This window comes from Lolium rigidum, chromosome 3, assembly GCF_022539505.1.
Source record: "Lolium rigidum isolate FL_2022 chromosome 3, APGP_CSIRO_Lrig_0.1, whole genome shotgun sequence".
NCBI lineage: Eukaryota > Viridiplantae > Streptophyta > Magnoliopsida > Poales > Poaceae > Lolium > Lolium rigidum.
This window is the reverse complement of record NC_061510.1, coordinates 291625925-291698013: the sequence shown is the minus strand read 5'-3', so window position 1 is coordinate 291698013 and position 72089 is coordinate 291625925. Positions and strand designations below refer to the sequence as shown.

The 72089-nt window shown below is 44.7% G+C and overlaps 2 protein-coding genes across 2 annotated transcripts; one reads left to right on the top strand and one right to left on the bottom strand.

Annotated features, from left to right (window-relative positions):
• The first annotated feature begins 34970 nt into the window (after positions 1–34970).
• On the top strand, positions 34971–37911 carry LOC124703548. Its single transcript, XM_047235763.1, has 2 exons — positions 34971–35932; positions 37205–37911. The coding sequence occupies exons 1-2, from the start codon at positions 35007–35009 to the stop codon at positions 37269–37271; spliced, it is 993 nt and encodes a 330-aa protein (XP_047091719.1). The 5' UTR covers positions 34971–35006; the 3' UTR covers positions 37272–37911.
• Positions 37912–37984: 73 nt separating this feature from the next.
• LOC124703546 (uridine kinase-like protein 3) lies at positions 37985–51786 on the bottom strand. The gene is made up of 16 exons (XM_047235762.1): positions 51612–51786; positions 51012–51231; positions 50784–50875; positions 50258–50327; positions 50058–50173; positions 49600–49696; positions 48586–48662; positions 48201–48395; positions 48014–48097; positions 47876–47936; positions 46629–46689; positions 46182–46275; positions 46038–46110; positions 45761–45843; positions 38282–38472; positions 37985–38174 (listed from the first exon to the last, which is right to left on the bottom strand). Exons 2-16 carry the CDS (start codon positions 51178–51180, stop codon positions 38165–38167), a joined length of 1473 nt encoding a protein of 490 aa, XP_047091718.1. The 5' UTR covers positions 51181–51231; positions 51612–51786; the 3' UTR covers positions 37985–38164.
• Positions 51787–72089: the final 20303 nt, after the last annotated feature.

Genomic DNA, 72089 nt, shown 5'->3' with positions numbered 1-72089 from the left:
GAGTAATCGTAACGGATCAGATCTACTAAACAATGATCAAGCGGGGTGCCGCCCCCACACCCGAGATAGGTGTGAGGGCGGCTAGATATGCAAGGGTTGCACTACGTAAGCATGCTTAAACGAAGAACAATGCTAACCCTAACACATCTATGATAACTACGTTGCTCGCCATCAAAAGCGCTTCGGTACGAGCAACGCATGAACAACGTGGGGCTTGTGCTGCCTAGATCGCAAGATGCGATCTAGGCAGCATGTCGCTTACCTGATAGAAACCCTCGAGACGAAGGAGTTGGCGATGCGCCGAGATTGGTTTGTTTGGGGTTGAACGTGAGTTGTTGCTTATTCCATAAACCCTAGATACATATTTATAGTCCGGGGGACTTTCTAATGTGGGCGTGCACTAAACCGCGCACGAGTAAGATTCTATCTCTAAACTAAGATGCGATCTAATATGTTACAGATACACGGGCAATTAAGCCCAACTTAGTATAAAAAGGCCGATCTTCGTATTCTCTTCATATATAACCTTCCAGCTTATCCTGATCGTGGCCCACCTCTGACTTGGTCAAATTCTGGTGATAACACACTCTCAAGAGTGTGAACTTCGGGCTACATCGTCGTCTCCCGCGTGCCTCGGTTATCTCTATACCCGAGCTATTTTCTTATGCACTTTACCTTGTGATAGCCATCGTGCTTGAAGTTATATATATCTTGCTATCACATACTTGCTTGTATTGCTTAGCATAAGTTGTTGGTGCACATAGGTGAACCATAGTATATAGGCTTTGGGCTTGACAAAGTAAACGCTAGTTTTATTCCGCATTTGTTAAGCCCATCTCGTAAAAGTTTTAAATCGCCTATTCACCCCCCCCTCTAGGCGACATCTGTGTCCTTTCAATTGGTATCAGAGCAAGGTCTCTCATTCTTAGGCTTCACCGCCTTGAGAGTAAAGATGTCGGTTAGGGGATTAGCGCACAATAACTTGTTTATATTTGATGGCACAAATTATGATCTATGGAAAATTTATGTGCTTAAAATCTTACGGGGTATGTCCCCGGACATGGAGAGATTTCTTGGCATGGGTTTTTCTTCTCCTAAGGATCCTCAAAATTTATCTCTTGAGGAGGAGAAAAACTCTTGCCTCGATGCTCTTGCTTCTCATGTGTTTTCCATTGTTGTGAGCAATGTAGTTACTTCGTCAATCATGCCTTTTGGGAGCTCTCATGAATTATGGACAAAGCTTCAAGACAAATATGATGTGTCCAATATTATTAAGGATGATTGTATTGCTTCCACTTCCGGCCGTGATGAGTTCTCATCTTCATCCACTTCACCAAAGTGTGTCAAGACACAAGGTAATGATATGGTGAGTGGTGATGAAAATTGCAATGTTGATTTTGAGCTTACTATTGATGATTCTTCATCTCTATCTCATTGCAATGCTTCATCTACGGACTCAAACACATCTAGCACTAGAAATGATTTACATGCTTGTGTTGATAGTCCTTGCATATCATGTGTAAGTTGCTTGAATAAATCTAATGATGATATGCTTGCATTGTCTTGTGGCCATGATAAAAAATGCTTCTATTTCCTCTAGTTGTTGTGTGTCTAACAATGTAGAGGAAACCAAAGATTCTATTGGTCAAGACAAGATCTTGAAAGGAGCCTCAAGTAACTCCTCATCTTTATCTCACGGTCCTCATATATGCCTTATGGCCAAGGGTTCCACGGTACCTCCTACCATGGAACCTAATATGTCTCGTGGTGATAAGGATGAGGATGAATATGAAGAAGAGGATTGGGTTGTCTCTCTACGCGATAAGGGTAAGAGCGTATTCAAGGTTATTTGCAAAGATAAAATTGCTAGCACTCACTTCTTTGAAATCTTGACTACCGCTATTGAGAGCCAAAAACTTATATGGATGCATGAGAACACCATTGATAAAATGGGTGCTCTTGAACGAGAGTATGCCAATGATGTGGCATCTCTAAAGGATGAACTTGAAGAAGAACAAACCACCAAGGAAGCTCTTGAGTAAACCTTTGCTCTAGAATTGTCTAGAGAAAAGGAAAACCATGATAGAGCTCTTGAGGTGGCAAATGAACTAAAGCTAAAAAATGATAAGCTTGTGTTTGTTAATGCTAAACTCCTTGAGGATTTTGAGCAACTCAAAAAGGGATCAAGGGTTATTGAGAGTGCGCTCACCAAACTCACCGAGTCGCATGAGCAACTTAAAGCTTCATATTTAAAAGAGCATGCTATGTTACCCTCTCTTCTTAATATGTCTTGTGATGATGCTTGTGCTACTAACTACACTTCTTGGTAAGCATCTATCTTGAAGGAGAATGTTGAGCTAAGGGCTCAACTTGAATTGCTAACTAGCAATTATGGGAAATTTGAAGAAAATCATGGAAAGCTTTCTAGCTCCCATGAGGATCTTCTAGCCTCCCATGATAGGCTAAAGTTAGCTCATGAGGGTATCATATCAAAGGCTACACCTTGTGAGCCTCATGTGGATACTAGCACTACTACCCAAAAAGCTATATTGCCATGTGATAGTCCTAGTAATTCATCCACTCATAGTATTGCTAAATCTTGTGATGAATTATCTTCCTTGCCTTGTTGCTCTAACAATGAAGGTTCTACTTCCTCTAGTACTTGTGTTGTTACTAACCATGTAGAGGAAATCAAAGAGCTCAAGGCCCAAGTCACTTCTTTGAAGACCGACTTGGTAAAGAGTCATGAAGGGAAATGCGAACTTGACACGATGTTAAGTGTGCAACAATCCCCCAATGACAAGAGTGGACTTGGATTCAAATCCAACAACAAGAACAAGTCCAACAACAAGAACAAGTGCGAACTTGACACGATGTTAAGTGTGCAACAATCCCCCAATGACAAGAGTGGACTTGGATTCAAATCCAACAACAAGAACAAGTCCAACAACAAGAACAAGTCCAACAACAACCACAACAACAACAACAACAACAACAAAGTACAAGTCAAAGACCCGGCCAAGATTGTTTGCTTCAAGTGCAAAATTGAAGGGCACCATGTTAGATCTTTCCCTTTGAAGAAGAAGCAAAAAGGGAAGCGGCCTCAAGCTCAAAATCATATTCAACCTCAAGTTGAAGAAATTCCACTTCCCAAGAAGAATCAAGCCAATGCTCCCATTGTGGAGAAATCTAGTGAGAAGAAGGAGAAGAAAAGAACTTGCTACATATGCCGTGAGAAGGGCCACATCTCCTCCTTTTGCACTATTGGTACCTCATCCAACTCTATCTCCATTGATGATGTTTATTCTCTTCGTAAGGATGAGGGTGGCAATGTGTTTGCCAAATATGTTGGTGCTCCAAGTGGTGTCAAGAAAAGAACCATTTGGGTTGCCAAGCCTATTGTGACTAACCTCTTAGGACCCAACTTAGTTGGGGACCAACAATCCAAAACTTGATCAATAGGTGTTTGTGGAGGGCATTGGAGACTTGGCTACATCATGAAGAATTAAGGGATCTTCATCATTTATATTATCTCAAGCCAAGTCTTTTGGTTATCTTGCTTCTATCATATATTCAATGTTCCTCCTTGCGGTAACATGTTCTCAACTCATTTATATTGAAAGTTACTCGCCCCTTTGCATATGTTAGTTTTGTTAATAACATGTGTTTGTATATGTTGTGCTTCCTACTTGTTTTTGCTTGAGAAATCAAGTCTATGCATGTTGGGTTGCACACCATGTATTTGTGTTTGTGTTGGAGCCTCTTTGCATCTTGTTTTATCTTATATGGCTCTTATGAGCGATTAATGGACTATCCCATTTTGGGAGAGTGATATTCCTTTGGGAATTTCATGATCCTAAACAATGTGTGTACATGAGGAATATCACTTAGAATTGATATTGCGAGATTATCTAGACTCTATGTGGTATGTCATCTTCATGATAAATTCAAATTCTAATGTCCATTAATACCTCTAGTTGGATCTTATTTGCCTCTTGTGAAAATAAACTCCTTATCACATTATGGGGGAGTAATAATCATTGTGCATATTACAAGCCTGGTTGTGTCATATAGAATTGATACCGTAAATTATCTCTCTCCTATGTAGCATGTTTGCTCAAACAAGCTCCAATTTGCTTAAATGGCTTCATTGCTAATATCTTTGTGGATCTTATTTGTGAAAGTTTTTCTTTGCATGGTTTTTCACAACGTGTCCCTCAATACATTTTTGGGAAACCATGTGCTTCAAGTCATACTATTAATTGCTTTGCATGTTGGTATGAATACTATTAATTGCCTTGCATGTTGGTATGACTAAATGAAGCTATCAAGAAACTTTCTTTGCATGATGGTTAACTCTTATCTTTTACCATATGCTTTGTTCGTTGTAAATATGATCTTATGTATACTTACAAACTACCACAGGAAATATTTCCTAATACCTCTTGTCCTAGGACAATTGGTAATCAATTATGAGGTAGATATTTATTGATCATATCTACATTGGCTCTTGTGTTTAAATTGCCTTATTTATTGCCATGAATTTGTTGTGCTTTGACTCCCATGTGTCTTCCTTGCATCTCATGGATCTAATTTGTCTATTCAAACTTTCTTAGCATTTTTAGTAGATATAGGAAGCGTGATGGTCCTAGTTTTGTGCATTTTGTATCCATATTCTAAATCCTAGATAATGCACTAATCTTGGGGGAGCTCTCCTATATTTGTTATAATGCTTAAACTTCTCTTGATCATTATCAAAAATTTGGTTTTGGGAGACATAAATTTTATTTTTGGTACTTTGTGCCATCATGAAAAGTGTCGAGGGTTTGGTTTATTTGTTGGAACCTTACTCTCTTGGGAGTTGGTTATCTCATTCCTTTGTGCTTAGGCTTAATTAGCTTCTTATAATGAGATAAGTCTTTGGAGTCAATCTTGTGTTTATTTGATTCTTTGATATAATTTGGGCAACCATTGTCTCTTGATTTATTTGGTGTTTTGTCCAAATTGTATCTTCCTTTGGTCCTTGAAAGTATTGTGCATGCATATTTAATATATGTATCTTATGGCATGTGTCACTTTCATTGATCCAATATATAGGGTAAACTCCATCAAATCCTAATTTGGCTAAGATGTGCATGAAATTCAATTTCATATCTATATGCACATAGAATTGTGGAGTTTGTCCTATAGGTTGTAGTGTGTCTAACTACTTCGGACCCAATTAGTTTGGGGACCATTTTGTACTTACCTTTGTGTTAGGTACAATGGATATGCATTGAATGCTTGTCTCACTCTTGGAAAGAAGTGGTGACTCAATGGTAACTTGAGGCAAGCTAGGATGGTCAACGAACACATATCTACTACATCCACACCAATGCTATCTTGGTAACAAGTATCTTCTCATGCATACTTTTCTTGTATCCAACCTTATGGTTGCATCTTGGCATGAATCTCTTGATTTGCAAATGTTGTGCTTCTTGAAAAAGTCTTAATAAAACCTCTTTATTGTGAATGCGAGTAAGTTGAGATGAGTGCATTCGTTGGGAAGTATTTTAAATCATGCTCATGATTCATCCATCCCAACTATGCCTATCTAGCAATTTTATTGTATATCAATTCCTCAACGCTCTCACATGTGCAATATAGATGAAAGTGCAAATTTAGTTACTTCTTTTGGTATCTTCGTTTGTGATACTTGTTGCCTTTCTCAAATGCATCCCAACTATCTTCTATCCCTTGTTGATATTTGTGATGTATTTTAGTTGTTTGTGGTTGAAGTTCATGAATGTACAATAAGATAAAATTGAGCCTTTGTCCATGCTATTAAGCAAAAATTCTTATTGGTATATTGCATGACTTCGTCTTGGATATCATACTATTTTTCTTGCGTATCTATTTTGTGTGTGCATGTTTCTTTGTGGATAAATATCTTTGTGATATTGCCCACTTAGAGAAACTTATACACATAAGAGATGATACATCTCCTTTTGATATCTTATTTATTTATTGCGTGTTGATTGGTCGTGCTAAGCAATATAATTCATTGAAGACTATGATGATGCTTTTTGCTTATCCTTGTAATAGTCTTATAATATGCTTTATCTTTCTTTTCACATATCCTCTTGGTTGAGCCTTTTATTATGGTGCCTCTTTCTTATTGCTCAACCATTTGTTTGTTGCAAGTGTTAAGCTTAATTTTCTATCTATGATCTATTGCAAATTTGTGTTTTAAATGGTAATGAGGGAGTGAGGATTCCATGTTATGCATATTTTATTCAAATGCAACATTTTATTTTATGCATGTACCTTGGGGAGCTTCCTCATTTGATTTAGAGCACTATCTTGTGGTGATCATTAGAGTTTGATTCACTTGGTATCTTTTGTTTTGAATGATATTATGGGAGTGATGATTCCATGTTTGTGCACTTTATACTCCAATGCAATTTGTCTAGTTTTGTGCACAAACCTTGGGGAGCTTCCTCATATTATTTAGAGCAATCTTCTTGATCTTATCATAATATCTATCTTCCTTTTGGTATCTTCTTTGTGGTTCATTTGGTTGCTTGCTTCATTTGTTGAAGCTTCTTGACTTTGTTATCTTTTTGCAATCTTTGATCCCATCTATAGTGTGATTCCTTCCGAATATTCGTCACTGGATACGTGCATTTGATTCCACTCAAATTATGAGAAATGCACACACTATGGAGGAACTCTCACTATTTTGGCCTTCTAAATTTTTCACCCATTTCGGCAATTGGTGCCAATGGGGGAGAAGTTTGGAGGGTTTAAGGGAATTTGGTTATGTCTTTGCTTTGTGCTTAAGCATGTGCCTTTATTGCATTGCATCTTGTTGCTTTGCATAGTTGAATATTTAGAGGAAACTCCACTAGGATTTGAATGCCAATATATGCAATGAAAGTCAAGATTATTCACACATGCATATATTATGGGGGATTTTTCTCTATATATTCAACTTGTTTGTTACTTAAATTCCTTATATAAACCCTCTCAAAGAGATTGTCATCAATTACCAAAATGGGGGAGATTGAAAGTGCATGGAGCCCCATGTGTGGTTTTGGTAATTAATGACAATCCCTATGGAGTAATGTTTGCATTGAGTTATATTTGTAGGTGTTGTCCATAGGCAATGCTTGAACCATATGTTGGCTTCAAGGTTGCAATTGTTATCACCAGAATTTGACCGGATCAGAGGTGGGCCGTGATTGGAGATAGGCTTGAAGAATATACATAGAAGGAATGCATGAATCGGCCTTGTGTACCAAGTTTGGGCTAATTGCCCGTGTATCTGTACCATAGTAGGATACGTGTCGGTTAGAAGTTAGAGTTTTACCCGTGCACGGTTAGGTGCACGCTCTGAATTAGAAAGTCCCCCGGACTATAAATATGTATCTAGGGTTTATGAAATAAACAACAACCAACGTTCACCACAAACCAATCTCGGCGCATCGCCAACTCCCCCGTCTCGAGGGTTTCTTCCGGGTAAGCACCATGCTGCCTAGATCGCATCTTGCGATCTAGGCAGCTACACGTTATTCGTCCTCCATGCGTTGCTCGTGCGAAGCCTTTTTGATGGCGAGCAACGTAGTTATCGTAGGTGTTTTAGGGTTAGCATTGTTCTTCGTATCATATGCTATCGTCGTGCAACCCTTAGGCATCTAGCCGCCCTTACGCCTATCACGGGTGTAAGGGCGGCACCCCGCTTGATCATTGTTTAGTAGATCCGATCCGTTATGATTGCTCCTTGTTCTTCAAGGATTAGTTTAATATCTCGCATTGTTAGGCCTTACAAAGGGTTGGAGGATCCGGCGGCGTGTAGGGTGTCGTTTGCTAGCCCTAGACGGGACGTTCGAGGATCAACCTCGTGTTGGTTTTTAGGCCTGTCTAGGATCGGCTTACGATCACCGTGCGCGGTCGCGAGGCCCAATCACGAGTAGGGCGTTCCGATTGTGCGGTGAAAACCCCAAATCGTAGTAGGTCGCTTCGGCTTTATCTTGATCAAGCAGGACCACCATCCGATCGTACACCTCGTACGCATCATGGGTGGATCGGCTCTTTGAGCCGATTCACGAGATAACTCTGAGAGCCGATCGAGGCTCGTATTTAACGTTTACGTGTATGCCATGCAGGAAACTAAGCGAGGCATCATCCAACACCTTCCCGACCAGGTATAGGTCGGGTGGCACGCCCTTGCATCGGCATCGGACGTGTGTGCGGTAGGCTTTGCGGGCCGTCGCTCGGAGGGACCAGGGCCAGCCGCGGTCTCGGGAGATCCCCGGCTCTACGGTGTTGCCCGTCGCTGCCCGCCGGTGGGTTTCCGACCGCAACACATTCCGGCACGCCGGTGGGACAATCTTCGGCATCCACCGCATCGCCATCTACATCTGAGATGGCGGAAGGCACTCCGGTCAAGTACGAGGATCCGGCCAGACGAGCTCAAGAAGAAGCATGACGAGATCAAGGCAGTCCTCGAAGCCGACCTCTTCGGCTCTTTTCACAGAACCCGCTCACATGGCATCAGGTGGAAAGGGTTCTCACCTGAAGGAGCGCTCGATGGAGTGGACCTGTCCACCCCGTCAGAAGAACGCACCAGGTCGGCTGCGTCGGGAGATCAACTTCATGGTGGCTCATTCGGCCTGCCTTGCTATTCGAGGGCACTGGTGAACACTTTGGAGCGTGTCGCTCTTCGCGTGATCCAGGAAATCATGAGCCATCGGTACTCTCCGTCGGGACCGGCTGCGGGGACGTACCAAGGAGAGATGCCACTCCGATCCCGTCCACCGCTGCCGTTCGCGTTGGCAGCACCAGAAGTGCCGAACTCATCGGCCTACGTCGTCTACAAGATTGGTGGTGACCCTAGTGACTACCAATTCCTACATGAGGCGCCCAAGGAGATCCCGCACGGATACACGTGCGCATACGTGCCAGACTGCAGTAACTGGGCACTCTCGAACCAGGCTGCAACAGCAGGGACTTCTGGAACAGCATGAGGAAGGTCGGGAGCAGATATTGAGGCAGACGAGGATGAAGGTGCTGCGGGAGATCAAGAGGTAGCAGTGGCTGAATGGACTCGGGCGGCAAGCCCCGTGTCCTGTAAGTGGGTTAAGCCACAAGGTCCTCCAAAAGGGTTCGACTTCGACGTGACCAAAGCTGAGCAGATTTTCGACCTCTTACTCAAGGAGAAGCGACTAAAGGTACCCGAAGGCCACAAGATCCCCACGGTGCGGGAGCTGAACGGAAAGCCATACCGCAAGTGGCATAACACGTTCACCCACGCCACTAACGACTGCGGGGTGTGGCGTCATCGGGTCCAAATGGCGATAGAACAAGGGCGGCTAATTTTCAACCGAGTACGCCATGAAGGTCGACACACACCCCTTCCCCGCCGTTAACACGGTGGAGTGCACTTACCCCGGAGGGTGCCAGCCAGATTTCTCGTGCAATATCAACATGGTAGGACCTGGGCACCACTGCGGTAAAGACGGAGATGAGGGCAGCTGCTCTCATAGCAAGGACACGAGAGGGAGCCGCTCCACGCGATCGGCTCCGTCATGATGGCAAGCGCTACATCACGGAGGGAGAAGTGAGGAACGTAAGATATCAGCGACCTCTCTCTGATCACCTCCTCAACAAGTATGTGGGTCAATATGACCAACGCCGACGATACAACGACGATGATGAAAGAGATCGTCTGGCTAGGGACGCCAGGAGAAAACGTCGGCATGATCGCGACGAGGAGTGGTATGAGCGCCACGCCAAGGAAAAGTCGAGAGAGCAAGACGACGTGGATAGGCACTGGGACTGCCCCTTCTTCAGACACTGCTGGGATTCAGGAATGAGCCGATTGCCAACAATCGGCAACTGCCCAGAATGCAAACAAAAGAAGAAGGATGCAGCTAACGTGTCCGTGTTCAAGCGTCTAGGGCCTCTCCCACCTCGCAACAAGCATGCTGAGTCCACTCAGGTGGAAGACCTCGAGGAACTAGAGGACGATGATGAAGAAGAAGACAAGTATCATCGGCCGAGGTGGTGCCCTGATGGGCTCAGCCGTTCCCAAAAGCGAAGGGTTCAGCGACTACGTGGGTTGGAGGAAGCTGAAAGGTTATACCTGCACACGTTGAGGAAGGCGCGGCCTGATCCGGCCGCTAAAATTCAGCGAACCACTGGACGAAGAAGGTCGACCACAAAGGAAAGAGTGGCGCCCCGGACAAAAGAAAGCCGATGATGAGGCATCGGCTGGCACAAACATGGTGTTCATCCTTCCAACGGAGTTTAGTGCTCCGAGGATTAGACGAAGCACCTGTGGCACAACTTGATTGCGGCCCACGGCCGGTCATCTTCGAGAAGCCACGAGAAAGAAGCTACAGGCATCTGAAGGCCCTGTACTTGCGAGGTTACATCAATGGGCAGCCTGTCAACAAGATGTTGGTGGACAGAACAGAGCAAGGGGATGAAGTGGCGAACCGTTCGACACGGTTAAATAAAAGAAGATACAGTGGAGGTTCAATGCCACAGCAGTTTCCGAGGAAGTGGTGCCCAACAGAAGGAAAAAGTAAGTTGTCAGGCCACGCGGAGAAGTGGAGGAGGCAAGGCATCATGATGAAGGATTCTGCGGCGGTTTCTGCTCTGCCACGACATGACCCGACGAAGGAAAAGCGTAATGATTTTGGAAATGTCATTTCCAAAACCAGGGGGGCATGTGTTATCACCAGAATTTGACCGGATCAGAGGTGGGCCGTGATTGGAGATAGGCTTGAAGAATATACATAGAAGGAATGCATGAATCGGCCTTGTGTACCAAGTTTGGGCTAATTGCCCGTGTATCTGTACCATAGTAGGATACGTGTCGGTTAGAAGTTAGAGTTTTACCCGTGCACGGTTAGGTGCACGCCTGAATTAGAAAGTCCCCCGGACTATAAATATGTATCTAGGGTTTATGAAATAAACAACAACCAACGTTCACCACAAACCAATCTCGGCGCATCGCCAACTCCCCGTCTCGAGGGTTTCTTCCGGGTAAGCACCATGCTGCCTAGATCGCATCTTGCGATCTAGGCAGCGCACGTTTATTCGTCCTCCATGCGTTGCTCGTACTGAAGCCTTTTTGATGGCGAGCAACGTAGTTATCATAGGTGTTTTAGGGTTAGCATTGTTCTTCGTATCATATGCTATCGTCGTGCAACCCTTAGGCATCTAACCGCCCTTACGCCTGTCATGGGTGTAAGGGCGGCACCCCGCTGGATCATTGTTTAGTAGATCCGATCCATTATGATTGCTCCTTGTTCTTCAAGGATTAGTTTAATATCTGCATTGTTAGGCCTTACAACGGGTTGGAGGATCCAGCTGCGTGTAGGGTGTCGTTTGCTAGCCCTAGACAGGACGTTCCGAGGATCAACCTCGTGTTGGTTTTTAGGCCCTGTCTAGGATCGGCTTACGATCACCGTGCGCGGTCGCGAGGCCCAATCACGAGTAGGGCGTTCCGATTGTGCGGTGAAAACCCCAAATCGTAGTAGGTCGCTTCAGCTTTATCTTGATCAAGCAGGACCACCATCTGATCGTACACCTCGTACGCATCATGGGTGGATCGGCTCTTTGAGCCGATTCACAGGATAACTCGAGAGCCGATCGAGGCTCGTATTTAACGTTTACGTGTATGCCATGCAGGAAACTAAGCGAGGCATCATCCAACACCTTCCCGACCAGGTATAGGTCGGGTGGCACGCCCTGCATCAGCATCGGACGTGTGTGCAGAAGGCTTTGCGGGCCGTCGCTCGGAGGGACCAGGGCCAGCCGCAGTCCTGGGAGATTCCCGGCTCTACGGTGTTGCCCGTCGCTGCCCGCCGGTGGGTTTCTGACCGCAACAGCAATAAGAAGAAATTGATGAAGGATATCAAGTGTCAAGTATGTCTTGAAGATGAAGATGAAGTGAGCCCTCAAGTTACTTCAAGACATCAACATGATGAAGAATTAAGAAATGAAGTGCGAGTTCAAGATGAGCCAAACTCGAAGAGATCATATGCTTGAAGCTTGCCACGAAGAAATGAAGTGAAAGTTTAAGGTGAGCCATCTCAAAGAGATCATTTGCTTGAAGCTTGCCATGAAGAAATGAAGTGCAAGTTCAAGATGAGTCAACTCGAAGAGATCATATGCTTGAAGCTTGCCATGAAGAAATGAAGTGAAAGTTTAAGGTGAGCCATCTCTTAGAGATCATTTGCTTGAAGCATGCCCTCCATATGGTGTTCATGGATATATGAAGTTGCACCTAAGAAGAAGCTCTCCCATGGTGGATTATGGGGGAGCAATCCACAAGACTTCGTCAAGCAAGCACAATGAAGAAAGGTGTTCCATCTTGTTGCGGTCAAGATCGTCATCATCAAGCTCAAGTGGATTGCTCAAGGTTAAGGTTTTCTCTTGATAGGGTTTCTTTCTCACCGGTCTCATGGTGTAGGTGGAGACCGGTTTATAGTTTAGTTGCCGTACTATCAAGAGGGCTCTCGAGTGAGTAACTCGATCGTATCCTTCGGAGAGCTCAAACCTTTGCATCCTTGCATCATCCTTCTTGGTTGTTATTTGGATCTTATCCATATGGTGTTTTAGAGCTTGTGCTTATTCTCATGACAAGCTCTAGTTCATCGAAAACAGATTCCGCATGAATCACTTGTTGCGTTTTCGATATTGGAGTTTTTCTCGGTTTCTCGTATTGAGAGGTTTCACTCTAAAATACATAGAAAAACCTACCCCAATTGTTCTTAAGCTTTTCACTCTTTGTGGGGTAGCTCTTGTCATCTTCTTTACAACAAAATTGGTTTCACCTAAATCCGAGTTTCCTAACTCAAGTTGTTGCATTTTCCATATTGGAGGTTTTACCGGTTTGCTCGTTTATAGATAGGTAAAACCTTTATTCATTTGTTTCTATCCTCCTTTGCTTGACTATGATGTTTCTATGCATATTGTTGTAGAGCTCGTTGTTGTGATTCCAACGAGCCCAAGATCATCGAAATCGGAGTCCGAATGCAAAAGTTCTTGAGGTTTTCGTATCGGATGTTTGAGTAAAAACAGGGGGCCGGAAGTGCCTCCGGGAGCACCCCGGCACTGCCGCCGGGAGCACTCCGGCAGTGCCGGCCTGTCACGATTTTGGCCCCAACGGGCAGATTTCTCTGCCCCTATTTAAGGGGGTCTTCTTCCCCAAAGTTCCCCAACGGTTAGAGCTCGTTTTGCCTCCATTGTTGACCTTCTTTGAGCTTGCTATCTCCCTCTCTCTCCCATGAATCTTGAATCTATTTGAGAGAAAGATAGAGGAGATCTACATCTACATCTTCACCAATCAAATCCCTCTCTTTGTGAGGGGAATCCACTAGATCTAGATCTTGGAGAAATTTGGTGTTCCTCCTCTTTGTTCTTCCTCTCTTATTCCCCCAATAGCTTTTGTAGCTTTGTTGGAATTTGAGAGAGAAGGACTTGAGCATCTTTGTGGTGTTCTTGCCATTGCATTTGGTGCATCGGTTTGAGTTCTCCACGGTGATTCGTGGAGGTGAAAGCAAGAAAGTTGTTACTCTTGGGTTCTTGGAACCCTAGACGGATTCTAGGCCTTTGTGGCATCTTTGTGGTGTTCTTGGGGACTCCAATTAAGTTGTGGAGAATCTTCAAGGGCAAGGCCTTTGTGGCATCTTAGTGGTGTTCTTGGGGACTCCAATTAAGTTGTGGAGATTCTTCAAGGGCAAGGCCTTTGTGGCAATTTGTTGGGAGCCTCCAATTAAGTTGTGGAGATAGCCCCAAGCTTTGTGCGGGTTCGGTAACCTCCCTAAGGTTACATAGTGGATCAAGGACATCCCTCTTGGTGGGAATTCTCAAGGAGAATACGGTGGCCCTCGTGCATTTGGAGTGACTTGTCCTCCACACCGCTCCAACGGAGAGTAGCACTCGCAAGAGTGTGAACTTCGGGCTACATCGTCGTCTCCCGCGTGCCTCAGTTATCTCTATACCCGAGCTCTTTTCTTATGCACTTTACCTTGTGATAGCCATCGTGCTTGAAGTTATATATATCTTGCTATCACATACTTGCGTGTATTGCTTAGCATAAATTGTTGGTGCACATAGGTGAACCATAGTATATAGGCTTTGGGCTTGACAAAGTAAACGCTAGTTTTATTCCGCATTTGTTAAGCCCATCTCGTAAAAGTTTTAAATCGCCTATTCACCCCCCCCCTCTAGGCGACATCTGTGTCCTTTCAGGTTTTACCAGATTCATATCAGGTAGTCCTTCTTGTTTATAAAGTCTTTCACATAATCCAATGTGGATCCAGTGTCATTCTTAAGTTCTTCTGAATTTGAAGATGAAGATCTAACAGTTAAAAAGGTTCTTCACAAAAAATGCATTGTGTATCCACTGTTGCCATTATAGGTATCATTAATCAGATCTTTGTAAACTTGTTCACGGATCTTCATACAAAAACTAATTTGGCATGAATATCAACGAAAGTCAAGAAGCTATCCACGAGAAAAGATCTAACAGAAGATCCATAACAAGATATCTAACAGTACACCCATAAGAAACATGCGTTGGGTCCATTTATTTCTATACAACTGGAACCCGTCGGGGACCAGCCGCCGCACGGCGCAGCTCCGTGGACGACGTGGCCCGGCCGTGGCTCCCGCGCGGCCGCGCCGGAGAGAGCCTCTGGGAGGAGAGCCGGCGGAGAGGCCGACGAAGACGAGGCGGCGCGGCCGGCCGGAGAGAGCGGCGGCCCGCACGAGGATGAGGAGGCGGCGCGGCCGGCCGGAGATCCCGCTGGACCGGTCGTGGACGAGGAGGAGGCGCGGCCGACCGAAGCTCCACCGCGCGGAGGAGGCCCTCGAGGCGGCCGGCGGCTGGAGATTAGTGGTTGGGGAAAAAATTTAGGGTTTCTGGCCCGAGTTTTGTAATTTATACTGCCCCTTTCCTGGAGTATTTCTGGTTAGCAGAAAGTGGAGGGTTTGATTTGCAAAACAGACACTCGCGAATCTCTAGCGATCCTGGACGGGCGGGATTGAGTCCGAGCGCCATAGCCCTGGCGTAACACTTACCGCGTTGGCTCCTACCACAAGCTACGACACATATGATGAAATTTTGTACAAGAAATCAGCTAGGTCAGATGGAAACTTTCGCTCGATCGCGTATTTGTTCCTAACATTTCAAATTTGTCCAACAGAGCGCGACGCAACACATCCAAAGGATCCGCCTCGCTTGTCCTACAGATCTCATGATCAGAAGGTAAACATCCGTAAACCAAGCCAGGTTTCGAGCATGGCCTCCCTAGCTGCGCTCCGCGGGAACCTAGTCATATAGCACGCTTAAAGAAGATGTGATTAGTATCTTCCATGTGTCCACACATTGCACACCGGCATTTGTAAGCATGTGGTGTTCTTTTTATGTTTTCGCTGGAAGGAAGGCGCTTTCTAGTGAGTTGCCCAATCAAAATCTGAATGTTGAGCGGGGTGGAAATCTTCCAAATCTCGATATAATATTTCCACGGATTTTCTTCGCATAACTTCTTGTAGGAGGATTTCACTAAGAACCTACTCGAAGGTTCCAGCGTCCAATGGCCAGCTCTCCCGGTGGCAATGTGGCACGCTGCCGCTCAGGTCCTTGCGTGGAGCCAAAAGAGCGACAGTATTTGGAATAGTATGTGTTCAACATCTGAATTTTTAAACCGAGGCTAAATGTTTGCACTGTGGCGGATACAAATCGTGTAATGAAGGAAAGGAAGAGGAAGCTACCCGGGCTTCCTACTTAGGGCAAGTTCAATGGTCGAGAAGGTGTGTCTTCTATTAGCAGTCAACGCCATTTAGAGAAGACACTAAATATAAGTGATACAGTTAATGCATTATATCTTATTTTTATCTCTAACACTTAATGAGAATTAAATGGTTTTAGTAGAAAGTTGTGCTGATAAGGGAAGACATTTCTCTTATTTTTTACGAGATCATCCATCTTACGTGTAGGATACTGAAGCCGGTACGGTCATCGGAAGTAATTAAAGATACTATGAGATTGTGGATTTGCGTTAAGCTCGCCTGTGTGTAGTTGCTTCGGGCTCCAGACGCCATAGAATAGACAATGTAGTAGCAAGCTTAGGGCATGTAGAATGGTTATATCTTAGCAACACCATCTAGGATAATTGATGATGTGGAGGAGAGAGAAATAAAAAAGGTTTGTCTTCTTTTAGCTAAATGATCATTTCTTAGCGACAATCTGTCTCAGCATATATTTAAAGATTTCTCATGACTAAAGATAAAACTAAAATATAATGTATTACATCATACTTTATTGTTATATTCAGATTAGGGTGCGGAATTAAAAGAAGATAGTCTAATCAACCGGGCTTGGCCAAACGTGAAGATTCGGCCCACTTATGCAACAGCAAGCCAACAGGCCAGATATGAAACGAAGTTTTTTTTTTAATCTTTTGCTTATGTTTGAGTTACTTTGCTTTTGCTTGGGGAGTGGTGCATAGCGATTTGACAGTGTATTATAGGCTAATCTCTATGTTGCAGCTAAGCTGAAGGGCGTCTATCCAAAATGTTGCGTACTTTGTTCAGGAGTCTAGATCACTGATGCAGGATCACTTTTAGCAGATCTTGGTGATGGTGCGGTGCGCTTCTCTCTTTTCTACCATCCTTTTTTCAAGCAATGCATCACTCATGTCATCTCACGTCTAATCAAGCTGGATCTTGGCACCATTCTTATTGCGCAAGCGTTTGCCGACTGCTTTCCACCCATCTTGTTTGCGCTTTGATCAGAAGTCAATAACCTTTTGAAAACTAGCAACCCCGTACTGCATTTCTTGGCACAAGGTGCCGCCGTGAGACAGCTCCTCCAACGTCCGGAGCACGGCCGCGCCGCCGCTTGTGCGGCCACAATATCGTCCGGCCTTAACGCCCCCAACTCCAGCGACCATGTACCGTTGCAGTTGTGTTTCAGTTTCAAAGAATGGACCAGCCACGCTGCCAGCCTGCCAGGGGTCGCTTTCTTTGAAATGGACGCCCTACATAACCTTGTACGAAATTATCATACGAACTCTTTGATCAACGATATATATATATATATATGATAAATTAGCTGCAAAAATCAAGCATGTACGAAATTCTCACCCAAACTCTTTGCTCACCCAAGGAGGTGGCGTTTTGGCTCATAGGAGCAAATGCTCCCATTATATAAAATAATTAAAAATTAATTTTAAAAATATTAAAAAAAATTGACATAATTTTTTTGGTATACATCGTGACATTCTATGTTCGTACACAAGTTTTCGTGGAAAAACAACATTTTGTGTGGTGTATACAAAAAAGACAAAAAATATGCTGTATGTAGTCGTGTTACAACATCAAAATTTGTCTTTTTGGCAGGAGCCACAGAAAAAAAAATCGTTTTTTGAAAATTTGTGTACCAATATAAAATGTTTAGATGTACATGTAAAAATTTAGTTTAGAATTATTTGACACTTCAAAATGTCGATTCACATAATGAGAGCAAATGCTCCTATGAGCCAAAGTGCATTTCCCAGCAATTATTCTCTTCGATCCATAATAGAAGTCGTGGTTTTAGTTTAAATTTAAATTAAAATCAAGATATTTATTACGGATCGAAGGGAAGAGAGTACTCCCACTCTCACAGTTTATTAGGCGTGCGCGTACCCCTAGGTCGTAAATTTGATAAAGTTAGCATTAGTTATATGTTATAAAAATTATATCATTAGAAAATTTAGCAATATATAATTTAAATTATATAGGTCAAATTGGCGACCTAGGTATACGGGGAAGACTATTAAACTGAGACGAAGGGAGTACAAAAGATTAAGTAGCCTCAGTTAACTAAACATGACATGAGATACTACCAAAGCAAAGCTAGGTGAGAATAGCCCGTGGTCTTTCGACTGCAGTTTGGGTCCTGATTGATTCATCATTAATTTCTCAAAGTTTCGTTGTGATTTGGTTAACCCAATGACTCTCCGATACTATTTACTCCGTTCACAGTTGCCTCATGTTGTGCGTTTGGTCAAAGTCAAATTGTGTAAATTTTTATCAAATATTTACAATATTTAATCTATTGTTTTAGAATCATCGTCAAGTATATTTTTGCATTATATGTATTTGATATTATGGACATTGGTACTTTTATAATATTCTTGCAAAGTTTGACTTTTACTAAAACTAGAACACAAACTAAATATAGAGTGTGTGTCATAGAGACATCTCCAAAGAGTTGGCATTTTGACTACCGAGAGCATATGCTTTTGAGATGAACAATAAAATCGTTACACATATCTGAATATATAAACGTCTGAATTCTATACATGTATGTAATTTTTATGTGTATGTAAAAGCTTGAAGACGAAAAGACACATGTTTTGGCCTAGTTAGCCATAATACTTCCTCCATGTATGATTACCCTACATTATAGATTTAGTCAAAATCAAACTTTACAAATTTTGATCAAGTATATATAAAAACTAATATTTACCAAATTCATATACTATGAAATTAAACTTTATGATGATTCTAATAACGTTGGTTTACACGGGCGGTCGCGCGGGATGGCCCTGGTGCACCGCGCAACCTAAGTTGGATTTTTCATGTGGCCCTGACAAAAAAATCCTTTGTTTTTTTCTGAGAAAAAGTCCTGACGTTTAGATCTAAATGAGCGCACAGGCACACAGCTGTCTGGACCGTTCACCGTTCTAAGTTGTTTGCTATTTACCTGATCAAACTAGACATAATTTAACTTTAACTAAATATAGAAGGCGGGATAAATAAAACCATAGAGGGAGTATCATCGACAAATTGCAAAAGCCCGTTCGAGCCTTTGATAATGAAAGATTATTGGCTCAATTTCTCTGAAACCTTTAATTAGTTTTTATAGAGTTAATGGACCATTTTTTGTAGTTTTGCATCAAATTCCATGAGCCCTATCCAAAGACAATTCAGAGAGAAACGAGCTGTTTTGAAACAAGTAATGCATCAAATTTTCGTCAAGGGGGGCAAAGCTGTAAATTTACATACAATGCACCTGTGCAAGTTTGTTACCATACATACTTGCCGTATTTTGTGAATGCACCCGTCATGAAATCGAGAGGTGCGAACGACCGATCAGCCGTGCATAAACACATGTTAATCAGGCAGACTGATGTCACAGATTCATGATATCTTTGACTCTGATTTCCTATGTGCACGTACATTGGTTGGTACAGGGGTCTAGATGGCCACACGTGCATTGATTTCTTCTTAATCCAGCGCACCACAGCGCTATTTCTCACTGAAAGTCCTGGCTAAACCGATCCGCGCCACAGCTCGTGCGTCTCTTTTTCGCTAAAGTCCACCTGAGCTTATGGCGATGAACTAGGGAAACGGTTTTGTTGACACAGTAATTAATTGATGGATCGATTTCACAATAAGGAAAACAAAGAAGTGCTCCAGGTCTTACGCAATCGATGCGAAATAATTACCAAGGAAAGTGCCCGCTAGGGTTCATCGCGTGCTGCTGCCCACGTTGGTTCCCCTCACCTCTGGCTCTGGGTGTGGGAGCCAAAGAGGTGTGGGGAGCCCGGATTTGGGGTTGGTAGTGTAGTTTTAGTTGTCCTACCTTTGGCTAGAACTTGGTTTCGGTGTTTGTCCGGCGGCAGCGAGGCGAGGGCATTGACAGCGGCATGGAATGAGGTAATGTCCTCGCACGTTCGGTGTTGTTTGGCATCACGTGGAGCGTGTGGAGCTTCGGGCATTGCCCGATCTATATCACAGATTTTTCTTTGTTTTTTCTAGGTGATCTTCGATGGCATCGTTCGGTGGAGTGGATGGAGATTTTTTTTGTTTTTTTGTTTTATGGCTTCTTCTCATTTCCGTGAAGCATTGCCGGTTCTGGCTTCACCGGGAAGCTAGTAAGCTAAAGTGTGTCTGGCTCTCTGTCTGGATTGATCTGGAGTGGTTTTCTTTTCAAAATGGGCAATTACCCCTGCATCTCCATCGAAGAGATGCATATAGCCTTAATTTCAATCTGAGGTGGTTGTCGAACCCTATTTGTCACCTTCTCCGGGACGACGATCTGATTCTCTGATGTATGCCGCCACCATCTTCGGGCTTCGACCGTTGACTTGTCGTTCACTGATTCTATAATGCTTCTCTAGCTCCGAGCGTGTTCTTGATATCTAGAGTCGGCATCGAGCTTTTCTCACCACACTTTATCGGTGAGTGTAGGAGGAAGACTGTGTTAATTTACACAAGGATGCGTGTGTTTTATTTTTGCAAGGATGGTCTTGTTATGGCTAGATAACTATGGCTTTGGCCTTTTGGCAAATTTTTTATGGAACAGGAAGGACTTTAGAATATATAAACAAAAGTAGAACTAGTCATTGATTTTTCTTCCTTTCACATTACTTAGAGGTTGTATATACATACATCCAAGTTTAGACAAATTTAAAACATCTTTTTATGAACGAAGAGAGTATTAATTATTATAAAGAAATTATAGGAGGGGTGCCATGAAGATATTTTCAGAACCTTTTAACCACTAGTCAAAGCTTGTTTTTTTTTTCTGAAACAAGGTCAAAGCTTTTGAAGGAATTCTAGGATGTTTCTATCTGTTTACAGGTCATATGAAGTGTCTAGTGTGGTGTGGTAGTCGAAGAGAATCAAACTAAGATTTGTTTCTATGTATTGTATCGTATTTTAGGTATGATGCCATAGTGTTGAGAAGGCAGAATGGAGCTTAAAACATGATCGCATATACAATGATGTATGCATGCCAACTCTTAATTTTGCCACGCAGGATAATTTTTAATGTCGAGCAGATATAATGAAGATAGATAGATAATAGAACCAATTCGACCTTGTTGTTCTCTTACGTGGGTTGTTGATGAGGACATCCCTACCTCACTACTACCTCCGTCATTAGCAAATGAAGATGAACCTACTGTGAAGCTCAAGTCCAATGAAGTTCGGATTGGACCAATTACAAGAGCTCGTGCGAAGCTACTTAAACAACAGGTGAACTTGTTCCTAAACGATACTTTGATTGATGAGAACTTTATACTGCCTAAGTCCTATTACTTATGTATCATCGGGTATCAAGAGGAGACAAGCATCGCACGAGGAGAGGAGCAGCTTGGACATGAAGACGGACGTCAAGAGGGCCGTGAAGCTGGACATGGAGCTGGACATGAAGATATCTCATGGACGCGCGAGGGAGGAGCGGGAGGAATGCGCGAGAGGAGAAGAAGAAGTCCAGGCCGGTCCGGAACCCGGTCCGACCGGCCCCCGGACCGGCCCGCCCGGTCCGTGGCCCGGTCGACCGGTCGTAAACCGGCCACCAACCGGAGGGAATTTATCGTACCGGGGCGAGACCGGAAACTTCGCAGTTTCCCGGTTTCCGACCGGTTGACCGGACCCGCGACCGGACCGCCCGGTCCACAGCCCGGTTGACCGGACCACAGACCGGACAGCCCGGTCCACAGCCCGGTTGACCGGATTCCAGACCGGACCAGTCCGAGTCTGTTCTCGACCGGATCTATTCCGGGTCGGTTATTTTTGTATCTTTTCGACCGGAACTCGTCCCGGACACCTATATAAGTGCCCAGGACGCCCCCTAGCTGTTTTAGACCACGTTTAAGATAAACCCTAGTTCTTAGTTGTTTGCTCGCAAAACTATTGAATTCCCTACACCATATTGCTTGGATATTGTGTAGATCCCGTTTAAGTCTTGTGTGATCTGCTTGTTCCATTGGGAATTAGACGGTTGCAACTTACCGCTTCGTGGTCGGCGGCTACGTGCGCAAGTGTGTGGAGTTGCGAATATCTTGCAGGGTTGAGAGCTGTTGCATTGGCGACAGGGACCAATCGAGAGATCTCGTTGCGTCATACAAGTTATCATCCATTACATCGTCGTGTTTCTCCGCTGCCATCACCCCGTGATCATCATCACCACCGTTGCTTATCGAGAAGATCGGGCCACCCCTTATCATCTTGGTATCGATTTCCAGTTTTCCTCGGTAAGCCATCCACAATCCACCCCATAGTTGAGTTGTGAGTGTTTTCCTATCCAGAAAAAGCCATAAAAAGTTAGGGTTAGGGTTTGCCATAGCCTTAGATTGCACTAATTTCGAGTTTTCGTTGCTTTTCGTAGTTGTTTTTGCGTACCTTTATCTTTCTTCTAGTAGAATTGTTAGGGTTTGTGTTTTTTTTTCATCTAGTTTGTCATCTAGAGTCAGTTTTTGTTTACTCCGAGTCCACATAGCATACAGTGTGTTTGTCCAAACCATAGCTACAGCCTTTCGATATACGTGACTAGGAACTTCCCCAGAAGAGACTAGTTTTACCGCTCGACAGGCTGCTCATTAGGGTTTTGGTGCTTTGCATATCTTGTTGGCCGTGTTATCAAGGAGTTGAGTCCAAAAAAAAAAAAAAAAATTATTAAAAAATTGAAAAGAAGCAAAAAGAGCTACATAGCTGCGTGTGTTATACAAAAAGAAAAATACAAAAAGAAAAGTGTCGTGCTAGTTGAATCAAGTGAAAGGCCTAAGTTTTCTTTACTGCACCAGTAGTTGAGCAATCTTGTGCCTGTCTTGTTGAGCTTTGCTAGCGTCTCTCTAGTGCATTGCAACCTTTTCCACCTATAGTTGCATTGCCCCATTATATCGCCTTGTGTGAGTATCTTTGGTTGTCTACGGTCAGCGCTAGAGCTTGTTATTGGTGCAAATAGGTAGCCTACCTACAGCCCCACATATATCCTGCTTTGTCGTGTGATTGTTCTTATACCCTTGATATTCGCTTCGCTACATCCGTGCACTAGTTGTTCCTACAAGTGGTAAGCAACACTAATTTACTTTGGAACGGTAAGATTTCCTTTTCTTATCAGTTTTGAGTGAGTTGTGAGAGTACCACCATATATTTTGGATTTAGTGCACTAATCTACTAATCATGTCTGCTAGTGATAATAAGATTGTTAACCAGGAAAACAAGAATTCGGCAGATATCGTCACATGGAGGGAGTATGAAGCTCTTCGTAACGAGATGCGACGTGAATTCCGCACTAAGGATGATGAGCTTAAGGATACAGTGGACGAGATCAAACAAACGCTGGATGCTACTAATATCACCGTCACTGGATTGGCTGATCAAATGACCGATATACAGCGTAATCTTGCTGATATGCGCCTCGCTATTGAGAATTTGACTACACAACAACAACAAGACGATGATGAAGATCCTGAGCTTGAAGATGACGCACACAATGCTCGTGGTGCGCTTCGTGATCATCGTCCGCGTGGTCGAGCTCCACTTGGCCGTTATGGTCGTGGACAAGATGAAGAAGATGGATTGGGTAAGCCCAAGTTTTCCATACCCAAGTTTGAAGGGGGAGCTGATGTTGAAGAATATCTCACTTGGGAGCTCAAGATTGAGAAGTTATGGAGCTTACATCCCAACTACTCTGAAGATAAGAAGATCAAGCTTGCTTCTTCTGAATTTGATGGTTATGCATTACGTTGGTGGGATTCTTTGATTCGTAACCGCGACGAAGATGGTGCACAACCTATCCGTACATGGCGTGCTATGAAGGAAGTTATGACTTCTCGTTTTGTGCCTACAAATTACATGCGGAATATATTTGATAAGCTAACACTATTGAGGCAAGGTGTGAAGACTGTTGATGAGTACTACATGGAGATGGAGATGCTTATGCAGCGTGGTCGTGTCCGTGAGTCTCTCGAGATGACAATGCAGCGTTTTCTCAATGGATTGAAGTATGATGTTAAAGGCATTGTTCGTCATTACACCTATACCGATATGAATCAATTGTTACATCATGCACGAGAAGCTGAATCACGATTGGTCGAAGAAGCAAAGGTTAAAGGACGTGCTACGGGAGCTGGGCGTTTTACATCCCGCGCGCCCTCTACGGCGCCGGCACCGTCGACGCGCTCCGTTCCTTACTCTACTCCGCCTAGCAAACCGGTCTCCAATGTTTCTAATGCAAAGAAGTCCGAATCTGCGGCAAGTACGAGTGGTTCTGGTGTGTCTACAACGCGCAACCGCGATATGCTTTGCCATACATGTGGTGGCAAGGGTCACTTCAAGAGAGATTGTCCTAACCGCAAAGTCATGTTTATCAATGAGGACAATGAGTATGAGACTGGCGATGATGTTGATCCAAATGCTCCAGACAATGATGACTACGACACTGATGGTGAAGATGCATATCCTTCTGATGCTCGTACCATTGTTGTGTCGCAGCGTGCTCTTAATGTGTTGCCTAGTGCATCTACTCAGCGCTGCAATTTGTTCCAAACCAAAGCTTTGGTTGGTCCTGATAAGGCTTGCAAGGTCATTATTGATGGCGGGAGTTGCCGCAATTTAGCAAGCAAGGAGTTATGTACCAAGCTGAAGTTGAAGTACCTACCGCACCCGCATCCATATTATATTCAGTGGTTGAGCGACAATGGTGAGATGAAGGTAAACCATATGGTGCGTGTTGAGTTTGAGATTGGACCGTATAAGGATTGCATTGATTTTGATGTGGTTCCTATGACGGTTTGTCACCTCTTATTGGGTCGGCCTTGGCTCTATGACCGTTCCGTGCAACACAATGGCCGCGCCAATACATATCACTTGGAGTACAAGGGCAAGAAAATTAACTTACAGCCTATGTCACCACAACAGATTGTCAATGAGTCTCGTCAGAAGATTGAAGTGAATTTGGATGATGCACCTCTAGATAGGCGAGAGAATTGTAATGTCGTGAGTGATATAACGAAAAGTGAGAGAGTGAATTCCTTAGTTTCATTAGCCACCAAAGAAGACATGAGAGAATTTAGTGAGGATCCTACGGCCATGCCTCTTGTGCTTTTGTACAGGGGTACGGTTTTGGTTTCTAACGACATGACCCCTCTTCCTCTTGGTGTTTCTAGTGTTTTGCAGGAATTCGGCGACGTGTTTCCGGAGGAGGTACCCGCAGGATTACCACCATTGCGAGGTATTGAGCATCAAATTGACTTGATTCCCGGAGCATCGCTGCCCAATAGGGCGCCATATCGCACTAATCCCGAAGAAACGAAGGAGATACGAAGCAAGTACAAGCGCTACTCGACAAAGGTTATATCCGCATAAGCCTTAGTCCTTGTGTTGTTCTCGTTATTCTAGTTCCTAAGAAAGATGGTACTTGGCGTATGTGCGTAGATTGTAGAGCTATAAACAACATTACTATTCGATATCGTCATCCTATTCCCCGTTTAGAGGATATGCTAGATGAATTGAGTGGTGCTTGCTGTGTTCTCTAAAATTGATTTGCGTAGTGGTTATCATCAAATTAGGATGAAAGAAGGGGATGAGTGGAAAACAGCCTTTAAAACAAAATTTGGTTTATATGAGTGGTTAGTAATGCCTTTTGGGTTAACTAATGCACCTAGCACTTTCATGAGACTAATGAACCATGTTTTGCGTGAATTTATTGGCAAATTTGTGGTTGTATACTTTGATGACATATTAATCTACAGCCGCAATGAATCTGATCATACTATACATATTCGACATGTTTTGCAAGTGTTGCGTGATAATCAACTCTATGGTAATCTTGAGAAGTGCACATTTTGCAAAGATAAGGTCATATTTCTGGGTTATGTTGTCTCTAAGCATGGAGTAGAGGTAGATGTGTCTAAAATTGAAGCTATTCAAAATTGGCCTACTCCCATGAATGTGAGTCAAGTTAGAAGTTTTCATGGTCTAGCTGGGTTTTATCGCCGTTTTGTGCCCAATTTTTCTACTATTGCTGCACCTTTGAATGAATTGACTAAAAAGGATGTTGTCTTTGAGTGGGGCGTTGCCCAAGATCATGCTTTTGATGAACTGAAACGATTGTTAACTTCTGCACCGTTGCTTGCACTTCCTGATTTCAATAAGCAATTTGAGATTGAATGTGATGCTAGTGGTATTGGAATTGGTGGTGTGTTGATGCAAGAGGGTCGCCCAATTGCATATTTTTCCGAGAAACTATCCGGTGCTAAGTTGAACTATCCTATATATGATAAAGAATTGTATGCTTTAATTAGAGTTCTTGAGGTTTGGCAACATTATTTGTGGCCAAAAGAATTTATCATACATTCCGATCATGAAGCTTTAAAATACCGAAAGCCCAATCTACTTTGCATAAGCGTCTAGCTAAGTGGGTTGAGTTCATTGAGTCTTTTCCATACATCATTAAACATAAGAAGGGAAAAGATAACATTGTTGCTGATGCTCTATCTAGGAAGAATATGCTATTAACTCAACTTGATGTTAAAATTCCTGGTTTAGAGATATTATGTGATTTGTATGCTACTGATCATGATTTTGCTGAACCATATCGCTTATGTGCTCTTGGTAAAGCATGGGAAAAATATCACATACATGATGGGTTCTTGTTTAGAGCTAACAAACTATGTGTTCCGGAATCGTCTGTGCGTTTGCTCTTATTGCAGGAATCACATGCTGGAGGTTTGATGGGTCACTTTGGGCGTGAGAAGACGCTACTCATGCTCGCCGATCATTTTTATTGGCCAAAGATGAGGCGGGACGTGGACAGGTATGTGAAGAGGTGCATTACTTGCAACAAGTCCAAGTCCAAGCTGAAGCCTCACGGTTTGTATACTCCGTTACCGGCACCTACTACACCTTGGGAAGATATTAGTATGGATTTTGTGTTGGGTTTGCCGCGTACTAAGAGAGGCCATGATTCTATATTTGTGGTAGTGGACAGATTTTCTAAGATGTCACACTTTATTGCCCGCCACAAAAGCGACGATGCGTCGCATATTGCTAACCTGTTTTTCAGGGAGATTGTTCGACTACATGGAGTCCCGAAGACTATTGTTTCTGATCGTGATGTGAAGTTCATGAGCTACTTCTGGAAGACACTTTGGGGAAAGCCGGGGACAAAGCTACTGTTCAGTACTACTTGTCATCCTCAAACTGATGGTCAAACTGAGGTGGTGAATCGAACTTTGTCACAACTGTTGAGATCCATGATCAAGAAGAACCTGAAGGAGTGGGAAGAGTGTTTGCCGCATGTGGAGTTTGCTTACAACAGGGCGGTACATTCTACCACGGAGCTGTGTCCTTTTGAGGTGGTGTATGGTTTCAAACCCATTACTCCACTTGACTTGTTGCCTTTGCCCATACATGAGAGAGTTAATATGGAGGCATCCAAGAGGGCAGATTTTGTGCGTAAGATCCATGTGAAGACTAAAGAGTTGATCGAGAAGAAAGGCAAGAGCAATGCTTGCAAGGATGAACAAGAAGCGCAAAGAGATGTTGTTCAAGCCTGGTGATATGGTCTGGGTACATTTTCGCAAGGATAGGTTCCCGAAGCTGCGGAAGTCTAAGTTGAAGCCTCGTGGTGCTGGTCCTTACAAAGTGCTTGCCAAGATCAATGATAATGCATACTCGATAGATCTTCCAGTTGATGAGTTTGGTGTCGGTAATTCTTTCAATGTTGCTGATTTGACACCATATGACGGAGAAGACCTTGGAGCGTCGGGGTCGACGCCTTTTGAAGGGGGGAGATGATGAGGACATCCCTACCTCACTACTACCTCCGTCATTAGCAAATGAAGATGAACCTCTCGTGAAGCTCAAGTCCAATGAAGTTCGGATTGGACCAATTACAAGAGCTCGTGCGAAGCTACTTAAACAACGGGTGAACTTGTTCCTAAACGATACTTTGATTGATGAGAACTTTATACTCGCCTAAGTCCTATTACTTATGTATCATCGGGTATCAAGAGGAGACAAGCATCGCACGAGGAGAGGAGCAGCTGGACATGAAGACGGACGTCAAGAGGGCCGTGAAGTCGGACATGGAGCTGGACATGAAGATATCTCATGGACGCGCGAGGGAGGAGCGGGAGGAATGCGCGAGAGGAGAAGAAGAAGTCCAGGCCGGTCCAGAACCCGGTCCGACCGGCCCCCAGACCAGCCAGCCCGGTCCTTGGCCCGGTCGACCGGCCGTAAACCGGCCACCAACCGGAGGGAATTTATCGTACGGGGCGAGACCGGAAACTCGCAGTTTCCGGTTTCCGACCGGTTGACCGGACCACGCGACCGGACCGCCCGGTCCACAGCCCGGTTGACCGGACCACGGACCGGACAGCCCGGTCCACGGCCCGGTTGACCGGATTCCCGGACCGGACCAGTCCGAGTCCTGTCTCGACCGGATCTATTACGGGTCGGTTATTTTTGTATCTTTTCGACCAGAACTCGTCCCGGACACCTATATAAGTGCCCAGGACGCCCCCCTAGCTGTTTTAGACCACGTTTAAGATAAACCCTAGTTCTTAGTTGTTTGCTCTGCAAAACTATTGAATTCCCTACACCATATTGCTTGGATATTGTGTAGATCCTGTTTAAGTCTTGTGTGATCTGTCTGTTCCATTGGGAATTAGACGGTTGCAACTTACCGCTTCGTGGTCGGCGGCTACGTGCGCAAGTGTGTGGAGTTGCGAATATCTTGCAGGGTTGAGAGCTGTTGCATTGGCGACAGGGACCAATCGAGAGATCTCGTTGCGTCATACAAGTTATCATCCATTACATCGTCGTGTTTCTCCGCTGCCATCACCCCGTGATCATCATCACCACCGTTGCTTACTGAGAAGATCGGGCCACCCCTTATCAGTTGTCGCATTCAATCCTACTCTTTTGTGTAGAGTCAGTTATAATCACATATTCTTGAAATGACTATTTACTGTGAGCGAATTGTTAATCCAAGCAATTACTTCCTTAATAATCTCAGGTACACGGAACACGGAACTGTCATTTCATGCCTTTTCATAAGTGTTGTATAAGGTCCTAATCACGATAATGTCATCCTCATTGAATTTTGGTGGTACACCTGAGATCTCGCAGCCTTCAGTGGCACATACTGCTCATGAGTCCAAAATAGCTCCAAAAGCTCACACATATCTAAGATTGTGTTTCTGTAGAATTTTGTCAAAAGTTACAGCTTTCTATCTTGGGCAGAGTAAGAGCATCTCCGCTGGTGATCCAATTGCAACCCTAGATCTTTTTAGAGGTGCCGCGCACAAAATAGGTCTCCACTTGCGCGCCCTAAAATTAGTCAACACAATTTAGAGCCCAATAACATTAGTTGGCAACCCCTCGTTGACCTTTACGTGCAAGGGCTGGGGTGGAGGCGCCGGTATCGTCAGCCACGATGGATTCAGCACGGTGATCCCCTTGGCAGCCGCACACGCCCATTCCCCGCACCCTCCACTCCTCCCGATCCGCCTCCCATCCTGCTGATGGCCATTGTCGCAGTCGCCTCCCCGTGCTTGCCTCCCAATCGTCCACAAAATCACCATCGCCATTGACACCACTACCATCTCCGACCAACTCCCGCCGTGGTTCGGTTGGAACAGCCGCCATTTTCGTTGTCGCCTGAAGGGAGTAGTCAGATAGTGTCGCTGAGCCCCCGCCTATTCTGACTCTACGAGAACACGCCATCATTCCGCTCTTCTGCGGCGTCCCACATAGATCCCCGACTCGTCAACACAACATTGGCGAATAGGAGTGCCATTTATTTGCCCCACCCACAAAGTGTTCAGCATTTTGCCGCAATGGAGCGATGACAAGATCATTGGCAGACCTCCTTGGGGACCATCCTAGGCCATTGCCTAGGCTTTTCAGGACAAAATTGCATTTTGTATGGTATTCGGCTCATAAATTTGGCTCACTAGACACAATTTTGACCACTGGCTCGTGCTATAGCTCCTAGCTCATAAAATGGCCATGTCTAGGTTTCTCGTCACATTCTTCCACTGGACGAGATGATGATGGATATGTTGATGAAAGAAGAGGTTGATGCCGCTGTCCAACAACATCACCTGGTGATCTTGACCAGTCTCCTCTGCCTTCGACAACATCAACGCTGGCCCTCGGCATGGTGGATCGAGGGTTGGGAAGGAGAAAAGCAAGGATCATCATTGGCTTGCTGGCGCTATGTTGCTTCACTTTGACTACTTTGCCAACAATGCAACACATGTCACCAAGGATTATGAGCGGAGATTTAGGATCAACAAGAATTTGTTCACGAGGATTGTGTTCGCCGATAGGGACTATGACACCTACTTCATGTGCAAGAAAGACTGCATTGGATTGTGTGGCTTTTTATCAGTTCAGAAGTCCACAATGTTCTGCGGTATCTTGCCTATAGAGCTCCTCAAGATGCACAAGTCGACTATATGCATGTATCGGAGTTCACATGCTTCAAGAGTGTCTACAGGTTTTGTGAGACAGTCATGGCATCGTTTAGGCCATATTATTTGAGAACACTTAATGCAGAAGATATAGCCCGGATCCAGGCACAAAATTCAACAAGAAGATTTCCTCGGATATCGGTAGCATCAATTGCACAGATTGGGGTTTAAAAAAATTGCAATTTGTTTGACAAGGATTGTACAAAGGTCATACAAGAGAGTTTAGTGTGATACTTGAAGTTGTGATAGATTATGACATAAAGATTTGGCATGCTCTCTTCAGCATGGCAGGGACTCACAATGATATCAACGTGCTACGTCACTCTAGTGTTTGCCCGCTAACTGAGAGACATGCTCCGGCCATCAACTATGAGATCAATAGCCGCACATATGACAAATGGTACTATCGATGGTATGTATCTGGCCTGCTCTACATTTGTGACGATAGTCCCCGACCCTTGTACAAAGAAGAGATCTTATTTTGCTCAATGCTAGGAGACATGTATGAAGGATGTAGAGAAAGCATTTAGTATGCTCTAAAAATATTTTGTCATTGTTCCATACCCTGCTATTATCTGGTCGAAGTGGGAGATATAGAAAATGTTAAAATGATGTGTGACCATACACAACATGATCATTGAGAACGAGCAAGAAGAGCCGGTGGTTGACGACCAACCATTTGATCAGTAGGGACCTCTTGCCCAACTTGATGAGGTGTCATCTGAGCTTGCTGCTTTTCTCGATATTCATCAAGAAATCCAACACACATAGGTTCATACTCAACTTTAGAATAATCTAGTTTATCATTTGTGGAAGAGGAGAGGAAAATCCACCTGATTCTTGAACAACTTCAACTGCAATTTATTTCAATTCTTATAATGGTAATTTAATTTGTGTGTTTGAATTATTGAGTGAAAATATTTATGTGTTTGAAAATTCTAATATTGTTTAAATTAGTATCTAAAACTATACAAAATCATGTAACATGGCAAAAACAAAAATTTCTAATTTTTTGAGACCGGTTGTATTGAAATCGTCGGTGTGAAATGGTTGTCCCTATACCAATGAACCTTGCCCTGCCGTCTCTCACAGCGTTGTTCTGCACTGCTGCCGGTACTTATTTAAGGTGGACCCGTGGACGACATGCTCTAAACTCAAGTGAAGATCTTTTTCCTTTCCGGTATGCATCGAAATCTACAACAATTTGGCTAGATCGCTTCTTTTTTCTACCATTTCCAACTTCGTGTAGATTATTGAGCAATGACTCCCATGCGTTCCAGAAAAAGAACTACTCCAAAAGTTAGTGCGTGCACATTGTGGATGATGTGTGAATCGACAAGTATTTGCAAATTAATATGTGTGTGCTGTGTAAAACAACGAACCGTGTGCATACGGCCTGGAAAAATCAATCTTCTTGTTATTCACCATTTTCCACTCACATCCGCTAGTTGACGCAGAAATTAAGCACGCAGAAAGCGATGTCTTCGTCACTGATAGCTTGCTTCTTCCATGTGAGATCTTATTTTCTACGCCTGTTTGTCGGAGAGAATTGCTGCAGCCGCTGTGAAATGAAAATGATTTATAGGAATATTACAGAACGATCCAACTGAAAAGAAACATGTCGCGTCCGATGGAATTATTTTACCCGTTTTCCAAAAATTAACAATTCCGTTTTGGACACTTGGTGGCGCCTCAGCCACCTATGTGCACGCACTAGGCGCCTATACCTATTTATCTAGAAGGCAGTGACTTCCTTGCATGATTGTATCCAGCAGCAACAAAGTCACCTCAATTTTTCCAGACTAGAAATTGTCCATAGAACGCATATTGAAACAACATCCAAATTAGAAAGATAAATAGAGTTCTTATGTTTTGTTTCGAAATAGGGATATTCGGCCTCTGCATTAATAGATACACATAGCCATTTATTAAACCCAAACATATATAATTCAAAGTTTACAACTTATGGAACAGCAATGGTCGATACAAATGTCAACCATCGAAAAACCTAAACATTTTGTATTCTACTAATAGCCTTCAATTAGCCTGGTAAAAAATAGTCCATGCAACCGTTAGAAGACGGTAGCACCCAGAAACCATGCATTTTTGCTGATCCTCAGAGGAAAAAGCGCATGACTGATTTCAGTGTGAATACATATAGATAACCTACGAAAAATTAGTGGAATCCTTTCTATTAAAACTAATGTTATTTCTGCAGTTCCATATCGATCAACGCAGAGCTGAAACACCAATAGAGTTCTTATGAATTTGATGTAATATGTCAGCTTTGTTTTATATTTACTACCTGTATTGTTTTCGATCGTTTTAGTATAATACCATTTTCCTAGGGTTTTGCACATGGAAGTTTTATTTTGTTTGCTTCAAAAGCGGGAAAACTGAGCAACCTACAACAACAGGAAAAGTTTAGAAAATTGGTGTTGCAGTGTTCTAGAAAACCAAGAAAAAGACAAAAACCAACATAATTCAAGATAATTATATTTCAAAGAAACGGGGAAACATGAAAGCATTCGTGAGAAAACAAAACGTGCGGTTATATATATTGGGTCCATGGATGTTGATGTATCTGAAACAGTGTTTTGGTTTTGTGACGCACTCAAATCTTTTTTAATGAGCAAAAGATTTGCATTTTCATTGGTAATATAAAAGAAGTGAATTGGAAAGTTTATAAGGAAAACCATCCGAAAATCGATACATCATAAACCGATAGCGAACCTAATACATCATAAATCGATACATCATCTGTGAGTCCCTTCCCACATGAGTCGACAACCAAACCGCCCAAGTGATCAAATCTAACACCTCAACGCAACACGACAGAGGCGATAAACTGCCCTGCCACTCCGACATCCACACCAGACCTAGTGCCACGCATCGCCTAGCCGATGACGAAAAATAAGACAACGCAAACCATACGAACAAACAATGCACCGAACATGGGTGGTGAAGGGACTCACAGATGATGCCTCCAAGGACGAGAGTAACGTCTGAGTGCCATCATCTCTAGCATCGACCGAAGTCGGTGCATGGTCTTCACTCGGAGCTCACCAAACCCTAAGACGCGCCTGCATGCTCGGCGTAGCCAAGGTTGCCTCGCAACGTGCCGCTGCGGACCACCAACTCCGTCCACGGATCCCTCCAGCCCGCAGAACACCTAGGACGAGGCCCCAAGAGGCAACAAACACAAAAAATCACTGCCCTTCGTGATCCCTCGTGGGGTATAGGGTTTCTCCTAAAAGTTCCCGAGCGGAGGCGCAAGAGAACCATGTTTACGACACGTTTAAGAAGTTCGAAACGCCCGATGACGTCGTCGTCACCTCTCCTGGCCGGCAACTAGAGCAAGGCTCACCCGGCGATGAGTCGCGAACCACCCACCCGCCTCACCTAGACATCCGCCCGCCTTAGAGAATATTAGATATGGCTTGAACAAAATCATGTTGCCTGCATTGGCAGCATTGCATGATTCTTCCTTATGTTCCAAGAAAATAAACCAAGCCATCAATTTCCAAAGAAAACCTTGTAAACTCTTGTATCTCGGAAATCAAACCAATAAAAATATTATGATTATGTAAAAACCTTTTGCTCTTTTTCTCTCTAGCATACCAGTTAGTTCCTGTTAGAGAGAGATAGGTTATTAGGGTTTCTCTCCCTCTTGTCGGTGCCACTGCCGATCTTCCTTGCATCTTGTGCCCTTAGGTCATGGAGGTACTGTGGATCTCGGTCAGAGGTTAGAGTTTGTGTCCTACTGAGAAATGCATGGCGGTGGCGGCTCCGTGAAGATGGAATTCCTCCCGTCTAACCTCCTTTATGGTGATGTGTCAGGGCGTGTGGTTGTTTGTCTCTAGCGGATTTCATTGGATTTATGCCATGTTACTTATAATCTACGCTCCTATTCATCGGTGATGGCTCCTACTCTCGTATGTTGATCCTTTGTAGTTGCCGCACGACGATTTGTACTACAACAGGTTCTACTACGCCAAACTTTGTTCAGCTCCAGTGACAGAGGGGCAAGTATGGCGACGCCCCTTTGGCTCGTTCGAGTGCTTGTAGTCGTCCCTAGGTGCACCAAAGACTTTTTTTTACTATATTTTTATTACTTTTAAATTTTCTTATACTGCTGTTGAGGTTTATTACGAGTAGGTCGGTGAACTTAAATACTAATTTTTTTTGTGATTATCACCGTGAGGTTGAGAACATAGTTCGTTCTAGAGGCGAGTGACAATTGAGTTAAGAGCAATTCCAATAGTAGAGCCGGCTGTTGGCTATAAGTAAGTTGCCATGTCAGCTATAGCTAACTTGTAGCTAATATGTATAAGAATGTAGTACTTTATCAATATATGGCCCACCTTTCACTCTCACAACTTACCTAGGAGACGCGTCTTGAGGTGCGCTTCTGCATAAGAGCCCACTTACCTTCTCTCTCCCCTTCTCTCTCCTCCAACTAGACAAAAATATATTATTCTATTTCTTATAGCCAGCTGAGTAGGATTTATTGTACTTGCTCTAAGGTAGGCCGTGCAACCGCCGCAACGACGCTCATTCGTGCTCGCGCGTGTCCCGTCCACATTCGCCAGCCAGCTGTGCGTGCTCCGACGCCGTAATTTACCACCGATTCAACCAAAGCTTTTAAAGCCCGCGCGCAACCAAGACTCGCCGCAACAAAGCCCCATTCACCCACCACCACACCGCACATCCTTTTCCACACCTCTCTCTCCATCTCAGATGGCCAGACGGTCGGTGCAGTGGAGGCACGACTTCAGCTTCCCTGGAGATCCGCCGACGCCCATGGCGCGGATGACTGACGCCGACGACAGGCGCGCGCTGCCGCCTCGGCGGCCGGCGGAGAACCGGTTGGCGCCGCGCGCGGGCGAGGAAGACTTCCGGTGGCTGCAGGCGCCGAGCCCCGGCTCGCCGGAGTCCGGCTCCGGCACGCCGTCGCCGCAGCTCTGGGCGCAGCACCCCCACTACGGTCGCCTCTACCCGGCCTCCGCCGGGAGCTCCCCGTCGCGTGCGCAGGCCATCGCCGGGTACCGCCGCGAGATGCTTGACCTCGTCCGCGGCCTCCCCGAGGCCTCCTACGAGCTCTCCCTCCGTGACATCGTCGAGTCCCGCGGCCCATTCCCGCTGCCTACACCACCTCCTCCTCCTCCCCCGACTCAACCGCACGCCACCGCCGCCATGCAAGGAAGAGAATACGACGAACCGAAGAAGCATACCGCAGCGGCGGCCATGCCCACCATGGACGACGAGCAGACCAAGAAACAGAGCGGCGACAAGAAACAGGGGAAGGCGAGGAAGCAGAGGACGATGCGGAGGACGCGGAGCCGGAGCATGGAGCGGAGCGTGAGCCTGGACACCGGACTGCTCATCAAGCTCTTCATGCCGCTCTCCGTCGGCCGGAAACAGAAGGTGTCGCCCAAGCCCACCGCGCCCGCCGGCGCCGCCAAGGAGAGCAAAAAGAAGATGAAGCACAAGAAGGAGGAGGAGGAAGAGTGGTGGAAGAAGAGCGAGTTCAGCGAGGCGGGGAGCAGCAGCAGGACCAGCAGCACCGGCAGCAGCAACAGCAACGGCAGCGCCAGCAGGAATAATGGAAATGGACGTGTCAATGGCGGCACCAATCCGCAAGCTCCGGCCAGGAGCAGGAGCAGGTAATTTCTTCTTCTTAATTGCTTCCTTTGAAATGATTTCTCCTTCAGGGATTGTAGTACTGTACTGAACAAACTTTGTTCTTGCTAAAAATTGTGCATATAAAAAGGGATATCTAAGGGATTAATTGTGTTTTAGACTCGAGTGTTCTCTTCGTTTTTTGAGAAGCCATTTAGGTTCTTCAGGTGATGGAATGTTTTGCTTTTTATTTCTGATGAATCTCATTTCTCCAAGAAACTGATGCACATTTCATTTCATTTTTGTAGCTTAACATTTTTGTTAAGACAGTTAGTTATTCTTGTCCAGAGCAGTAAAAAAAGCTTTTCTTGTCCAGATACTATACCATTTTTCTAGAACAAGTTTTTGGATAAGAAACAAAAAAAAATTGTTCTCAGGTCGGAGCCACGTATGAGAAACGATTGGATCAAAAAACCAGCATGTGTCAGCAAATACGTCTAGTTTGAAAATTGTACAGTATTGGCTGCTAAGAAAAGGCCGAATTAATTGCACCCCTCTTCTAGAAGAGTGGAAATTCAAGTTAGTGTGAAGTCATGACAAATGTTTGGGGGCAGATAGGTCAACACGGCAAAGATAAGTCATAGCTTGGAGTCCATAAATTGTTTCTTCAGAACCCAACTTAGCGGTCAGATCATTGTACCCAGCAGCCTTCTTTGGCAGAAGGCATGACTTGACATGATCGCTTTTATCAAGTCTTCTCTTTGATTTCTCATTTTCCTAAATTGTTCGTTTCTGGATTTTAGAGAAAAAAAAAGTATTGCCATGAGCTGTTGGGATATCTATGTTGTTTACTGGGATGTTGAGAATTGTTTGCTCTCATGTTTCAATGATATCATTGCTGATAAATATTGTGGCCTGTGATAGTTACCCCTTATAAGATAAACATCAGTTAGATTACAGCTAATTTTGCTTAACTATTTCTGGATAACGATACATCTCTGTAGGTTCATGGTAATAGGTTTGGCCAAAAATAGCTGGATATTACATGGACTCCAATCACACCTAATTTCGGGTCATACGGGTCTCCTGTATCTTTCTTCCTAGTATTGCCTACTTTAGCTCTTCTTCCATTGTGAAAAGCTCAAATTCGGCTCCTCACCTAAATCTCAATCATCGCGCAAATGCTTTACGTCCTACTCAGCAACGGCTAATATAATCATCATCTCCGCACTAGGACTAGAACATGCATCTAACTCAGATCATGCCAAGCATTTTATTCAGGGATCTAACAAACTCTCCTTTTTGAGCTGGTGCAGAAAGAGGATTGGGTGCTATGGTTTCTTCAGACCAAATAAGGGCAAAAATGGAGTCATCGAAGAATGAGATCATGCCATTGCCCGCCAAGGCAACTCTCCTCCATCCATCGAAAGAGAAAGTACTCCTCTGGTGAACGTCATCATGCCAATCCTGCCAGTGATCACTGCCCATGAATGCACAAGAATGGAGCTCATGGATGCAACTTGATTTGCATGCCTAGAATTTGCGCAACATGCATGCGCTCTCCATGGAAAAATGACACACCGACATCCAGCAATTGCCAGTGGGACTACTATTATGTCTTTGGTTGCCACATGTACTGTACTTTATTTTATTTTCTTCTGAGGAAAACCTGAGCAGACACATCTCTGGCTTGTAGTGTCCTCTCCGTGTACATATTCTCCCTTTAGCAAATCTTTTATCTACATCAGTGTCAACAGCAGCTACAATCTATGCAGGAGTGTGCAGGATGATGCACCAGTGTGATTGTTTAATTTTGTTCTCCTTTCGTCAGCCTGCCTTTCTTGACAAATGCATCCATGAGAAAATCCCCAGGAGATACCCGTACGATAAAGCTAGCTTTTTTTAGACTTGAAGATTTGTTAAAATCAAATGGAGCGGAAAGAGACGTTCAACAGATGGTGCTACTTTGCATGTTGATTGTTTGTAGTGCGGAATCTAGCCGTTTAGGTTTGTAATAAAGTCGTCTCCCCTACATCCAATATTTTTTTGAATTAAAAAAGTGGGGATGTGACTGGGAATGTATACACGACATGATCGTCGGTTCCAAAAAGGTGGAATTGCTCCATTTAGTTTGAATCGTTTGTAATGTTCCGTGATATACAGTTTCTGGTAAAGAACTCAACAGTATGGACCCTGAGAGTTTGGAAAATGGAAAAAATATATCTCAAAAAATTATTGGCTAATGCCGGAGGCAACATTTGCAATGTCTGTAATTCTCACAACAACCTGCAGAATTTTAAGAGGGAATCCGTTAGCACAGACCAGTGAAGTGATAAAGCTTGAATCCGTGAATGGCATAATCCAGAGTCCATGGAGAAGAAATATCATCTGACCTTACACGATCTTTGGCATCACCAAAGAATGGCGTTGATGACTGATAATCATCTGTTCCAAAGTATCTATCCCCAAACTCACCCATTCCGGGGATGACGCGAAAATCATCATTCAGACCTTGCTCAATCTCCGATGTCACAATCTTGATCCTTGGGAATCTCTTGCTGACTACGTGCACCCCTTGGGGAGCCTGGGATAACAGCAAACAGTCTCAGCAGTTACTTATCTATTCTTCAACAAACAGTTTCAGTAGTCAGTTATCTCTATCCATCAACAAGTATGCACTAAGTGTACATGTAATACTTTTTTTTTCGAGAAAACGCAAAGGACCTTTGCGTTTCATTTCATTGAAAAGGTAGAAGTTATTTACATCCTCCTAGGAGGCAGAGTATGGTACAAACACATGAACATCAGTGTACATCCCAGGTTTGTGGCAGCACGACCCGTAGGCCCTGAGCCCCTGCCCTAGCCCAAGCCCTAAGCTCATCCTTGATGTTTTGCAGCAAGAGTTGCAGGGAAGGTTGAGCTCCGTCGAAGACGCAAGAGTTTCTGTGTTTCCAAATCATCCATGGGATCGGGAGAGTGGCGGATGCAAGCCCTTTGCGGAGGGGCGCTGGCGTGTCCTGTCCGGCGTGGTGCCACCAGTCTATGAGGCTGGGCTCGCCGTCGGGTGGTCTCGCCGTCATCCGCAGCCGGGCCGGGACCTCATGCCACGTCTGCGTCGGGTGAAGGGGCACTCCGACATCGGGTGGTGCATCGACTCCGTCGCCCGATCGCGGAGGAGGCAACGTTGGTGGTGAGGGAGGCCATGACGGGCTAGGCGCTCCGCGAGTCCAACATCTGTCCATGCTTGCCGACCAATGGAAGAATTTGACTTTGGGTGGTGCCCATGTCTTCCAAACCAATTTCCGGGAGCAGCAAGTCGTCGATCCGTGGAAGGTGGCTAGGTAGCATGAGTTGGCCGTGTAGATGCCGGAGTCCGTCCACTTCCGGACCAGCTGGTCGGGTTGGTCGTTGAGCGCGGTGTCTTGGATCATGCGCCAAAGCATGAGGTACTTGTCCAATCTCATGGACTCCAAGCAGCCCCCGAATGTCTCGTGCCCGGGCATTGCCGAGAAGACCGTCTGCGACCGATCCGGTCTTGCGGCGTCTTTTTGAGACACAATTGTATAGTTGCGGCATGAGCTCTTTGATGGCCCCGCCCTGGATCCACCGTCCTCCCAAAAAAGTGCCCGTTGGCCATTACCGACACGCATGGTGGTCGAGGCGAAAAAGAGCGCATGCTCGTCGGCGAGAAGCGCATGTCAAGGCCACTCCATGCCCGACCGTCGTCGGTGCGGGAGAGCCAAAGCCAACGCAGCTCGAGCGCGAGGCCGGCGCGCTCGATGTCCTGGACACCAAGGCCGCCGAGGGAGAGGGCGGCGGACACGCTTCCGGTTAACGTGGCGGTGTCCTCCGTTGGCGGCGGCGCGACCAGCCCGGAGGAACCCACGTTTGATCTTCTCGACCATCCGAAGGGCTTTCTTTGGTGGGGCGAATGCAAGTAGTTGGTGGATGGGGATGGCGCATAGGACAGATTTCACCATTGCCGGCCGCCGGGTTTGCTCATGAGGCCGGCTTTCCAGGTTGGAAGGCGCCCGGCGATTTTGTCAATGACGGGCTGGAGCTGCGCTACGGTGGGCCTTCGTAGAGTTAGCGGGATGCCAAGGTAGGTGATCGGAAGGTCCACGACAGGGCAGCCAAGCCGTGTGAGCGACGGCGTGGCCGGCTCTTGGGCTGCGGCGAAGAAGACTTGCAGAGCTCTTGGAGAAGTTGACGTTGAGGCCGGAGGCGCAACCAAAGAGGTGTAGGATTTCCCGGACGGCGTCGAGGTCGCTGGCCGTGGGATGACAGAATAGGACGACGTCGTCGGCATATAGAGATATGGGCGGTATGTCCCTTCTTGGGTGAAGCCGTTGTAGGATGCCCAGCTGGACAGCGTGTTTGAAGAGCCGGCCTAACACATCGACGGCAAGGACGAAGAGCTGAGGCGACAAGGGGTCGCCCTGCCGTAGCCCTCGGTGATGCCAGATGGGGGGGGCGGGCTCGCCGTTGAGGAGGATGCGCGTGCTCGCGGAAGACAGCAAAATCGACAGCCACTCGAGGAACCTATTCCCGAAGCCATAACATCGCAGGGCCTCGAAGAGGAAGGACCATGAGAGCGAGTCGAAAGCCTTTGCTAGATCGAGCTTGAGCAGGACACGCGGTTCTCCAAGCTGGTGCAGGAGCTTTGCTGACTGTCTTACTAACACGAAGTTGTCGTGGAGGCTCCGACCCGTGATGAAGGCATTTTGGTTGTTGCTAACCAGGGTGTCAAGGCGTGGGGCCAATCTGAGCGACAAGACCTTGGCGAAGATTTTCGCGACTAGGTGGATGAGACTTATAGGCTCGTAGTCCGACAAGCGACTAGCGTCGGGACGCTTAGCAAGGAGGGTCAAGAGCGCCCGGTTGAGCTTGCTCGAAACCCCGGCCTCGCCGATCGAAGAGCCTGCCGAAAGACGGCGACAAAATCCTCCCCGACCGGTGGGCCAACGAGGCTCGGACGAACTCGCGGTGAAGCCGTCCGGGCCGGGTGCTTTTCTGGCCGGCGAGTCTTTTAATCGCGTTCCGGATTTCGTCCGTGCCAAAGGGCGCCTCAAGCTCCTGCAGATCATGTGCCTCGATAAGCCGGGAGAGATCCAGGGTGTGTTCTCTAGCGATCTGCGGTGCCAAGGAGGGCGTCAAAGTCGTCGGAACGCGGCCTCGGCCATGTCGGTGTGGTCGGTCAGGACTCGATCGTCCGTGGCGATGCTGAAGATCTTGTTTTTCTGCCTCCTATATGTGCACTGGCGGTGATAGAACGATGTGTTCGCGTCTCCGTCCTTTAGGTTGGCGATCCGAGCGCGTTGGCGGGCAATGGTGCGATCAAGGGAGGCTAGGCCGAGGTAGGAGACCTTGAGTTGCTTGCGCAGTTGGCTTTCATGGGCAGTCAGGTGTCTGCTCTCCTGCGCCTTGTCGAAGCGGGAGATGAGCTCGCGGGAAATCGCCATCTTGTCTCTGACGTTGCCCACCGTCCGTGCGCTCCGGCTCGAAAGCATGCGCGCCGTGGCTCGAAGCCGCATCATAAGCCTCTGGAAAGGATCGGCATCCCGGTGGAATTCCATGCCGTGGTGACCGTGTCATGGAAGCCGTCGAGCCTCATCCAATAGTCCTCGAAGTGGAAGCGACGGTGTGCCGCCGGCATCGGGCGACGATCGAGGAGTAGGGGGCCGTGATCCGAGATGACGGAGGCCGAGCGGCCGGAGGTGGCACTCCCCATGGGCTTCCTCCCGCCGACGGTGCAAAGGACACGGTCGAGGCGGACCGGAGTAGGCGGCGACCGTTCGTTGGACCGGGTATAACGGCGCCCGTTGAGGTATATCTCTTTGAGGAGCGGAGTCGTTGATAAGCCTCCGGAACCTTCCCATCATGCGCCTGTCCAGGTTATCGTTGTTTTTGTCCGCGGCTTGGTAGATTAGGTTAAAATCGCCGCAAAGCATCCACGGGCCTTGACAATCAGCCCTTATGTCACGCAACTCCTGTAAGAATTGGATCTTGTCATCGGTGTCTGTGTGGGCCATAGACCGCAGGTGATCCACCATGGCGTGCTCGCACCCATAGACACCTTGGCCGTCGGCGCATTGGTGGTGAACAGTGGGTCGATAATGGTAACGACCCCGCTCTTCCACGCAAGGAGAATGCCGCCACGGGTGCCAATCGCGGGAGGTAAGTGTAGTCATCGAAATCAGGGCCTAGGGCCTCAAGGACAATGTGCGAGTAGATCAAAGCCATCTTAGTTTCTTGTAGGCATACAATAGATGGTCCAGCTAAGTCGATCAAGGATCGGACAGCGAGGCGCCTAGCACGAGCGTTTAAACCTCGGACATTCGAAATTACAATCTTTAGGCCGCAATCCATAAGGAAGAGATCGACGGCGGGGGTGGGCAAGACGAGGCGGGTCAGTTCTCGCATGCGATGTCGACGTTCGCGGCAACCGGCTCGGGAGTGGCCACGACAGGGATTTGTCTGTCGACCAGGGCAGCCATCGCGGTGAGGACAGCCGAGGGAGATGGGCGCGGCGAAGACGCGATCATAGGCAGCCATCTCGGCGGCGGTGATGGCCCGGTCCACGCCGATGATTCCCGAGGTGCGGAGGATGCGGACGTGCGCCCTGCGCTCGGCGGTCGGTGGAGCCCCCGTGCTCGCACGCATGGCCGAGCGCCGCGCGCGGCGAGAAGTGAGCGGGAGCCGCCTCGATCTTTTCCCGGGCGTTGGCGGGCGGCGTCGAGCTCCTTCGTGGCGGCCTTGAGGAAGTCTCCGAGGGTGCATGGCCGAGGCGCAGTTGGCCGCATCCGGCGGCGTAGCGTGATCGGCGGCGTCGCGAAGCGTCCGGGCGCGAGCGCAACGGCGTGCGATCGTCCACGGGAGGCGTGGGCTCCGTTGCATGCACGATGTTGGGCTCGGGCCGGTGGACCGGGTCGGCTGCTCGTGTTGGGCCTCCATACATGGGTCGGGCTGGGCGGGCTCGCAAGGAGTTTGAAGGGCGCTCGGTGAGTGCTGCGCACGATCGTGTAGGTCGGCAGAAGGCTCCAAGACGTGTACAGACTGTGGAGCAGCACTTTGCCCCGACAGGAAATCATCCTCGTTGGCTGGTCCGGGCGACAGGGAGTCAGGGACTTCGCTTTGCAGAGTTGCAGGATCCCGATGGGAACAGCTGTTGGTCTTGTCAGGGTGGGGCTCGCCCGGGTCGTCGTGGGGTGCGGGAGGTGCCAAGCCATTCAAACGGATCGGTGACTCGGTCATAGGCGTGGGCACGTGATCCCCAGCCGTCCGGTACGGCGGAAGGCGTGGGCTCCGCAGCGAGCTGGGCCGGACCGTTGGCGTGGATGGTGGTGCGACGAGTGGTAGCGTGCCGGGTGGCGGCGGAGAACCTTCTCCATGCATCGGATCCGAGGCGGCCGCAGCGGTCGTTGCGGTGGCCGGCGTGCGGGCTCCGGATGTGGCCGCTTTGCCGCCAAAAGTAGTGCCCCTTTGAGCTGGAGCACGAGGCCGGCCCCGACGTCGTGGGCCCCGCGGAAGCGGCCAAGGATCCATGTAGCGTTCGCCGGCGGCGGAGACCGGCGTTGGCGCGGCGGCGGGGCGAGCCATCGCGCGTCGGACCGGCGGCCATCCATGGTGATCCCGTCCGCACGCCGTCGCGGACCGTCCATGACCCGAGCGAGGAGCGTCGAGGGCCATGCGCCGTCGCACGTCCGGCCGGAGCGTCGGTGCCTCCATCGGGACGGCGGCGCTTGCGACACCGACGGCGAGGGCCACGCCGAGCTGCATGGTCACCATAGGTAGCGTCGTTGCCGTTTCCGGCGCCGCCGTTACCACCGTCGACGGCGGCGGCAGAGGGAGCAGCTTGAGCAGCAGGCTCGGCGTGGACGATCTCGATGGACACGGGGTAGGTTAGGGTCCGGACGGTTGGTGCCTCGGAGGCAGTGCGCGCAGGGATGAGCTCGACGACCTCGAGGATGGCGCGCGGGCGAATGGCGGCGACGTCGTTGGTGCGGGCGGTCAGCCGGAAGGTGGCCATGTCTGCCCTAGAACGCGTGTCTGGATGGATGCGCTCGACCCAACAGCCATGGGCGAGGAGGAACTCCACCGTAGAAACCTGCCGAGCCTCGCGGAGGGATGCCGCGGAGCGCGAGCTCGACGCGGTGTTCCAACCTCGCACCTGCCGGCGTGTGCAAGCTTGCACCACGGGCGGATCGTCGAGCGAGAAATTCGCATCCCCGATGAAGTGGTCCCCGGAGAGACGATCTTTGAGCTCCTGTGAGGCGAAGATTATGAGGAAGTCCTCGGGTTGATGGAGGTGGACGGTGAAGTCGCTCGGCTGCGAGTTGAAGCTTGCATGGAGGACCTGCGCCACCTGCTCGGCGGTGACCGTCGGCTCGGTCCCGATGATGGAGGCCACCATCGCGCGCCGCGAGACCTGCTCCGCTCGTCCATCTCCGTGCTACGGGATAGGATGACGCGCACCGGACTCGGGGAATCGGCGGCGCGCGCCGTCGTCGTCATCACCGCGGCGGGGCACGCACCGGACCCGGGGGATCAACGGTGCGCGCCATGGCCGTCTCGGCCGGGCGCGAGGTGGCGCGGAGAGGGAGGTGGCGCGGTCGCAGCAAGGGTGCGTGGAGGTGGTGGCGGCGGTGGTGGAGGCGGAGACGAGCGACGGCGTTGTGCGGGGGCCTCCTCCGGAGCGCGCGGCGGGCTCGAGCGTGGTCGTACGCGCGCTGCTCCGGTGTGCGATCCCTGCCGCCGTGACCGGAGAGCGAGCAGCGGCGGCACCGGACGTCGTTCTTGCGATCGCGGACGGCGTGCCCGGGTTCGAGACACTCGAGCGAGAGGCCACCCTCCATCTCGGGGGATGGGCTGCGGCGGCGCGCGCGGCGCTCCTTGCGCCTTGGGGACGGCGGCGTTGGTGGTGGCGACGACGGGGCTGCAGCCAGCCGTCTCCGTCGGGCCTGCGGTCGGCGCCGGTGTTGATGCGGTGGATCTCGGAACGGGGGCCGACACGCGTAGCGGCCGGCGCGCGACGGGAACGACCTCCGCGCGGCCAGGAGCGGCGGCGACGGCGGTGGCGGCGCCGGCGCGGCTTGGGGCGGCGAGCGAGCCACATCGGCCGTAGCTGCGCGAGCTGCCGCCCATGGAGCCGTCGTCGGAGGAGAGCCACCGATCTTGGCGGCGAGGGCCGCGCTGTCGTAGCTGCCGCCGGACGACATGGCGGCGGGGAGGTTGGGAGAGGAGGTCGGGGAGGCTCAAGGGGCGGGCTTACCGGCGGGAGGTCGACGGCGGCGGGGCTAGAGGTGGGAGGAGCGGGCTAGCGGGAGAGCTGGTGCGGGAGCCATCCCTCTAGTCTGCATGTCCGTACATGTAATACTCCCTCCGATCCATAGCAAGTGTCGGGGATTTAGTATAAGGTTTGCCTCCGATCCATGGTAAGTGTCAGGGATTTAGTACAAAGTTAGTACATTTTTGTACTTAGTCCCCGGCACTTATTATGGATTGGAGGAAGTACCTTAAATCAACATCCCTAAATCAAATCAGAATTCACACTACAAATATATATTTCTCTACAACTAATTTAAGTATTCATTTTTTGCATCGTCGACCCTGGCATTAGTATCGAAACCATTATCAGCAGACAGCAGTCAATACAAGAAGCGGAAGAGCCAACAGCCAGCTTCTAGCTATAATTGGTTGTTCTGCCCAAAATTTTGCAGAACAAGTATAAATAGGTTGGCAAATGCACTACAGAGATAGTCATTATCAAGCACCTGTAATCACCTAATTGCTTGTGCAATCCGTTCAGTAGTTTGAGAACTGTCCAATACACTCAGATTAAAAAAATATGCTCTGGACTTTAGAAGACTTACTGATATAAGATTGAGAAATATAATATTTGCCTCTTGTACACCCTTCTCCAACAGAAGAGAAATAGCTTGAACAGCTGAATTTCCTGATCATGATCAAAATGAAGAAAATTATTATATGAGATTAATATCCAACAGTGGAGCATGTGTGCTTCACAAATATCCGCTTTCAGTGACAGAAAATATAGGACAGACAGGTACGGAGAGATAATTTCATAATTCATTCACATGAAAAGTTGTGCGCTCCAAGTGCACATATATGTATGAAACATCAACAAACCTGTTCCCAATATTGGGTCCAGCAGCAGAACATGCCTTTTTGCAATATCTTTTGGTAAATTATGATAGATGAGCTGCAAATATATTTAGAATTTAGTACCTAGACTTACTCTAACATAAAGTGCAAAAGTAGATTCAATCAAACCTGTTTCCCATCATCTCCTTCCCTATGAATAAGAATCTTCCCAATCTTTATACCTTTGCAGCATGCCCGCAATGCATTCTCCATACTTTCGCCACTGGAACACAGTTTATAGGAATCAGTAACCAATGCAGTTTTATTAAATAGTATATCATGTGTTGTGTTCATAGATGACCTAATAATAAAATGAGTTCTAGTCCATGAATTGTTTCACAAAGCATGTGTACTCGATAATTCAAGTAGGAATGGAGGCTGAAACTCATATAGCAAAGCTAAAGGAAGGAGACTCAAAACCAAGTTCCCAAAAGGCTGTAGTGTGGAGCATTTGTAAACTAGCATTGTATCGTTTTGCACATGCTGTCTCAGGTATACAAATTTAGGATTATTTCGGCCTTCTGTGAGTAAGAAAGTCGTTCAGTCATTCTGAACCTCAACAAAATAATTAGTTACCTCCTAATCACTGATATACCACATAAACTTTTAGAGAAATCCACACCAGTATAAACAGATCCTGCATGCAAAAGAAAGTGCATAAGGTGAAACACACAAATTACTTGCAGGATAGGATACAAGTGCAAGTTACTCCAGTAAATGTTATAATTACAAAAGAAGAGACTTATGGAGGTGGGTAAATTAGTCCGTATAAGAGCTAGCAGTTTGCTTGTTTGTATCAACAATACCTTTATTGCATAAATGCAAACCATGAGATTTTGATTAAGCATACTACAAAAGCATGATAAATCCTCTGTGAAAAATCTTGAAATATTTTTCAGATTAAGCAAGACCTCAAGAATGACCTACTTGGTTCTATACCTAGGAGTGGGACATTAAGGATTTCATGAGATGAAGATGGGATCGATGTGGCTCCTTAGAGGCTGGAAAGAAAAGGATAAGATCACCTATCTTCGACTGACATATTGTAGAGAAATGTAGAGAATTATCAGCAAAGGGGTTGCTGTTAAAGTCAAACATAGAATTTTGGCAGTTTATCATTCATTGGCAATTTGACACATGTGCCATGGATACTCAGTTACAGATTGTTAGTCTACCTGCGCTTTGTTGGGCAATCTGGAGTGCCATCTGATTTAAAAATGAAGAATCTTATGTGATCCTGAATTTCTAGTGAGGTATTTAGAAGCCAGATTTGAAGCAAATGCAACAAGGTGCAGTTTTAGCTCAGGAGATGGCCCAATGGTGGAGCACCTCCAGTATGACTAGGAGATGAACCAGAGATCGAGCTGCTTCAGCAGTGGTCATATTAATATCCTACCATTTCGGTAGAGGTGAATCTGGTTTTTGTTGGTACTAGGTGTTTTTTTCCTTGTTCAAAAATAAGATAGAGAAGCAAAGGATGAGTAGCTCTGAACTATCATTCTATCAACCAGACAACCAGCCACAGACGCATGGCAAGAATTTTAACTACATGACAGATATATACGTGCACTGCATACAAACAGACTTTAGAAAAAATAAGCAGAACAAGTGAATACATGAAATTCTATGATTGGATAAAATATATACTTATATTAGATGGAAAACTATTAGGACAGGTAACTTTATCCAGTGAAGTATTACTACAAATCCAGCTCCTATGCAAAACTTGCAGCAAGTAATATGTCAAATGCATTTGAAAAAAAGAGATTACTTATATACACTACAAGAATACATGGAGAAGACCACCATGGAATGCTACTTACCAGTGGGAGTTATGACCTGCTTTTCCTTGAAAGGAAGATGGCCCAGACCATGCTCAACAACCTATTTTCCACAGCAAAATTCAAGATATTGTGCACACCCATATGAAGAAAAATAATGAAGTGCATGTACATACTGACCAATCGAATCAAACGATCAGCATAAAATATAAAATCATGTGTTGTCGTCGCAGCATCCCGTATTATTGTGTGCATGCCTCTTATCTAAAAAGAAGCATGAAGAATCATAGTGAACCCCCATATGACATGAAGTGGTACAATATCCATGCAATTTACTATGGAGATATCAAATAGCAAGAATATTTACCTGATAAGTAGTCTGAATGACATATAAATTAGGATGTATTTTACAGAGATCATTTTGACCAAGTTTAGTGCGAATATGCTGAACAATTAGGTCAATTGCCACATTGTTATTTGCGCCTCGTGGTATGATAATATCAGCATATTTCTTTGTAGGGAGGATGAAGTCTTCAAAAGCCGTCTTAACAAACTTTGAGTACTGCAAGAAAACGTGACATTAAGTGCCAAAAATAACATAACCGTAACAAACATCTGTAGAGCGCGTGTAGAATTCTGTGACACCTTAATTCAAGAAATTTGTGGTAAAAACCATGTAGTGTGTGTTAGATGTTCATAAATACACTACATGTAATCTAATATAGACAAGGAAAATGGCAATGCTATGCAACCTGATCTAACACAGATGTAATAACTCTACCCTTCTCAAGATCACGGCGGATCCTTCTTGTTAAACGCACATCAGCATCTGAAAAAATGTAATAAAAATACATGATACACACACAGAGTGGAATGGATAAGGTATACAACAACTATTTGAATATAGAAAAAGTATACTACCTCCATTCCATGAATAAGGCTTTTTTTTGAAAGCCAAACTATGTAAAGTTTGACCGAGTTTTTAGAATAAATCATTACAACAACAACAACAACATCAAAGCCTTTTTCCCAAGCAAGTTGGGGTAGGCTAGATATGAAACCCAACAGAAAAAGGAGACCAGAACAAGGAGAAAGATACATTATGAAATATAAAATACAAAATTAATACCGTCAGATACATCATGAAATATATTTATATAATATTATAGTTGTTGGTAGTTTTTTTCTAAAAGTTTTGTCAAAGTTTAGTAAGTTTGACTTTTCAAAAAAGATATAAGCCTTATTCACTGGAACTGAGGGAGTACTGACAGAGAACCTTAGTTCAAAGTAGTGGACCAGACCAAATTTACGACTGCAAATTATTAGGACACCTCTCGTATTTATCATTTACGCAACTGCAGAGTGTTAGCATTGATTATGCCCATGGATGCAGTTTGTTGTATGTGAAAATAAACAATAAAATAATCAAAAATTGTTGTAAAACTTTAAGTTTGTTGTATGTGAAAATAACCAATGAAAAACTAAAAAAATATTGTAAATTGATACATATAAACGAAAATAGTTCAGCGCATGTCTTCCATCAGGAAAGGAGGGAAATTAATAATATCAATATATAGTATACTTCTGATTTAAATGGAACAGAGAGGCACAAATGCGTGCACAGTAAAATATTATGATATACTGGCACTGTCTACATGTAAAACATGATCTGAAACTAAATTCCCTGGACATAAGCCACAATTGGAGGTTACAAGGCATAGGCGAGACGTGAAGATATCATCAGTTTAGGACGCAAATATTGGTACCTGTATCAACGAAGATCTTCATGTTCATTAGATCCCGAACACGTGAATCATGAAAAAGAAGAATTCCCTCCATAATTATGACATCTGAAGGATTGACCTGGCAGCAACTCATATAATTAGAGTTGCTCTGATAAATAAAGTGGTGCAATACATGAATAAATGACAGAAATTTGTAAGCAACTTTGTTGGAGAAAACATTTCAAGATAAGATCAACCTTGAGCAATAAGGTGCTTGCCACAAATTTTGTCATCTTAGACTTACCACACTATAAATGTTACAATTAATAGTTTTGTGGGGAACTTATTTTTGACAGAATTCAAACCACTATAAAAAACAGTATAATCTGCAGACATTGTTAGAAACCTAAGGCCATGATCCAAAATTTCATAAAGCACAGGACCAGGAGACCATCAGTTTACCAGGTAAGTTCTGAATAGCGCCCTATGTAAAGTATTACCTTCCGTGCATGTGGGACGCTCTTATGTGTTTTGAAGTTGTAGTCAGGAATATCAACAGCTCTGCCATGTTTCAAGTTTTCCAAACAAGAGAGTAGTAAATCCATATTGAATGCATCTGAAATTATGACAATAGAGTTAGTGCACAACTCTTGCTGCTGGCACAGAAGGACATTATATTGTACTCAAATATGAGTTATACCTGGATGATCAAAGTTATAATCATCAACATGGACCAATTCTTCATCAGACAGTCCATAATAAAATGACTCCTGCAGTATTAAAGATAAACATTTATATTACTTGAGGGACTGGAAACTTTACATCTAATAAACAAAACAGAGATATATTGTGAACCTATATTATGTGTAAGTGCTAGTGCAATAAATTACAGGAAAGTGTTAGATCTTGGTCATTTAATCATTTGCTTAGCGGCATGGGTTATGTGAAAATATTGTGAACCTATATTTCTTACTCAGAAGAAGAAAATTGGTTCGCAGTGAAGCATTCTAGTCTCCATCCAGTTAATTCAGGCATCAAAAGTTATATTAGTGTTGGTTCTGTGCAGGACAATGGGGATATAAAAAAAAAGGAGGGCATAATTAATGTCATTGCAAAACTATAGTCCAGAACAAATGAACCATCAGTTACTTAATTTTACAAAGGAATGGACAGTCCAAATACAATAAGAGAAGAGCAATCAGAAAACAAAGCTGCAATACACAAACCTGAGTGACGACAACTACACGGTGATCGCATAGCTGATCAATGATCATTTTGCAAACAGTACTTTTACCCGAAGATGCACCGCCAGCAACACCTGCAATCCAAACCAAATTATTATTCTGTGGTGCATTTTGGAGGTTCCAAAAGGCTATATGCTATAGAAGCAACTAATTTATACCGAAGTAAATCAATAAACAGACAGAAGAGCATCCATCACATGGACTACTAACCAATAACAAATGGACAGTGGTGCCCATTCTCCATGCCTGAGGTCGTTGGTTGTTCCTCCCCCAACTTGGAACTTTTGATGTCCACCTGGTCCAAATTAAGTGCTGTGTAATGGGCACCAGAAACAGCAGCAGCAGCAGCAACCACTTCGCCCGCCGAGTATGACCCCATGTACTAGTTCCACGCCCTACGACAGTCACCTGGATATGAAACAAGGATGTCCTGCAAAATTCAGCAAGTGTTAACTAGAGATGGAAAAACGGAGCAGTGTTCACAAATCATTGAACAGGGACGAATGTTTTGCTTCCGAAAAACCGTTGGAAGCATGATATTTCATCGCACAACTCGTTGGCCAGTGACTGCAATAAAAGTGGGATAATTGGTTGAAACTCTCGAAGAGTTTCAGCAATTTCAGAATTACCGTCAGAAATGTGGGCCTATCATCTGACAAAACAATTCAAGCAGCGTACTCATACGATCATAGAGGCACGCATGGACTGCAGGGGCGGATCTAGATCACTAGACGGACTGCAGCGGCACACCCAGTAGCTGTGAAGGCCAGTGGGATTTAACTCGTCGCTGGATCAGGAAAAGAAACTCACCAGAGGCTCGCGGACGGGGCGGAGACAGCGGGATCTCGATGTCCCGGCGAGGATGAACAGGAGCGGGATGGCGTCGACGCGTGAGAGGCGGGAGTGTGTGGGGGGCCGTGCGGCGTGGGATTGAGCTGGGGCGTCGGTGGTGACCGTACGGTAAAGCAGGGCGGCGGATGTAGGGCAGGGGTGTACGAGTCGAGTTGATTCAGAATCTCAGGACTCGGGAGAAGAGAGATGAAAGAAATATTCTGGTCTCGTTTACAGTGGATTCTGGGCCGATGGATTTAAACGGAGGGTCAGGATCAAGACACTTACTATTCAGAAGAACATCTGCAGAAAGCCCCCAAACGTCTTGTTCAGTGTAAAATAGATTGAACATCATCCTTGAATGCTTTTTAAAAAAACCAATACCATATATTTGTAGAAGTAAATAGTACATAGTAGAGTTATACAAGCTTCCAATGATTACAAAATAAAGTCTACAAAAACGAGTACATGTCCGAATACTTCAAACTCTTACTTCTTTCATGATAGAACCTTGTACTTTTCTAAAGGCAACTGGAGGTAGATACTAAACCAAGCATGTAAATAGAAATAAGGTTCTCGGATAAATTTAATTTAAGCAACAATGGCAAAGCTAAGTGCGCGTGTAGCCATTGAACTAGTAGTTAATCAACATCGACAAGAATATGAACACCAATATGCCAGGGAAAAGCAACCAAACAACTTGGTCGATGTCGTTGGGGAGTCGAAAGTACGAATCACCATTGTTGATGACGTAGCAGTCGGGACAAATATTACAAGGACAATCCTTCTCGCAAAAGATCCAAAATCGATCTGGTGAAACAAGATCTGAAGGGGCATACTTAGAAAATTGTTATCTTCCAACACCACCATTGAATTTGAGAAGGAGATCTCGTCGTCGAATAAAGAACTGAAGATCACTTATTGTAGATGATGCCATCTCCATTGAGGCGGATGCCGAAAAGAAGGCGGCTACCAAATCTATAGTAAACACTATTTTTTATTTAAAACTCCTCGCATAGATTGGCTTCCCCACCCTTCCCGGTGTCATCAAGGCCAACCGAAGGAGAGGGGAAATCTATGTAGGAGGCGGAGGTGGAAGCAGCGCTAGGTCCTATTTCTTGCAAACGACTTGCACACATCATACTTGAATGCTTATCATATTGTGCATCTTCTTTTTATCGTGAAACCATCTTCTAGTTCAATGTTGTAGGACAAGACTTCTCAAAGGAGGTACAAGAAAATGGCCATCAAGAGGCAAAAAAAATTTGTGTCTTCTACCATTTTTGGCCATTACGTGAACACAATAGAAGTCAACCAGGAATAATGGGATTCCATGGAAGCGACCTAGGTAAAGTACTTTATCCTCTTTGAGGAATGATAGGGGTACTACTCCTGGATCAATCAAGTAGGGGCGGCCGGAGGGAAGGAAGTGTGCCAAGGAGAAACTGAAAGGACATGGAGCTCCCATGTGTGGTTTTGGTAATTGAAGACAATCCCTATGGACTAATGGTTGTATTGAGGTTCTCTCTTAGGTTGTGTCCATAGGCAATGCTTGAGCCATATGGTGGTCTCAAAGGTTGCAAGATGAAGAAGATCAAGTGCAATGAAGAAGACGGATGAAGAAGGTGTCGAAGAGGGATGAAGATGGTGTAGAAGATAAAGAGGTATGAAGACCGTGTAGAAGATGGATGAAGACAGTGGTGTGTATGTTGGATGAAGATGGTGGCATGTACAATGTTGAAGAGGAATGAAGACGGAGCTTGCCGGCTCGATTGGAAAGCTCAGGTCAAGGTTTGTGCTTGGTAGGATAGTTGGTCGCATCGTCGGAGAGAGCTCAAACCTTGCATCTATTGCATCGTGTTTCTCGGTTGTTATTGGTTCTTATCCTAAGATGTTTTAGAGCTTGTTTTCATTCTCATGACAAGTTGTAACTCATAGAAAATGGATTCCGGATGCATCTCATGTTGCGTGTTCAAGTTGGATGATTTTCACGGTTTACCGTTTTGAGAGGTTGCACCTCTAGATTTATAAGAAAATCACCATCCACTCTTTTCCATGTTTTCACCTTGTGTAGAGGTAGCTCTTGTCGCCCTCTTTTCAACAAAATTGGTTTCACCTCATTCCGAGTTTCCTAACGTTAGATATTGTGTTTCTCGTATTTATCATGTGCGTAGTTTTTATTAAAAGAGAAAAGGAGAAAGTCTTTTCGGCCGGCCGGTACTACCGCACGCGGTACCGGCCCAGCTACCGCACATACGGATTTTCTCACAGTAGCATGATGGCGGTTTATACCGTTGGGGAACCCCAAGAGGAAGGTGTGATGAGCACATCAGCAAGTTTTCCCTCAGTAACAAACCAAGGTTTAATTGACCAGTAGGAGAAAGACGTGACTTCTGAAGGTGTTGCTAGCTGACTATTGGCAGGACGCACTACCGGCGTCAGCAACAACGTGGAACCTGCACACAACACAACCAAAATACTTTGCCCCAACTTACAGTGAGGTTGTCAATCTCACCGGTTTTGCTGAATACAAATGATTAAACGTATCGAGTGGAAATAGATGTTTGCAGTGGAATTAAAGAGAACAGTGCTTGCAGAAAGTAACAGAACATGATTGCAGTAGATGAATTTATCAGTGTAAAAGAAAGGACCGGGGTCCAAAGTTCACTAGAGGTGTCTCTCCATAAAGATAAATAACATGCTGGGTGAACAAATTACAGCTGGGCAATTGACAGAATAAGGACCATACATGACAAGATGATTACTATGAGATTCGTTTGGGCATTACAACATAATACATAGACTGTAATCCAACTGCGTCTATGACTAATAATCCACCTTTCGGTTATCGTCCGGACCCCTTTCAGTATTAAGTTGCAAGCAACAGATTATCGCATTAAGCAATGTGTGTAAAGTAAACAATAGAATTACCCTTGGATAAAACATTGTTGTTTTCTCCCTAGTAGCAACACCACATCTACAATGTTAGAAGTTATTATCACTCTTCCAGAAAACTAGAGGCATGAACCTACTATCGAGCATAAATACTCCCTCTTGGAGTCACAAGCATTTACTTGGCCAAAGCAACTACTCGCAATGGAGAGCATGCAAGATCACAAATAACATATGACAAGTATATATAATCGATCTCAACATAGTATTCAATATTCATTGGATCCTAGCAAACACAACATGTAGCATTACAGAAAGATGATCTTGATCATGATAGGCAACTCACGAGATATAAACGTGAGACACAAATTGGAGAAGACAACCATCTAGCTACTGCTATGGACCCATAGTCCAGGATGAACTACTCACACATCACTTCAGAGGCGGGCATGGCGATGTAGATGCCTCCTGCGATGATCTCCCCCTCCGGCAGGGTGCCGGGAAGAGCTTCAGAACCCTCCCAAGCTAGGGTCTGCGATGGCGGTCACGACGGAACTTTTCGTGGATGGAGGCTCGGGTGTTTAGATTTTTCCCGAGATCGTGAATAAATAGGCGGAAGGGCGAGGTCGGTGGAAGCCAGGTGAAAGAACATGGAGCCCCCATGTGTGGTTTTGGTAATTGATGACAATCCCTATGGACTAATGGTTGTATTAAGAATCTATCTTAGGACGTGTCCATAGCCATATGATCGGTCTCAAGGTTGCAAGATGAACAAGATCAAGTGAAAGATGAAGAAGACGGATGAAGACGGTGTTGAAGAGGGATGAAGACAATGAAGACGGTCTAGAAGATGAAGATGGATGAAGACGGCGTAGAATAGATGAAGACGGTGGCGTGTGTGTTGGAAGAAGATGGTGACATGTACAATGATGACGAGGGTGAAGACGGAGCTTGCCGACTCGAGTGGAACGCGCAAGGACAAGGTTTGTGCTCGGTAGGATAGTTGGTCGCATCATCAGAGAGAGCTCAAACCTTGCATCCATTTCATCGTGTTTCTTGATTGTTGTTGGTTCTTATCTATGAGATGTTCTAGAGCTTGTGTTCATTCTCATGACATGCTCTAGCTCATCGGAAACGGATTCCGGATGCATCTCAAGTTGTGTGTTCGAGTTGGATGATTTTCCCGGTTTACCATATTGAGAGGTGCTCCTTGATGGCGTGCAAGACACACGTCCGTTGGGAACCCCAACAGGAAGGTGTGATGCGTACAGCAGCAAGTTTTCCCTCAGTAAGAAACCAAGGTTATCGAACCAGTAGGAGTCAAGGAACACGTGAAGGTTGTTGGTGGCGGAGTGTAGTGCGGCGCAACACCAGGGATTCCGGCGCCAACGTGGAACCTGCACAACACAATCAAAGCACTTTGCCCCAACGTAATAGTGAGGTTGTCAATCTCACCGGCTTGTTGTAAACAAAGAATTAGATGTATAGTGTGGAAGATGATGTTTGTTTGCGAAGAACAGTAAAGAACAAGTATTGCAGTAGATTGTATTTCAGATATAAGAATGGACCGGGGTCCACAGTTCACTAGTGGTGTCTCTCCCATAAGATAAATAGCCTGTTGGGTGAAAAAATTACAGCTGGGCAATTGACAAATAGAGAGGGCATAACAATGTACATACATATCACGATGACTACTATGAGATTTAATCAGGGCATTACGACAAAGTACATAGACCGCTATCCAGCATGCATCTATGCCTAAAAAGTCCACCTTCAGGTTATCATCCGAACCCCTTCAGTATTAAGTTGCAAACAATGGACAATTGCATTAAGTATGGTGCGTAATGTAATCAACACAAATATCCTTAGACAAAGCATTGATGTTTTATCCCTAGTGGCAACAAGCACATCCACAACCTTAGAACTTTCTCGTCACCGTCCCGGATTCAATGGAGGCATGAACCCACTATCGAGCATAAATACTCCCTCTTGGAGTTACAAGTATCAACTTGGCCAGAGCCTCTACTAGCAACGGAGAGCATGCAAGAACATAAACAACATATATGATAGATTGATAATCAACTTGACATAGTATTCCATATTCATCGGATCCCAACAAACACAACATGTAGCATTACAAATAGATGATCTTGATCATGATAGGCAGCTCACAAGATCTAACATGATAGCACAATGAGGAGAAGACAACCATCTAGCTACCGCTATGGACCCATAGTCCAGGGGTGAACTACTCACACATCAATCCGGAGGCGATCATGGTGATGAAGAGTCCTCCGGGAGATGATTCCCCTCTCCGGCAGGGTGCCGGAGGCGATCTCTTGAATCCCCCGAGATGGGATTGGCGGCGGCGGCGTCTCAGTATGTTTTCTCGTATCGTGGCTCTCGGTACTGGGGTTTTCGCGACGAAGGCTTTAAGTAGGCGGAAGGGTAGGGTTGGAGGCGGCACGGGGGACCCACACCATAGGGCGGCGCGGGCCCCACCCAGGCCGCGCGGCCCTGTGGTGTCGGTGCCCCGTCGCCCCACTTCGTTTCCCTTTCGGTCTTCTGGAAGCTTCGTGGAAAAATAAGACCCTGGGCGTTGATTTCGTCCAATTCCGAGAATATTTCCATTGTAGGATTTCTGAAACCAAAAACAACGAGAAAACAACAAGCGGCTCTTCGGCATCTCGTCAATAGGTTAGTGTCGGAAAATGCATAATAATGACATAAAGTGCGTATAAAACATGTGAGTATCATCATAAAAGTAGCATGGAACATAAGAAATTATAGATACGTTTGAGACGTATCAAGCATCCCCAAGCTTAGTTCCTACTCGCCCTTGAGTAGGTAAACGATAACAAGAATAATTTCTGAAGTGACATGCTATCATAATCTTGATCAATACTATTGTAAAGCATATGAGATGAATGCAGCGATTCGAAGCAATGGTAAAGACAATGAGTAAACAACTGAATCATATAGCAAAGACTTTTCATGAATAGTACTTTCAAGACAAGTATCAATAAGACTTGCATAAGAGTTAACTCATAAAGCAATAAATTCTTAGTAGAAAGCTTTGAAGCAACACAAAGGAAGATATAAGTTTCAGCGGTTGCTTTCAACTTCAACATGTTTATCTCATGGATAATTGTCAACATAAAGCAATATAACAAGTGCAATAGGTAAACATGTAAGAATCAATGCACACAGCTTTACACAAGTGTTTGCTTCTAAGATAGAAAGAAGTAGGTAACTCGACTCAACAATAAAGTAGAAGATAGGCCCTTCGCAGAGGGAAGCATGGATTACTATTTTTGTGCTAGAGCTTTTCATTTTGAAAACATAGAAACAATTTTGTCAACGGTAGTAATAAATCATATGTGTTATGTATAAGACATCTTATAAGTTGCAAGCCTCATGCATAGATTACCAATAGTGCTCGCACCTTGTCCTAATTAGCTTGGATTAACACGGATTATCATTACATAACATGTGTTTCAACCAAGTGTCACAAAGGGGTACCTCTATGCCGTCTGTACAAAGGTCTAAGGAGAAAGTTCGCATTGGATTTCTCGCTTTTTGATTATTCTCAACTTAGACATCCATACCGGGACAACATAGACAACAGATAATGGACTCCTCTTTAATGCATAAGCATTCAACAACAGATAATATTCTCATAAGAGATTGAGGATTAATTGTCCAAACTGAAACTTCCACCATGATTCATGGCTTTAGTTAGCGGCCCAATGTTCTTCTCTAACAATATGCATACTCAAACCATTTGATCATGAAAATCGCCCTTACTTCAGACAAGACGGACATGCATAGCAACTCACATGATATTCAACAAAGGTGTAAAAGTTGATGGCTTCCCCAGAAACATGGTTACCGCTCAACAAGCAACTTATTAAGAAATAAGATACATAAGTACATATTTTTCACCACAATAGTTTTTAAGGCTATTTTCCCATGAGCTATATATTGTAAAGGCAAAGAATAGAATTTTAAAGGTAGCACTCAAGTAATGTACTTTGGAATGGCAGAGAAATACCATGTAGTAGGTAGGTATGGTGGACACAAATGGCATAGTTTTTGGCTCAAGGATTTGGATGCACGAGAAGAATTCCTCTCAATACAAGGCTAGGCTAGAAAGGTTGTTTGAAGCAAACTCAAGTATAAAATGGTACAGCAAGACTTACATAAGAACATATTGCAAGCATTATAAGACTCTACACTGTCTCCTTGTTGTTCAAACACCTTAACCAGAAAATATCTAGACTCTAGAGAGACCAATCATGCAAACCAAATTTTAACAAGCTCTATGTAGTTCTTCATTAATAGGTGCAAAGTACATGATGCAAGAGCTTAAACATGATCTATATGAGCACAACAATTGCCAAGTATCAAATTATTCAAGACATTATACCAATTTTACTACATGCAGCATTTTCTGTTTCCAACCATATAACAATGAACGAAGCAGTTTCAACCTTCGCCATGAACATTAAAAGTAAAGCTAAGAACACATGTGTTCATATGCAACAGTAGAGCGTGTCTCTCTCCCATACAAGGAATGCTAGGATCCGATTTTATTCAAACAAAAACAAAAACAAACAGACGCTCCAAGTAAAGCACATAAGATGTGACGGAATAAAAATATAGTTTCACTAGAGGTGACCTGATAAGTTGTCGATGAAGAAGGGATGCCTTGGGCATCCCCAAGATTAGATGCTTGAGTCTTCTTAAAATATGCAGGGATGAACCACGGGGCATCCCCAAGCTTAGACTTTTCACTCTTCTTGATCATATTGTATCATCCTCCTCTCTTGACCCTTGAAAACTTCCTCCACACCAAACTCAAAACAAACTCATTAGAGGGATAATGCATAATCAAAAATTCACATATTCAGAGGTGACATAATCATTCTTAACACTTCTGGACATTGCACAAAGCTACTGAAAGTTAATGGAACAAAGAAATCCATCAAACATAGCAAAACAGGCAATGCGAAATAAAAGGCGGAATCTGTCAAAACAGAACAGTCCGTAAAGACGAATTTTTCTGGGGCACTTAACTTGCTCAGATGAAAATGCTCAAATTGAATGAAAGTTGAGTACATATCTGAGGATCACGCACGTAAATTGGCATATTTTTCTAAATTACCTACGGAAGGGGCTGCTCAATTTCGTGACAGTAAGAAATCTGTTTCTGCGCAGTAATCCAAATCTAGTATCAACATTACTATCAAAGACTTTACTTGGCACAACAATGCAATAAAATAAAGATAAGGAGAGGTTGCTACAGTAGGAACAACTACAAGACTCAAATATAAAACAAAAGTGTTGTAATAAAATAATGGGTTGTCTCCCATAAGCGCTTTTCTTTAACGCCTTTCAGCTAGGCGCAGAAAGTGTGAATCAAGTATTATCAAGAGATGAAGCATCAACATCATAATTTGTTCTAATAATAGAATCATAAGGTAACTTCATTCTCTTTCTAGGAAAGTGTTCCATACCTTTTTTGAGAGGAAATTGATACTTAATATTACCTTCCTTCATATCAATAGTAGCACCAACAGTTCGAAGAAAAGGTCTTCCCAATATAATGAGACAAGATGCATTGCATTCAATATCCAAGACAACAAAATCAACGGGGACAAGGTTATTGTTAACCGTAATGCGAACATTATCAATCCTCCCCAAAGGTTTCTTTATAACATGATCAGCAAGATTAACATCCAAATAACAATTTTTCAATGGTGGCAAGTCAAGCATATCATAGATTTTCTTAGGCATAACAGAAATACTTGCACCAAGATCTAGAATTACAATCAAAATCATTGACCTTCATATTAATGATGGGCTCCCAACCATCTTCTAACTTCCTAGGAATAGAAGTCTCAAGTTTTAGTTTATCTTCTCTAGCTTTTATGAGAGCATTTGTAATATGTTTTGTAAAGGCCAAATTTATAGCACTAGCATTGGGACTTCTAGCAAGTTTTTGTAAGAACTTAATAACTTCAGAGATATGACAATCATAAAAATCTAAGACATTATGATCTACAGCAATGGGATCATTGTCCCCAATATTTTGAAAAATTTCAGCAGTTTTATCACAAGCAGTTTCAGCAGTTTTAGCAATTTCAGCAGCCAGCAATTTTGCACGCTTTGCACTAGGAGTAGAAACATTGCTAACACCAATTATTTTACCATTGATAGTAGGAGGTTTAGCAACATGTGAAGCATCAAAATTACTAGTGGTGGTAATAGTCCAAACTTTAGCTACATTATTCTCTTTAGCTAGTTTTTCGTTTTCTTCTCTTTCCCACCTAGCATGCAGTTCAGCCATCAATCTAATATTCTCATTGATTCGAACTTGGATGGCGTTTGCTGTAGCAAATGACTTAATATCTTTATCTTCATTAGGCATAATTTTCAATTTTAAAAGATCAACATCATCAGCAAGACTATCAACCTTAGAAGCAAGAATATCAATTTTATCAAGCTTTTCCTCAACAGATTTGTTAAAAGCAGTTTGTGTACTAATAAATTCTTTAAGCATGGCTTCAAGACCAGAGGGTACACTTCTATTATTTTTGTAAGAATTACCATAAGAATTACCATAACCATTACCATTATTAGAAGGATATGGCCTATAGTTGTTACCAGAATTATTCCTATAAGCATTGTTGTTGAAATTATTATTTTTAATGAAGTTCACATCAACATGTTCTTCTTGGGAAACCAATGAAGCTAAAGGAACATTATTAGGATCAACATTAGATCTACCATTCACAAGCATAGACATAATCACATCAATCTTATCACTCAAGGAGGAGGTTTCTTCAACAGAATTTACCTTTTTACCTTGTGGAGCCCTTTCAGTGTGCCATTCAGAGTAATTGATCATCATATTATCAAGAAGCTTTGTTGCCGCCCCCAAAGTGATGGACATAAAAGTACCTCCAGCAGCTGAATCCAATAGGTTCTGCGAAGAAAAATTCAATCCTGCATAAAAGGTTTGGATGATCATCCAAGTAGTCAGTCCATGGGTAGGGCAATTCTTCACCAAAGATTTCATTCTTTCCCATGCTTGGGCAACATGCTCATTATCCAATTGCTTAAAATTCATTATGCTACTTCTCAAAGATATAATTTTAGCGGGAGGATAATATCTACCAATGAAAGCATCCTTACATTTAGTCCATGAATCAATACTATTCTTAGGCAAAGATAGCAACCAATCTTTAGCTCTTCCTCTTAAGGAGAAAGGAAACAATTTCAATTTTATAATGTCTCCATCTACATCCTTATACTTTTGCATTTCACAAAGTTCAACAAAATTATTAAGATGGGCAGCAGCATCATCAGAACTAACACCAGAAAATTGCTCTCTCATAACAAGATTTAGTAAAGCGAGTTTAATTTCAAAAAATTCTGTCTGTAGTAGCGAGTGGAGCAATAGGTGTGTATAGGAAATAATTATTATTTGTGCTAGTGAAGTCACACAACTTAGTATTTTCAGGAGTATTCATTTTAACAGTAGTAAATAAAGCAAACTAAATAAAGTAGAGTAAATGCAAGTAACTAATTTTTTTGTGTTTTTAATATAGAGAGCACAAACAAGACAAGAATAAAGTAAATCTAGCAACTATTTTTTTTGTATTTTTGATATAGAGAACAAACAAAGCAGTAAATAAAATAAAATAAAGCAAGACAAAAACAAAGTAAAGAGATTGGATGTGGGAGACTTCCCTTGCAGCGTGTCTTGATCTCCCCGGCAACGGCGCCAGAAAAAGTTGCTTGATGGCGTGCAAGACACACGTCCGTTGGGAACCCCAAGAGGAAGGTGTGATGCGTACAGCAACAAGTTTTCCCTCAGTAAGGAACCAAGGTTATCGAACCAGTAGGAGTCAAGGAACACGTGAAGGTTGTTGGTGGCGGAGTGTAGTGCGGCGCAACACCAGGGATTCGGCGCCAACGTGGAACCTGCACAACACAATCAAAGTACTTTGCCCCAACGTAACAGTGAGGTTGTCAATCTCACCGGCTTGCTATAAACAAAGGATTAGATGTATAGCGTGGAAGATGATGTTTGTTTGCGAAGAACGGTAAAGAACAAGTATGTATTTCAGATGTAAGAATGGACCGGGGTCCACAGTTCACTAGTGGTGTCTCTCCCATAAGATAAATAGCATGTTGGGTGAACAAATTACAGTTGGGCAATTGACAAATAGAGAGGGCATAACAATGCACATACATATCACGATGACTACTATGGGATTTAATCAGGGCATTACGACAAAGTACATAGACCGCTATCCAGCATGCATCTATGCCTAAAAAGTCCACCTTCAGTTTATCATCCGAACCCCTTCCAGTATTAAGTTGCAAACAACAGACAATTGCATTAAGTATGGTGCGTAATGTAATCAACACAAATATCCTTAGACAAAGCATTGATGTTTTATCCCTAGTGGCAACAGCACATCCACAACCTTAGAACTTTTCGTCACCGTCCCAGCATTCAATGGAGGCATGAACCCACTATCGAGCATAAATACTCCTTCTTGGAGTTACAAGTATCAACTTGGCCGGAGCCTCTACTAGCAACGGAGAGCATGCAAGAACATAAACAACATATATGATAGATTGATAATCAACTTGACATAGTATTCCATATTCATCGGATCCCAACAAACACAACATGTAGCATTACAAATAGATGATCTTGATCATGATAGCCAGCTCACAAGATCTAACATGATAGCACAATGAGGAGAAGACAACCATCTAGCTACTGCTATGGACCCATAGTCTAGGGGTGAACTACTCACACATCAATCCGGAGGCGATCATGGTGATGAAGAGTCCTCCGGGAGATGATTCCCCTCTCCGGCAGGGTGCCGGAGGCGATCTCCTGAATCCCCCGAGATGGGATTGGCAGTGGCGGCGTCTCAGTATGTTTTCTCGTATCGTGGCTCTCGGTACTGGGGTTTTCACGACGAAGGCTTTAAGTAGGCGGAAGGGTAGGGTTGGAGGCGGCGCGGGGGACCCACACCATAGGGCAGCGTGGGCCCCACCCAGGCCGCGCGGCCCTGTGGTGTCGGTGCCCCGTCGCCCCACTTCGTTTCCCTTTCGGTCTTCTGGAAGCTTCGTGGAAAAATAAGACCCTGGGCGTTGATTTCGTCCAATTCCGAGAATATTTCCTTTGTAGGATTTCTGAAACCAAAAACAGCGGAAAATAGCAACTGGCTCTTCGGCATCTTGTCAATAGGTTAGCGCCGGAAAATGCATAATAATGACATAAAGTGTGTATAAAACATGTGAGTATCATCATAAAAGTAGCATGGAACATAAGAAATTATAGATACGTTTGAGACGTATCACTCCTCTAAATGCATAGAAAATCGTCCTCCATTGTTTCCCATGTTTTCACCTTGTGTGGAGGTATCTCTTGTCGTCCTCTTTCTAGCAAAGTTGGTTTCACTGCATTTGGAGTTTCCTAGCCTAAGTTATTGATGTTTCTGTATCGCAGTTTTGAAAAAGAAAAAGAGAGAAAAACCATGTGGGCTGTGGTACTACCGCGCGCAGTACTGGCCCACTACTGGCAAGGCCTCTGTGAGCCCCTGGAAGCATGCCGGTACCGGACCGGTACCTGGGCCGGTAGTACCGGCCGGCCCGGTCACCACTTCCCCACCTTTCTTCCAGCTGCAACCCACTTCCCTTCTCCTCCCAGCCGCCGGCCCAGCTGCTCCACCGGCCCACCCCGTGCTCTGCTCCTTGGGCCACCGCTACCCGCGACTGGCCCAGCTCCAACGCCGCTTGCTGCCGCCCGGATCCCGCGGACGTTGACCCCGTGTTCGCCCTCGATCCCCGCGCCACATGGATCCCGCGCGTCTGTGCCTCGCTCGCCGCCTCGTTTCTTTCCCGCTCGCTCGCCAGCTCGCTGTGCCTGCTGCTGGGTCGCAGCTGCTCCCCAATTCCAGCCCATCTTCACCATCCCCCTCCAGGCCATTTTTCCTCTGTATATGCTGCCGTGTTTGTGCTTTTTTGACATGGTCGGTACTACCGGCCCAAAAACTATTTCCTGCATATTTTTATGTGTGTTTATTTGCGGGAGCGGTAGTACCGGTTGGGCAAGCAGTAGTACCGGTCAGGCGCGAATCTGAACGGTTTTCTGCCCCCAACGGACACATTTTGGTGCCCCCTATATATTCGCTTCTTCCACCTCTTGACAATTTAGTTCTTCCCATCCATTCTCTCTCCTCCATTGTTGACTTTGAAGAGCCTGATCCTCCTCTTGACCCCCCCACTATTTCTTGCATCTTTTTGGGGGAAAGGAGAGAGGACATCTAGATCTAGTACTCCACCAAGTGAATCCCCCTCCTAGTGAGGGGATATTGCTAGATCTAGATCTTGGAGTAATTTGGTGTTCCTCTTCCTATTTTGTTCTTCCTCCCTTATTCCCCCAATAGCTTTTGTAGCTTTGTTAGAATTTGGGAGAGAAGGACTTGGGCATCTTACTGGTGTTCTTAGCCATTGCATTAGGTGCATCGGTTTGGGTTCTCTCCGGGGTTTCGATCTCGTGTGAGTTCGTGTGAGTTCCCTCTAGGGTTTCTTGGAACCCTAGAGGGCTTGTTGTTCTTAGTGGTGTTGTTGCCTTCGTGGCCTTGTCGCCTTGGTGGCGTGGTAGCCTTTGTGGCCTTGTCGCCTTTGTGGCATGGTAGCCTTTGTGGCTTTGTTGCCTTTGTGGAGTGTGGTAGCCTTTGTGGTTTTGCAGCCGGTTGTGGTGCGTTGGAGCCTTCGTGGACTTGTTGTCATGTGTGGCGTGTTGTAGCCTTCGTGGCCTTGTACTTGAGAGCCTTCGTGTTTTGGAGTTTGACTCAAGCTTGAGAATTGGGTGTTTGCCCCAAGCTTGTACGGGTTCGGTGACCACCCTCAAGGGTCCCTTAGTGGATCGAGGCTTTCCCTTTGGTGGAAAGGCTCGAGGAGAATACGGTGGCCCTAGCGGCTCATTGGAGTGCCTCGTGCCTCCACACCGCTCCAACGGAGACGTAGAACCCAAGGGTGTGAACTTCGGGATACATCATCGTCTACTTCTCAACCCGAGCTCCTTTACCTATGCGCTTTACTTTGTGATAGCCTTCGTTCTTGATGTTCTATATCTAGTTTGCTATCACCTTGTTGCTCATCATGCTTAGCATAGGTTGTTGGTGTACATAGGCAAACCCTAGTTGATAGGCTTTGTGCTTAACAAGTAAACCTTAGTAGTTTTATTCCGCCATGTTAAGCCCTCAAGTAGAAGTTTTTACAACCCGCCTATTCACCCCCTCCTCTAGGCGACATCCTTGTACATTCAATTGATATCAGAGCTAAGGCTCTCTTGTCTTATTAGGCTTCACCGCCTTGAGAGTAAAGATGTCGGCTAGAGGATTAGTGCACAATGACACTTCTACATTTGATGGCACTAACTATGATGCTTGGAAATTCTACATGCTTGATTATTTTTGGGGCATGCACCCACATATGGAGCAAATTCTTGATATGGGTTTTTCTCCTCCTAAGGATCCACAAAATCCATCTTATGAGGAGAAGAAAAACTCTTATCTAGATGCTCAAGCTACTAATGTGCTTTGCCATGTTGTGAGTCATGTAGTTATCTCCTCCATCGCGCCTTTCCGGAGTGCTCATGAGTTTTGGACAAAGCTTCAAGATACATATGGTGCGTCCAAGACCATTGGGGATGATTGCACTCCTTCCACTTCACCAATGTGTGGTAAGACACAAGTTAATGGCATGGCGAGTGGTGATGAACATTGCATTGTTGATAGTGAGCTTTCTCTTGACGATCCTTCATCCCTATCCCAATGCAATGGTTCATCTTTGGACTTGAACACTTATAACACTAGAAATACCTTACATGCTAGTGTTGATAGTCCTTGCATATATACATCTCATGATGATATGCTTGCCTTGTCTTGTGGCCATGATAAAAAATGCTTCGTTTTCCTCTAGTATTTGTGTGACTAACAATGTAGAGAAAACCGAAGATACTATGGGCCAAGATGAGATCTTGGATGGAGCTTCAAGTAGTTCATCTTCTTCATCATCTCATGGTACTTACACTTGCCTTATGGCTAGGACTTCTAAGGTATCTCCTTCCTTGGAACCCTATCTATCTAGTGATGATGAGGATGATGATATGGAAGAACTTAATGTTGCTTCCTTAAACATGATGGGTGAGTTGGTCTTCCATGCTCTTCATAAGAATAAATTTGTTTGCTCTAACTTTATGAAAATCTTAGCTTTTTCCATTGAGAGTTGAGGAAATGGATGGGCATGAGCGTGAGTATGCAAACGAGATTGCAACTCTTGGTGAAGCTCTTGAAGAACAACAAACCACCAATGAATCTCTTGAGGAGACCTTTACTCTAGAGCTATCTAAAGTAAAGGAATCTCGTGATAGAGCTTTAGAGGTGGCACATGATTTTCAAATTAAAAATGTTGAGCTAGTAATTGCCCATGCTAAACTCCTTGAGGATTTTGAGCTTCTCAAAAATGGCTCTAGGGCCATTGAGAGTGAGCTCATCAAGCTCACCGAGTCACATGAGCAATTTAAGGCTCTCAACCTAATAGAGCTTGCTAAGTTGCCTTCTACTTTTTGCTATTATTTATGATGCTTGTGCTACTAACTCTACCTCTTGTGAAGCATCCATCTTGAAGGATAATGGTGAGCTAAGAGCTCAACTTGCTTTGCTAACAAGCAATTATGAGAAATTGGAAGAATGTCATGGAAAGCTCTCTAGCTCCCATGATGATCTTCTAGTATCTCATGATTTTCTAAAGTTAGCTCATGAGGCTATCATGACAAAGGTAACATCTTGTGAGACTCATGTTGGTGCTAGCACTACCTCTCAAAATGCTATTTTGCCATGTGCTAGTGCTTGTAGTTCACCCACACATGCTATTGATATATCTTGTGGTGAACTACTTTCTATGCCTTGTTGCTCTAACAATCCATGTGCTAGTGCTAGTAATTCACCCACTCATGCCATTGTTATATCTTGTGGACCTTGTCTTGTTGCTCTAACAATGAAGCTTCCACTTCCTCTAGTACTTGTGTTGTTACTAACCATGTAGAGGAAATCGAAGAGCTCGAGGCCCAAGTCACTTCTTTGAAGAAGGACTTGGTAAAGGGTCATGAAGGGAAGATCAAACTTGACACCATGTTGGGTGAGCAACAATCCCCCAATGACAAGAGTGGACTTGGATTCAACTCCAACAACAAGAAGAAGTCCACCATGCACAAGCGGAAGAAGGGCCAATGACATGTGAAGGATCCCGCCAAGATTGTGTGCTTCAAGTGCAAGATTGAAGGGCACCATGTTATATCTTGCCCTTTGAAGAAGAAGGCACTTGGCGAGAAGAAAGAAGGGAAGCGGCCTTAAGATGGAGCTCAAGGTCTACCTCAAGGTGGAGCTCATGTTCTACCTCGAGTTGAAGAAAGGTCGCTACCCAAGAAGGATCAAGCCAAGGCTCTCGTTATGGAGAAATCAAGTGAGAAGAAGGATAAGAGAAGGACATGCTACATATGCCGTGAGAAGGGCCACATATCCTCCTTATGCACTATTGGTAACTCATCCAACCCTATCTTGATCGATGATGCTTATTCTCTTCGTAAGGATAAGGTTGGCAATGTGTTTGCCAAATATGTTGGCACTCAGAATGGTTTTGTAAAAAGAACCATTTGGGTTGCCAAGACTATTGTGACTAACTTCTTAGGACCCAACTTTGTTGGGGACCAACAAGATAAAATTTGATCAATAGGTATGATTGGAGGGCATGGAGACTTGACTAGTTCATGAAGAATTAAGGGACCTTCATCATTCTTATTTCCTCAAGTCAAGTCATTGGTTATTATTTCTTTCATCCTTTATCCATGCTCCTCCTTGCGGTAACAAGACCTCAACTCCTTTAAATTGAAAGTTACTCGCCCCTTTTACATGTGTTGGTTTTGTACCTTGCATGTGGTTGTGTATGTTGTGCTTCCTACTTTCTTATCTTGCTATCATGCTCATATATGTTGGGTGGCACATCATGTACAATCATTCTTATGTTGAGCCTATTGCATCTTGTTGATATCTTAGTTGTTGGCTCTTGTAGAGAATTAATGGACTATCCCATTTTGTGGGAGTGATATGCTTTGTGCATTTCACAATCTTAAAATGTGTTACATGATGAATTAAAATTCTATAATGTCCATTAATTAGCTTAGTGGTTCTTATTTGCCTCTTGTATGAAAAATGCCTTTATCACATTATGGGGGAGTATTATGCTTTGTGCATATTACAAATTTGGAAAATGTGAACACTTGAGGTTGTGTCACATATAATTGATATTGTAGATTATCTTGTTCATATGTGACATGTTTGCTCAACCAAATCCCATTTTGCCTAAAATGCTTTTATTGACATTCTTTTGGATTTTGTTTGTGAGAGTTTTTCTTAGCATGGTTTTCCACATTGTGTTAATAGCTCTATATACTCTTTGGAAAATCATGTGCTTCAAGTTATGCTATTCATTTCCTTGCATGTTGGTGTAACAAATTGAAGCTCTCAAGAATCTCCATTTTCATTATGGTTAACTCTTATCATTTAACATATTCTTTGTTAGTTGTGAACATGATCTTGGATATATCCTCAAACCACCATAAGGAAATATTTTCTATATATCTCTTGTCCTTGGACAATTGATAACATATATATTATGTGATAAGTCTTTCGATCATCCTCACACTTGGCTCGTGTGCTTAATTGATATATTTCTTGCCAAGAATTTGCCTTGTGGTTTAGACTCCCATGTGTCTTCCTTGCTTATTTTGGATCTCCATATTTCACTTGAACCTTTTTAGTGTTTTGATAAACAAAGGTAGAGTGATGATCTCACATTTGTGCATTTTGTATTCAAATGCAAAATCCTAAATAGTGCACTAATTTTGGGGGAGTTCTCCTATGTTTGTTAGAACACTCTCTTGGTTCAAGAATTTGACTTTGGAAGACAAACCTTTTTTCGTTACTTTTGTGCCATCATGAAAAGTGTTGAGGGTTTGGTTTATTTGTAACCTTGCTTTCTTTGGGAGTTGGTTATCTCATTACTACATATTTGGTTTCAGTTTCTTAAAATGAGATAGTCCTTGAGCATTGATACGTCTCAAACGTATCTATAATTTCTTATGTTCCATGATACTTTTATGATGATACTCACATGTTTTATACACACTTTATGTCATTATTATGCATTTTCCGGCACTAACCTATTGACGAGATGCCGAAGAGCCGATTCTTGTTTTCGCTGTTTTTGGTTTCGAAATCCTACAAAGGAAATATTCTCGGAATTGGACGAAATCAACGCCCAGGGTCTTATTTTTCCACGAAGCTTCCAGAAGACCGGAGGGGATACGAATTGGGGCCACGAGGGCCCGTACCCATAGGCCGGCGCGGCCAGAGGGGGGCCCGCGCCGCCCTATGGTGTGGGTCCCCCGCGCCGCCTCCAACCCTACCCTTCCGCCTACTTAAAGCCTTCGTCGCGAAAACCCCAGTACCGAGAGCCACGATACGAGAAAACATACTGAGACACCGCCGCCGCCAATCCCATCTCGGGGGATTCAGGGAGATCGCCTCGGCACCTGCCGGAGAGGGGAATCATCTCCTGGAGGACTCTTCATCACCATGATCGCCTCCGGATTGATGTGTGAGTAGTTCACCCTCGGATCGTGGGTCCATAGCAGTAGCTAGATGGTTGTCTTCTCCTCATTGTGCTATCATGTTAGATCTTGTGAGCTGCCTATCATGATCAAGATCATCTATTTGTAATGCTACATGTTGTGTTTGTTGGGATCCGATGAATATGGAATACTATGTCAAGTTGATTATCAATCTATCATATATGTGTTGTTTATGTTCTTGCATGCTCTCCGTTGCTAGTAGAGGCTCGGCCAAGTTGATACTTGTAACTCCAAGAGGGAGTATTTATGCTCGATAGTGTGTTCATGCCTCCATTGAATCCGGGACGGTGACAAAAAGTTCTAAGGTTGTGGATGTGTCGTTGCCACTAGGGATAAAACATCAATGCTTTGTCTAAGGATATTTGTGTTGATTACATTACGCACCATACTTAATGCAATTGTCTCGTTGTTTGCAACTTAATACTGGAAGGGGTTCGGATGATAACTCTGAAGGTGGACTTTTTAGGCATAGATGCATGCTTGGATAGCGGTCTATGTACTTTGTCGTAATGCCCCGATTAAATCTCATAGTAGTCATCGTGATATGTATGTGCATTGTTATGCCCTCTCTATTTGTCAATTGCCCAACTGTAATTTGTTCACCCAACATGCTATTTATCTTATGGGAGAGACACCACTAGTGAACTGTGGACCCCGGTCCATTCTTACATCTGAAATACAATCTACTGCAATACTTGTTCTTTACTGTTCTTCGCAAACAAACATCATCTTCCACACTATACATCTAATCCTTTGTTTACAGCAAGCCGGTGAGATTGACAACCTCACCGTTACGTTGGGGCAAAGTACTTTGATTGTGTTGTGCAGGTTCCACGTTGGCGCCGGAATCCCTGGTGTTGCGCCGCACTACACTCCGTCACCAACAACCTTCACGTGTTCCTTGACTCCTACTGGTTCAATAACCTTGGTTTCTTACTGAGGGAAAACTTGCTGCTGTACGCATCACACCTTCCTCTTGGGGTTCCCAACGGACGTGTGTCTTGCACGCCATCAAGCATGTGTGTTTTGGATATCTTCTTGCTCGTTGTGTTTAGTTCATTTGTCGAACTTTGGGGTCAATCTTGTGTTGATTTGGTTGTTGGACATGGGCTGGACAACATTTTGACATGTCACACCTTTGTGTGCCATCGTGTTCCATTTTGTATTTTGTCCAAGTCATGTCTCCATTTGGTTCTTGAAAGTCTTGCATGCATATTTACCGTGTGTATATCTTATGGCATGCTTGCTTTCGTTGATCCAATGCATAGAGAAAACTCCACTATAATCCTAAATCGTCTAAGATGTGCATGAAATTCAAATTTATATCCATATGCACATATTTATGTGGAGTTTGTCATATGTGTTGTAGTTGCACTAACTACTCGGACCCAATTAGTTTGGGGACCACTTTGTACTTGAGTTTTGTCTTAGGTACATTGGAGATGCATTGGATGCTCGTCTCACTATGAAGAAGAAGTGAAGAACAAGTGGCTATTGGAGATGAGCTATGATGTTATGACAAACTCATATCTACTACATCACACCATTGCATCCGAGTAACAAGTATCTATCTACCTCATGCATGCTTATGTTGTATCCAACCATGGGGTCATCTTTGGCATGAAGTGTTGTTGAAATTGTTGTGGTCTTGCAAAGCTTTTCAATGAAACCACTTTATTGCAAAATATGAGTACGTTGAGATGAGCGCATAGTTCTGCAAATATAAAAATCATTCTTATGATTCATCTAATCCCAAGCATGTCAACCTTGCAATT

What these genes read in the sequence shown, in the direction of transcription:
- LOC124703548 (XM_047235763.1), top strand. Translation starts at nt 35,007, where the DNA reads ATGGCCAGACGGTCGGTGCAGTGGAGGCACGACTTCAGCTTCCCTGGA. An exon ending in CCGGCCAGGAGCAGGAGCAG is followed by an intron (nt 35,933 to 37,204) that starts GTAATTTCTTCT and finishes GAGCTGGTGCAG; the next exon opens with AAAGAGGATTGGGTGCTATG.
- LOC124703546 (XM_047235762.1), bottom strand. Translation starts at nt 51,180, where the DNA reads ATGGGGTCATACTCGGCGGGCGAAGTGGTTGCTGCTGCTGCTGCTGTT. An exon ending in TTACATCTGTGTTAGATCAG is followed by an intron (nt 48,396 to 48,585) that starts GTTGCATAGCAT and finishes GTTTTCTTGCAG; the next exon opens with TACTCAAAGTTTGTTAAGAC. An exon ending in TCATTCAGACTACTTATCAG is followed by an intron (nt 48,098 to 48,200) that starts GTAAATATTCTT and finishes GCTTCTTTTTAG; the next exon opens with ATAAGAGGCATGCACACAAT.